This window comes from Trachypithecus francoisi, unplaced genomic scaffold, assembly GCF_009764315.1.
Source record: "Trachypithecus francoisi isolate TF-2019V2 unplaced genomic scaffold, Tfra_2.0 Lachesis_group12, whole genome shotgun sequence".
In the NCBI taxonomy this organism is placed as follows: Eukaryota; Metazoa; Chordata; class Mammalia; order Primates; family Cercopithecidae; genus Trachypithecus; species Trachypithecus francoisi.
The window spans coordinates 57,638,907-57,710,995 of record NW_022681457.1 but is presented as its reverse complement, the minus strand read 5'-3'; the positions used below and the strand labels follow the sequence as shown (position 1 = coordinate 57,710,995).

At 43.1% G+C, this 72,089-nt stretch overlaps 1 long non-coding RNA gene across 1 annotated transcript; it reads left to right on the top strand.

The window, feature by feature from the left end:
- The first annotated feature begins 47,760 nt into the window (after nt 1–47,760).
- On the top strand, nt 47,761–57,639 carry LOC117092252. The gene is made up of 4 exons (XR_004440697.1): nt 47,761–47,834; nt 56,592–56,701; nt 56,799–56,874; nt 57,286–57,639. It is a non-coding gene; the product is annotated as an uncharacterized LOC117092252 (long non-coding RNA).
- The last annotated feature ends 14,450 nt before the right edge of the window (nt 57,640–72,089 follow it).

Below are 72,089 nucleotides of genomic sequence, written 5' to 3'. Positions count from 1 at the left end.
AGTTTTGTTACAGCAGTTATATATCCAAACTGTACACTTCTTTAAGAACGGCTTGCTTTAGACTTGTTTAGGAATCTTCAGCTATAATCTTCAGTATAGCTTTGTGTGTGTGTGTGTGTGTGTGTGTGTGTGTGTGTGTGTATTCAAACAGGTCACTTTGGATTTTTCCAAAGCACATTTGCTCATTTATTTCCACTCTGTTCCCAAGTTCAAAACCCTTAAATACCTATCTATTTTTTCTTCCCATAGCTACTAAGAGAGATCTCTCCACCAGACATCCAGAATTAAACATTATACTAACTTATACAGTCTCCCTTCAAACAAACAGTTTTCAGCCAACTCTAAAGCTGTCTCTTTCATTTACTTTCAGTGAAGCTCTTAGCATGAAGCTGCATACGGTTGAAATCTGGGTGGCATGGCAGAGAAAACCATTGGTATTTAAAAGGAAACTTTTTGGGTAATGTTTTTTTATGAACCTCAGAAGCACAAAGGGGGTTTGATGCTACATGTGCTGCAAGCAATGGGCTGTGTCTGGGATGTGTGAGGTGTTCATGCCTGGGAAATCTTCAGAGTCTCTGAAAAGCCTGGGGGAGGCCAGCATGCCTGGCACAGCAGATGAAGTTAGGGTGTTTCCAGTGCCTGGAGACAGCCATGAATAGGGCAGATGATGGAAGTCACGACCATTTTAGAGGCCCTGCAACTGACACGGGAAATAGGAAAGCCACATGATGTTTGAACTGATGGGTTATCAGCATGCTCAACCAGAATCCAACAGATAACCCTCACCATCTTCAAACCACAAGAGTGGCTTAGTCTGATGTATGTAGTGGCGGGGTTGGCTTTGTTACCCCAAGTGATCGATGGGGAAACTGAGGGAGCTGGAATAATTTGTTCGTTATTTTTCTAGTAACTGGCAGAGCTTGGACTTGGACCCATGTCTGTCAGCTACAAAGCCAGGATTCAGGGCTGTGTCACAGTCTCACAGGGAAGTCTTGTAGGGAAGGCAGGAAGTGCATGTGTGTCTGCTGTGATTATTCTGAGACTCCCCTCTCACACACCATCGTCTGGAACTTCCCTGCCAGGCTTTTTTTTTTTTTTTCCTTTCTTTCAGTGGCATCTCTGCTTTCTTTGTATCCATTCCCAAGACCAAGGAGTGGAGCTGACCTGCTTGGTATACAGTCCCTGTCTGTATGGTTCTCTAAAGCAGGCTACACAGCAGCTGTGGTGTTGAACCCCTGAAATCCTCAGCTGAGTGTGGTGGCTTGCCAGTGCAGGGAGAAAAGAGTATCCTGGGAAGAGGAAAGAGCTTGTGGAAGGCCCAGGGATGTTAATGAGTGTGGTGTAATCGGGGTGAAGCAACTCACTGGGGCTGGAGTTCAGCACGGATGGGGCCATGGTGAGGATAAGGGGAGATATGACAGCAAGGACTAAAGGATGAAGATCTGTAAAAGACATGCCAAGGACCCTGGGTGGCATCTTGTAGGTTATGGGCATCGGCAGGAGGGTGGTGACCCCTGGTTTTGCCATGTGCAAGGGAGAGACTGCCTCGGCTCCCTCTGGGACTGTTGCAGTGACCCACCAGGAAGTCCAAGCATGTCATTCCTTACATTGATGAAGCATTTTTGGGTTTCAAAGTCTGTCCACATTCATCATGGAATTTGAGGTACATGGAGAAGGTGTTATTATTTCTGGTTGACACATTCTGGCCCTGAGGCCTTTGCTGCCATGTGTATAATAAGTATACAACTCTGCTCTCATGCTTGCTGTTTGCACTCTCCTAATGGTCTCTTTTGATAAACAGAAGTTCTTATTTTTAATATAGACCAGGTTGTCAAGTTTGCCTTATATGTTTCATGTGTGTGCCCTGTTTAAATATTTTTACTTACCTTAAGATCATAAAGATATGGCATTTTTTGAGTGTGAAAACCAGAAAGTATCTGAGACAGGCCTCAGTCAATTTAGAGGTTTATTTTACCAAAAGGTTAAGGCCCATGGCTTGTGACACAGCTTCAGGAGGTCCTGAGAACATGTGCCCAAGATGGCTGGGTTACAGCTTGGTTTTATGCATTTTAGGGAGTTAGAAGTTACAGGCAAAGATGTAAATCAATACGTGGAAGATACACATTGTTTGGCCTGGAAAGGTGGACATTTGGAAGCCAGGGGCTTCTAGGTCATAGGTGGAGTCAAAGATTCCTGACTGGCGATTGGTTGAAAGAATTAAGCCTTGCCTGAAGAATTTGAAGTCAGCAGAAATAAATGCTCAAGTTTTAAAAGGGGATTGTGAAAGCCTACGTTCCTGTCACATGGATTAAGCCCCCAGGTTGCAGCCATCACAGAGAATAGATGGTAAATGTCTCTTATTGGACATTAAAAGGTGTCAGACTTGGGCCAGGCGCAGTGGCTCACGCCTGTAATCCCAGCACTTTAGGAGGCTGAGGCGGCTGGATCACCTGAGATGGGAGTTTGAGACCAGCCTGGCCAACATGGTGAAATCCCGTCTCTACTAAAAATATAAAAAATTAGCCAGGCTTGGTGGTGGGTGCCTGTAATCCCAGCTGCTTGGAAGACTGAGGTGGGAGAATCACTTGAACCCAGGAGGCGGAGGTTGCAGTGAGCAGAGATTGCACCATTGCACTCCAGCCTGGGCAACAAGAGTGAGACACCATCTCAAAAAAAAAAAAAAAAAAAAAAAAAGGGTATCAGACTCTCCAAAAAAAACCTACTAAGGGAAGGAGATTCTCTGCAGAATGTACATTTGCCCCACAAGAGACAGCTTTTCAGGAACATCTCAGACTAACATTTTTGGGGTTAAGATACTTTGCTGTCTGCTATCTGTCACGCTATGCTCTGCCACAGTCAGGTTGGAATTCAGTGTCTTATTGCTGCAGTCTGTTTTGTCAGTCTTAATATCTGTTTTAATGTTCATGCTTGTCTACTGTACCTAAACTCCAAAGGGAGGCATGTCCGACGCTCTTTTTCCTTCATGGCCTGAACTAGTTTTCCAGCTTTCTTTGAGATTCCCTTGGTCAAAAGGGGGATACATTTAGTTGTTTGGGGGGCTCAGAATATTATTTTTGGTTTATGGTGGAAATCTAGAAAAGGCCTTTCTGAGTAAGTGACATTTGAGCACTAAAGGACGCCAAGGAGAGGGCCAGGAACCCGGGCACGCATCTCAGGTGACCATGCTGACCCCTCTGCTTGGGACTTTGGAACCACAAATTCCTTTCCCTCTCAGGTTAGACTGCAGCAGAGAGGGCAGACAGCCAAGGAAAGAAATGCAGCAGCAGCACCGTTTGTCTTAGAGTCCTCGGAGTTCATGGACTGTGTGGCTGGCAGGAAACAACAACATCAGATGCATCAAGAATTGCCTTAAGGTGGCCGGGCGCGGTGGCTCAAGCCTGTAATCCCAGCACTTTGGGAGGCCGAGACGGGCGGATCACAAGGTCGGGAGATCGAGACCATCCTGGCTAACACGGTGAAACCCCGTCTCTACTAAAAAAATACAAAAAAAACTAGCCGGGCGAGGTAGCGGGCGCCTGTAGTCCCAGCTACTCGGGAGGCTGAGGCAGGAGAATGGCAGGAACCCAGGAGGCGGAGCTTGTAGTGAGCTGAGATCCGGCCACTGCACTCCAGCCCGGGCGACAGAGTGAGACTCCGTCTCAAAAAAAAAAAAAAAAAAAAGAATTGCCTTAAGGTTGACAGAGGTGAAGGCAGAGAGTTGAGGTAATGCTTTCAGGACAGCTTTTGGCATCCTGAGCCATTTAGAAGAAAGGACACACCTTTAAAGCACTGGAGACAAACAAAGGGCAGTGCACCTGCAACCTCCCCCATTTCCTAGTGAGTTCGATTTGATTTAAGGGGCTTTTGTGCAAAGCGAAAATCAATAAAAATAGAACTGGCAGGATCTCCTCTGCAGAGAGCCGATGAGTGCCTTCCATTAGGAACACACTTCTGGGACAGCAGCTCCAGGTCCTCACTCGGGAGAGAGAACATCAGGCATGTGAGCTGCACTTCCCATTTCTCGGACCCCAGGCTGGGTTTATTGACCAGTGCTGAGAAGGGCACTGAGCAGGTGTGCAATGATGGTGTTGTCTTCAAAGCAGCAGTGGCTGTGTTCTAACTGGTCCTGGGTCAGGGGCAACACGCAGTGGTTTAAGGCTTGTCGAGTTTTCCTCACTATTCACCTTGGTTGACAGGGATTTGGGGATAATGAGTGGCTAAGCACAAAGGCTCCAGAGCCAAGACTGTCAGGCTTGAATCCTGCCTCTGCCACTTACATCCTCTGGGAATATGGGCAAGTGACTTACTTACACTCCGTGCCTCAGTTCCCTCATCTGCAAAATGAGGATAAGAAACTGGAATGTTGAGTGAATTAACGGAGTCAATAAGGACAAAGCACCTGGAGCAGTATCGATGTGGAGTCTGCACTGAGCAAATGTCGTTCACCAACAGTTTCATGCAGTCATTACATCCACTGAAGCAAAAATGGATTCCTAGATTACAGAAGCTATTTGAACTTCCTTAACTATCAGGATGTAGCAACCAGAAAATTATTGGAATAAAGTAAGGAAGTTTCCTGGCTTTTAAGAAATTTAAGAAAGTTAACTACCAGAAAATTACCGGAATATTTCAGATGCCCAAATGCATGTTTGCCTGAAAATTCTGATAAAGAAGGCAAAAGTAGCTGGGATTGCAGGCACATGCTACCATACCTAGCTTTTTTTTTTTTTTTTTTTTTTTTTTTTGCTTGTAGAGACGTGGGTTCCTTGTGTTGCTCAGCCTGGACTCGAACTCCTGAGCTCAAGTGACCTTCCTGCCTTGGCTTCCCAAAGTGTTGAGAATACAGATGTGAGCCTCCATGCCCAGCCCCATTGCACTTTTTAATATGAAATGTGAAAACTAATGGCCAGGAGCAGTGGCTCATGCCTTAATTCCAGCACTTTGGGAGGCCAAGGCAGGCAGATTATTTGAGGTCAGGAGTTCAAGACCAGCCTGGCCAACATGGTGACACCCCATCTCTACTAGAAAATACAAAAATTAGTCAGGCGTGGTGGCGCACACCTGTAGTCCTAGCCACTCAAGAGGCTGAGACAGTCAAGTCACTTGAACCTGGGAGGTGGAGGTTGCAGGTCGCACTGAGCTGAGATCATGCCACCGCACTCCAGCCTAGGTGACAGAGTAAGACTCCAACTCAAAAAAAGAAAAAAAAAAAAAAGAAAAGAAAAGTAAAGAAAAATACATCAACTCCATAATACACTTAAAGGTTTCCTTCTTGGTGGGATGTTCGGTCAAGGTTTTCTGCCTGCATAGAGAAGAACTTATGACTCAAGAACTTTGCATTTGAGTTGGGTAATCAGAGGATAAAAGAAGGAGTTGGAGGTCATTCCCTGTAGCCCTGGCACCCTCACAAGGCTGTGGCCTGTTTCTGAGTCTGGTTCTTTGGGGTTCCTGTTGTTTTAGTTAGTCCTTATCTTTCATATAAATCTCTAGCCTCTCTTTCTGTTGCTTCTGAGCAAAAATCTTGGGTTCTGCCCTCTATCCATGAGTGTCCTAGGCCATTAAACAAACACTGTCCCTTGATGACTGAGCAGCATTTGGGATCACAGATGGGCATCACTTCTGCCAGAAGTCCATGGGTGACTGCCATGCTAGAGGTCCTACAGCTGCCCCAGCAGGCAGCATGTGAGCTTGGTGGCCCGGGATACAGCTGATCTGCTCTGAGCTGCTGTCGATATGGCCATAGACACAGCTTTCTTCTTGTCTTTACTTTCTTTTTTTTTGAGATGGAGTCTCACTCTGTCACCCAGGCTGGAATGCAATGGCATGATCTCTGCCCACTGCAAACTCCGCCTCCTGGGTTCAAGTGATTCTTCTGCCTCAGCCTCCCAAGTAGCTGGGACTACAGGAACACATCAGCATGCCTGGCTAATTTTTGTATTTTTAGCAGAGATGGGGTTTCATCATATAGGTCCGGCTGGTCTTGAACTCCTGACCTCGTGATCCACCCGCCTCGGCCTCCCAAAGTGCTGGGATTACAGGCATGAGCCACAGTGTCTGGCCAGTCATCTCTTCTTTCTTAACTCACCAAAGGAGGGGGTAAGTTAGAGCAATGTTCTCAAACTTAATTTGTCTAAACCAAGAATTCCCCAGGGATTTCCAGAACTAAAGGAGTGAGGAAGTGGGCAAGCAGGAGGGGTCCAGGGACCCTGGCATCCCTTTATTTTTTTATTTTTATTTATTTATTTATTTGAGATGGAGTCTCGCTGTGTCACCCAGGTTGAAGTTACAGTGGTTCGATCTTAGCTCACTGCAAGCTCCGCCTCCCAGGTTCATGTCATTCTTCTGCCTCAGCCTCCCGAGTAGCTGGGACTACAGGCGCCCACCACCATGCCCGGCTGATTTTTAGTATTTTTAATAGAGATGGGGTTTCACCATGTTAGCCAGGATGGCCTCGATCTCCTGACCTCGTGATCCACCCGCCTTGGCCTCCCAAAGTGCTGGGATTACAGGCGTGAGCCACTGCATCCAGCCCCTGGCATCCTTTAATGCTCACATTAATGCATTTAAAGTTATGGGGTTTTCTGGAAAATTATTTTTTTTAACATTAAGACTTCTGTAGCTCACAGGGTTTCTATGAAGAACCTAGCACAGACATCCTATGTCTAAGCTCTATCTTGCCTGGAACTTTCTCAAAAGGCATTTTTTTCCCGTGAGAAATATTTTAGAAAATTGGCCTGAAAGGGGTTTTAAAATATCTTCTTTGCATAAATATTTTCTCTACCAAAATCATTTGTTTCAAAATGTTTTCAGAATTATTTGGAAGAGGAGGGTGGGGAATCTTTCAGTAGTGACGGTAACTTATAACACTTGGTTCACAGAATGTCCCCTGCCCAGGACAGGGCCCCAGCTGACCTCCCTCATCAGGGGCTACTGGTCCACTACCTGGTATCGGGAAGAGTAGCCCCCACAGGACTGGCCTTTTTCTTTTATGAAGGACCCACCCATGTGATGTCACTATCCTCACACGATCCTGTGGCCTGGCATCAGTTTACAGAAGACAATTTGGATCCTCACAGGGCAGGTGAGTTTTCTTGGGGTTTCACAGTGGATATCAGGGAATCTGGGCTCACATGCAGGTCTTTTGAGTTCTAGCCCAGTGCTCTTCCCACAACATGCCACGGCTGAGGAGGCCCACTTTGAACACAATAAGCTTAAAAGAGAGGCCTTATAGAAGGAGATGACTTGGAGGGCAATGGAGGAAGGCGTGTGCAGTGAGAGAAAAGCTCAGAACGAGGCCCTGACCACAGCAGGTGTGAGGGTCAGGGAGAGGAAGAGGGACCAGGGATGGACTGAGAAAGCCTGACCACAGAGCTGGAAGGAAGAGCACAGGGCCCAGAAGCCAAGAGAATATGTGTGGAGGAGAAGAGCGTGGCTGCTGATACACGTGCGTGCAGGACAGAAGATGCTTACTAGATAGAGGGGAAATAATGATTCTGGAGAAATACTTTCCTTGAGATTTCCATTTTTCTTCCCCTGAATAACCAATATCCTTCTCCTTGGAAAGGTGCAATCTTGTGGCTCATAGCAAGGCCAGGGAGTGGGAAGGGAGGGATGCGGTTCTGCTGGGTAGTGACTTTGGCTGCAAAGATCAGATTCAAAAACTATTCTTGCTGCGGGACCTGGGGGAAAGGTCATGTGTGGCCTCCTGGATTTTCTTTATCAGCCCTGTACAGAGGAGCTCTCTGGACCAAGCTGTTTCTCTGTTTTTGTGCCAGTTCCTGTAACAGGCTTCTAAGAGGTGGGAGCAGCTGAGGATTGCAGTTTCCTTCAAGGCCCAATGAAAGGGGCCTGGGGGTGGTTCAGGCCAGTGTGCTTGGAGTGTGTTCATCTTCCAGGAGAGAATTATGTGGACAGTCACCTCAGGTTTCCTGTGTAGACATGCTGTAAGGCGTGTTTAAGTTTGTGTGGCTTAAGCCTGATGGGGCACAAGCTGGAGGCCAGTTCAGAACTTTCTGCAGCCGCCTGAAAGCAGGTCTTTTAATGGCATCTCTGGGTGGCTGACAGCTGAGCCCTTCACAGACTGGCTTGATCATTGTCCACCTCCTCATGGTACTCTGTGTCCTCAGAACCACACAGGTTATTTAACTGAAGACTGTAAGATCTTCTGCATCAAGGGTTTGTGCAGGAATCAAAGTCTTCTCCAGTTTGGCTATTTTATTGTTTTCACCTTGTTTTCACCTCATCAGGATTCACTGTTTGTACTTCTGTTGTTGTGTTTCATATCAACAGTTTTTAGATGAGATTATAAAATCATCTGTGTGTGAAATGAAGGAAATGGTTAGAAGGCCTTTGGGTACTTTCAAACAAAGAGGGGAGAAGGGAGAGAGGAGAGATAGAGTGAGAAATGTGTGATATGTGTGTGCACACGGTCATGTGTGTGAAGCATGACCATCTGGCCTGTGTTTAAGGTCCATGGGGAGGATTGTTTTTCTATGTTTTTTTTTTTTTTTTTTTTAAGGTGGATCTCACTCTGTTGCCAGGCTAGAGTACAGTGGCCCAATCTCAGCTCACTGCAGGCTCCGCCTCCTGGGTTCAAGTGATTCCCCTGCCTCAGCCTCCTGAGTAGCTGGGACTACAGGCAGTGCCACCACACCTGGCTAATTTATTTTATTTTCTTTTGTTTGTTTGTTTGTTTATTTCTTTATTGTGTTTTAGTAGAGATGGGGTTTCACCATGTTGGCCAGGCTTGTCTCGATCTCCTGATCTCATAATCCACCCCTCTTGGCCTCCCAAAGTATTGGGATTATAGGTGTGAGCCACCGCACCCAGCTGTATTTCTATCTTTGTTTACAGTTTTGTCGATTTGCTTCCTAATTCTTTTATATGCCTCTCTTCCATAATCTTCATAAATAATCCTTTAGGGCTGTTTCATTCCATTTCTGTAGCCAGTCCTGTGCTTGCATAGTCACTAGGCTCCTGCCCACCCCTATCCCAGCTTCCATCCACAGAAGGTCTAAGAAAAGAAAGGCCTCCATGGGGATTGGTGCCTATCAGAGGGTCTCAGTCAACTGAACAGTTTAGGGCTAGATGAGGTTTAAGATATAGCTTGATCCATGGCTCAACTGGTGTGACAGAATGGAATCTTTCTCCATTTGATGACTTTGCTTCTTAAAGAACTGTCAAATTCTAACATCTGTCATCCTTTGGTTGCAAAATGGCCATTAGCATTTTTTTTTTGCAGCATTTACTTCTGGGCACAAATCTAGCCTTTCTAGCAGTGTTCTGAGATCCACTCTGAATGGACTGACTTCAATTCCATGTCCACCTGAGCCAATCATGTGGCACTGGGGGAAGGGGGTCGTTGATTGGCCAGGCTAGGGTTGTAAGCTCTGCCTCTAAACTTGTGGGGCAGTCAGTTCCAGTAGCAGCTTACAGAGCAGGGGCATGGTGGTCATTCTGAAAGGAATGGTCGTTGCTGAGCAGCAGGATAAAAAAAGGTAATTGTGCCATTTATCATCTCTCAGACTTACTATCTTATTTACAGACAAGGAAACCCCTCCTAGGGATGTTATAAAAATCAAATAAAATTATCCATATAAAACATTTAGTTCAGTGCTTGACCCTTAGGAAGCTTCTAATAGATGTTCTCTGTTATGCTAATTATTACCTCTTATCCTTAAAGATTTGGTTTCTTCAGGACAAACCAGATCTGTGTGAATGAAACTGAGGCTTCTGTGAAACCGTTCATCTTGTGGGGCCAAATTGAGGGGCATAGGCATTGTCATTAGGAGTGATCCCTGGGGAAAAGCTTCCAGAAGGAGGTGCTCCTTGTTCTGAGCCTGGAACAAAGAAACAGCATATAACGAATCCTAATGAAACCAGTGACCACCAGTGAAAGAAATCCCAGCCAAAGTGGATTCAGGGAACAGAAGGTATTGGCTGCTGTAGCTGAACAGCTTGAGGGCTAGGGTTGACTTCAGGTGGTCTTAGGAGGGTAAAAGCCTCCTCAGAATTCAGCTTATTTCTTTATTTATATACTCATTTGTTCTTTTAGCTGTAGAGACAGGGTCTTGCTTCATTGCTCAGGCTGGTCTCAAACTCCTGAGTTCAAGCAATCTCCCACCTCACCCTCCCAAGTTACTGGGATTACAGGCGTGAGCCACCACAACTGTCTCTAGATTCAGCTGTTTTTCTCCACTCCAGATGCACCTCTGGTTGCAGCAAAAGGGTTTCTCTGGGGTGGTTTCCACACAAATCCAGAGAGTCACTCTGATTGGACCAACTTAGTCACATGCCCATATCTGACCTCATCACTGCATTGGGGGTTGCAATTGGCTCAGACCTGTATCACATGACCCCACCTAGGCACATGGACTGAGGTAGGTGAGGTGGAGGCTCTTTCTTCAGAAGAGTGTGGACTGGATGCTGGGAAGGCAGTTGACACATTTCCACCACAGACGTGCTCGTTACAAAACCCAGTAACCCAGTAGCAGGCCGGGTGTGGTGGTTCCCGCCTGTCATTCCAGCACTTTGGGAGGCCGAGGCGGGTGGATCACCCAAGGTCAGGAGTCCAAGACCAGCCTGGCCAACATGGTAAAACCCCGTCTCTTCTAAAAATACAGAAAATTAGTTGGGCGTGGTGGTGTGCACCTGAAATCCCAGCTACTTGGGAGTCTGAGGCAGGAGAATCGCTTGAACCTGGGAGGCAGAAGTTGCAGTGAGCCGAGGTCGCGCCATCTCATAAAAAACCTCCATCTCAAAACAAAAACAAAAACAAAAAAACCAAGAAAAACCCCACAAAACCCAGAAGAGGAAAGTTCCTTATAACTTTCCCTGCTTCCTTGCCAACCGCAGGGTAGTCACTGTGAGCAGTTGTTACTGTGTTTTTCTAGGTGCTCTCTGTGCCTATGGTAATATATGGTAATATATGGTTCAGTGAGATCATCTGTGCGTGTTGTTAGGCAATTTTCTGTTGCACTTCATAGACCTTGGTTATTTTACTGCCTTACTAGTATAGATATGCTTTGTCATATCTAATGTCTGTATGATATTCTCAGGAATTAATGTAGCCTAATGTGTTTAATCAGTGCTGGGCATGGGGCATGGTTTGGAATGATGCAGGTGAGTAACGAGAATCCAGTGCAGGCTTGAGGAGAGAGCCGCATGCCATCTCAGCTGTGAAAATGTCAGGATTGTCACATCAGGGGAAGGACAGGACGTAGCTCGTGTCCTCCAGGCCACAGTTTGCTGCCCCCTGACAAATCAGACTCCCCAGAGGCATCAGTGATACCTCATTACCAGTGGCGGGTTAATGAGCAGCTGGAGCTGCTGCGGCGGAGCTCAAAAAAATTACAACGATATCATCGGAGAAGCTCAAGGCCCTTTCACAGGTGTCATCCCCTATATGAGATCTGAAAGGATGAAAATGTTATGATCGTTATTATTCTGCTAATAGCTGAACAATAAGAGGAAAAAGAAATCACCTACCAAAGATCCTTGCAACTCAAAATTGTGCTGGAAGGACACTGTGGCTTTATAAAAAGCCACTGCTCAAAGTCAAACACCCTAGCTTGCTGAGAGAGAAGTAGAAAATCAATTATTAATGCAGCCCTAGCCTGGCTTGTGCTTCTCACAGAGAACCAGATCTTTTAATAGGGGAGGGAAATCGGTGAGGATGTAGGGGAAATGGTAATAAACAAAGATGAAAACCTACTGCAATCATGTGCTACCTGTCATGAGAGAGCAGAAACAACGTTCAAAGACTGAGAGAGTAGTAAAATGGAAACAAGCAAAAGAGCCTTGCCTGGAGATGAAGCAGTAATCAGGCTGCCTTCACAAGCCTTCTTGGTCATTTAGCTAAACGCGTAAACACACTTCTAATGTAGGGTCGTTTCCTCCGCTTCTAAGTAGCTTTCCTATAGCTATGTAAGGGCAAAAGGAGAATTTTTAAAACATTTTTCTTTTTTAAAGTTTATTTCAATAGCTTTTATGGGTACAGGTGTTTTATGGTTACATGGATAAATTGTATAGCAGTAAAGTCTGTTCTTTCAGTGCACTGTCACCCAAATAATGTAGCATACCCCATAGGTAGTTTTTATCCCTGCACCCTCCCACCCTCCCCCTTCTGAGTCTCCCATGTCCATCATACCCCTTTCTGCCTTTGTGTACCTATAGCTTAGCTCCCACTTATAAGTAAGGACATGCAGGATTTGGTTTGGTTTTCCATTCCTGAGTTACTTAGGATAATAACCCCCATTTCCATCCAAGTAGCTGCAAAAGATGTTATTTCGTTCTTTTTTATGTCTGAATAGTATTCTGTCACATGCATGTATCACATTTTCCAAAAGGGGAAATTGAAGGTTATTCAGGGCACATCTCCACGTCGGCACTACTGGCATTTTGAACCGAACAATTCTTTGTTGTGAGGAACCATGCTGTGTACTAGAGGATGTTAAGCAGTGTCCCTGGGCCCCTACCCACTAGATGCAGTAGCATTTTCCCAATTGTAACAATTAGAATGATCTGTGCACATTGCCAGAGTCCCCTGGAGGTTGCAGAATACCCCTGACTGAGATCCAGGGAGGCTGCTGTGCACACAGTGTTTGAAGTGGCCCAGCTCCTAGCCTTTGCTCTGGGTCAGGAGGAGGAAAGCCAGGCTTCCCTTTGCTCTCCCCCGCCAACCCAGTGCAGCCATATTCCATCTCACCGCATCAAACTACCTTGCAGAACAGAAACAGGCCCTACAAACACATCCATTTTCAGAAGCCCAGATACGTTGAGGTCCTAGTAGCATCTGGCTGAGACCTAGGACCTCCAAATTCTAGAACCCTGCTCCAGCACAGCCTCTGCTCTATGGGTTCTTGGGAGCTTGGAAGATACCCCAAATGTGAGTTCTGTAGTAGGATTTTGGCCCCAACCTGAAAGTCATCCTCTGATGATCTAGGCAGGACTGCTGGGAGGGCTTCTATTACCAAATGTAGCCTGAGCTTGTCTTTTCCCTCTTTATGGACACAGGCCTAGTAACCACTCAAAGATGGAGACATATTGTTTCAGAGGAAAGCAAGCTTAGAGAAATAGGCAAGGCAGAGAGAGCTTTTCTACCTAAGGCTTAGAACTGGTCTCCTCTTCCCAACTGGAAGCAACCCCAGGGACTTATGCACCGGCCTCCAAGACCAGGGTGTCTCCCACTCTGCTCGCTGCAGAAGAGTTGTGGCTGGTGGTCTCCAAGGGGGGCTGCCGTCAGCTCCCTGCCTATTGAATTACCTTGGCAGCTTGTTGAAAACCTAATGAATCAAACGTGTAGAACTCTTTCTGGATTCCCTCCTCTTTTCTGTTCTCTATTTGGCTATTCTTATGCCAGTATCACATTGTCTTATTTTTTACTATATGTTTTATGGTAAATTTGGAATTCAGTTAGTGAGACTCCTCCAAATTTCTTCGCCTCATTGAAAGTTGTTCTGGTGATTCTGGGTTCTTTTTATTTCCATATAAATTTTAGGCTTAACTTGTAATTTCTGTTAAAGTTCTTGTTGAAATTCTGATTTGTATTGTATGAGCTATGTAGATCAATTTATAGGAAACTGACATATTCATAATATTGAGTCTTCTGGCCGGGCGGGGTGGCTCAACGTGGTGGCTCAAGCCTGTAATCCCAGCACTTTGGGAGGCCTAGGTGGACAGATCACCTGAGGTCAGGAGTTTGAGACCAGTCTGGCCAACATGGCAAAACCCCATCTCTACTAAAAATAGAAAAATTAGCCCAGCATGGTGGTACGCGCCTGTAATCCTAGCTACTCCAGAGGCTGAGGCAGGAGAATTGCTTGAACCTGGGAGGCAGAGGTTGCAGTGAGTAGAGATAGTGCCACTGCACTCCAACCTGGGCAACAGAGTGAGACTCTGTCTCAAAAAAATAAATAAAATAAAATACTGAGTCTTCTAATCAATAACTATTTATATCTCTTTATTTAAATTTTTCTTACTTTCAGCAATGTTTTCAGTTTTCAGTGGTCTTGTATATCTTTGTTAAATTTACTCCTATATATTTATATTTTATGATGTTATTATAAATTAAAATTTTAATGTTTAGTTGTTTGCTGCTAGTACATAGAAATACAATTTATTTTTTTATATTGACCTTGTATCATGTGATCATACTAAATATTTGTGTAGATTATTTAAATTTTCTATGGAAACAATCAAGTCTATGAATAAAAACAGTTTTACTTTGTTCTTTTCCATTTTTATGCATTTTGTTTTATTTATTTGCCTTATTGAAGTAGATCGGATTTTCAAGACAATGTTGAATAAGAATAATGAGAGTGGATATCTTGACTTTTTTATTCTTAAAGGGGCAATATTTAATGTTTCGCCTTTAAAAATGACTTAGCTGTAGGTTTTTCTCAGATACTCTATAAGGTTAAGGAAGTTACATTCTATTCCCAGTTTTCTGAAAGCTTTTAAAAAATGTGTTGAATTTTGACATTGGTTGATTTTTAAATGTTAAACCAATTTTGTATTTCTGGAGTAATCATAGTTGGTCATTATACTTTTGAAAATCACTAGATTTTATTTTCTAATATTTTGCTTAAGACTTTTTAAACTATAGTCGTGAGAGACCAGTGGTGTGTATTTTTTGTTGTTTTGTTTTGTAATTACCTTATCAAGTTTTATGTCAAAACTTATGCTGGTCCATATAACATATTCCCTCCTTTACTATTTTTCAAAGTGTTTGGTTAAGATTAGCACTATTTCTGGGTCAAAGTGTATTTCTAGTTGTAGATCCTTGAGGAATTGCCACACTGTCTTCCACAATGGTTGAACTAGTTTACAGTACCACAAACAGTGTAAAAGTGTTCCTATTTGTCCACATCCTCTCCAGCACCTGTTGTTTCCTGATTTTTTTAATGATTGCCATTCTAACTGGTGTGAGATGGAATCTCATTGTGGTTTTGATTTGCATTTCTCTGATGGCGAGTGATGATGAGCATTTTTTCATGTGTCTGTTGGCTGTATGAATGTCTTCTTTTGAGAAGTGTCCAGCCATCCCATTACTGGGTCCCCAAAGGATTACAAATCATGCTGCTATAAAGACACATGCACACGCATGTTTATCGCGGCACTATTCACAATAGCAAAGATTGGAATCAATCCAAATGTCCATCAGTGATAGACTGGATTAAGAAAATGTGGCACATATACACCATGGAATACTATGCAGCCGTAAAAAGGATGAGTTCGTGTCCTTTGTAGGGACATGGATGCAGCTGGAAACCATCATTCTCAGCAAACTATCTCAAGAACAGAAAACCAAATACCGCATGTTCTCACTCATAGGTGGGAATTGAACAATGAGATCACTTGGACACAGGAAGGGGATCATCACACACCAGGTCCTATTGTGGGGGGGGGGTAGCATTAGGAGATATACCTAATGTAAATGACGAGTTAATGGGTGCAGCACACCAACATGGCACATGTATACATATGTAACAAACCTGCACATTGTGCACATGTACCCTAGAACTTAAAGTATGATAAAAAAAAAAAAAGATTAGCACTATTTTGTCTTTAAATGCTTGATAGAGTTCATTAATAAAACAATGTGAGCCTGTAGTTTTCTTTATGATAAATTGTTTTGATAATGAACTCAGCTTCTTTAACAGATACTGGGCTATTCGATTTTTTTATCTCTTTTGTTTTAGTTTTGGTAAGTTGTGTTAATGATATCCCCTTCTTTCACTGACAATGTTGGTATTTGTGTTTTCTGTCTTTTTCTTTATTTGTTTGACTTGGGTTTATCAATTTTTTTTTTATTATACTTTAAGTTCTAGGGTACATGTGCATAACGTGCAGGTTTGTTACATATGTATACTTATGCCATGTTGGTGTGCTGCACCCATCAACTCGTCAGCACCCATCAATTCATCATTTATATCATGTATAACTCCCCAATGCAGTCCCTCCCTCCTCCCCCCTCCCCATGATAGGCCCCAGTGTGTGATGTTCCCCTTCCCCAGTCCAAGTGATCTCATTGTCAGTTCCCACCTATGAGTGAGAACATGTGGTGTTTGGTTTTTCTTTCTTGTGATAGTTTGCTAAGAATGATGGTTTCCAGCTGCATCCATGTCCCTACAAAGGACGCAAACTCATCCTTTTTATGGCTGCATAGTATTCCATGGTGTATATGTGCCACATTTTCTTAATCCAGTCTGTCACAGATGGACATTTGGGTTGATTCCAAGTCTTTGCTATTGTGAATAGTGCCGCAATAACATACGTGTGCATGTGTCTTTGTAGTAGAATAATTTATAATCCTTTGGGTATATACCCAGTAGCGGTAGCTGGGTCATATGGTACATTAGTTCTAGATCCTTGAGGAATTGCCATACTGTTTTCCATAATGGTTGAACTAGTTTACAATCCCACCAACAGTGTAAAAGTGTTCCTATTTCTCCACATCCTCTCCAACACCTGTTGTTTCCTGACTTCTTAATGATTGCCATTCTAACTGGTGTGAGATGGTATCTCATTGTGGTTTTAATTTGCATTTCTCTGATGGCAAGGGATGATGAGCATTTTTTCATGTGTCTGTTGGCTGTATGCATGTCTTCTTTTGGGAAATGTCTGTTCATATCCTTTGCCCACTTTTTGATGGGGTTGTTTGTTTTTTTCTTGTATATTTGTTTGAGTTCTTTGTAGATTCTGGATATTAGCCCTTTGTCAGATGAGTAGGTTGCAAAAATGTTCTCCCATTCTGTAGGTTGCCTGTTCCCTCTGATGGTAGTTTCTTTTGCTGTGCAAAAGCTCTTTAGTTTAATTAGATCCCATGTGTCAATTTTGGCTTTTGCTGCCGTTGCTTTTGGTGTTTTAGACATGAAGTCCTTGCCCATGCCTATGTCCTGAATGGTACTACCTAGATTTTCTTCTAGGGTTTTTATGGTATTAGCTAACATTTAAGTCTCTAATCCATCTTGAATTAATCTTCGTATAAGGGGTAAGGAAAGGATCCAGTTTCAGCTTTCTCTACTTATGGCTAGCCAATTTTCCCAGCACCATTTATTGAATAGGGAATCCTTTCCCCATTTCTTGTTTCTCTCAGGTTTGTCAAAGATCAGATGGCTGTAGATGTGTGTATTATTTCTGAGGACTCTGTTCTGTTCCATTGATCTATATCTCTGTTGTGGTACCAGTACCATGCTGTTTTGGTTACTGTAGCCTTGTAGTATAGTTTGAAGTCAGGTAGCGTGACGCCTCCAGCTTTGTCCTTTTAACTTAGGATTGTCTTGGCAATGCGGGCTTTTTTTGGGTTCCATATGAACTTTAAAGCAGTTTTTCCAATTCTGTGAAGAAAGTCCTTGGTAGCTTGATGGGATGGCATTGAATCTATAAATCACCTTGGGCAGTATGGCCATTTTCACGATATTGATTCTTCCTATCCATGAGCATGGTATGTTCTTCCATTTGTTTGTGTCCTCTTTGATTTCACTGAACAGTGGTTTGTAGTTCTCCTTGAAGAGGTCCTTTACATCCCTTGTAAGCTGGATTCCTAGGTATTTTATTCTCTTTGAAGCAATTGTGAATGGAAGTTCATTCCTGATTTGGCTCTCTGCTTGTCTGTTACTGGTGTATAAGAATGCTTGATTTTTGCACATTAATTTTGTATCCTGAGACTTTGCTAAAGTTGCTTATCAGCTTAAGGAGATTTTTTGGCTTAGACGATGGGGTTTTCTAAATATACAATCATGTCATCTGCAAACAGGGACAATTTGACTTCTTCTTTTCCTAACTGGATACCCTTGATTTCTTTCTCTTGCCTGATTGCCCTAGCCAGAACTTCCAACACTATGTTGAATAGGAGTGGTAAGAGAGGGCATCCCTGTCTTGTGCCAGTTTTCAAAGGGAATTTTCCAGTTTTTGCCCATTCAGTATGATATTAGCTTTGGGTTTGTCATAAATAGCTCTTATTATTTTGAGGTACGTTCCATCAATGCCGAATTTTTTGAGCGTTTTGAGCATGAAGGGCTGTTGAATTTTGTCAAAAGCCTTTTCTGCATCTATTGAGATAATCATGTGGTTCTTGTCTTTGGTTCTGTTTATATGCTGGATTACGTTTATTGATTTGCGAATGTTGAACCAGCCTTGCATCCCAGGGATGAGGCCCACTTGATCATGGTGGATAAGCTTTTTGATGTGCTGCTGAATCCGGTTTGCCAGTATTTTATTGAGAATTTTTGCATCGATGTTCATCAGGGATCTTGGTCTAAAATTCTCTTTTTTTGTTGTGTCTCTGCCAGGCTTTGGTATCAGGATGATGTTGGCCTCATAAAATAGTTAGGGAGGATTCCCTCTTTTTCTATTGATTGGAATAGTTTCAGAAGGACTGGTACCAGCTCCTCCTTGTACCTCTGGTAGAATTCAGCTGTGAATCCATCTGGTCCTGGACTTTTTTTGGTGGGTAGGCTATTAATTGTTGCCTCAATTTCAGAGCCTGCTATTGGTCTATTCAGGGATTCAACTTCTTCCTGGTTTAGTCTTGGAAGAGTGTAAGTGTTCAGGAAATTATCCATTTCTTCTAGATTTTCTAGTTGATTTGTGTAGAGGCATTTATAGTATTCTCTGATGGTTGTTTGTATTTCTGTGGGGTCAGTGGTGATATCCCCTTTATCATTTTTTATTGCGTCTATTTGATTCCTCTCTCTTTTCTTCTTTATTAGTCTTGCTAGCGGTCTGTCAATTTTGTTGATCTTTTCAAAAAACCAACTCCTGGATTCATTGATTTTTTGGAGCATTTTTGTGTCTCTATCTCCTTCAGTTCTGCTCTGATCTTAGTTATTTCTTGCCTTCTGCTAGCTTTTGAATGTGTTTGCTCTTGCCTCTCTGTTCTTTTAATTGTGATGTTAGAGTGTCAATTTTAGATCTTTCCTGCTTTCTCTTGTGGGCATTTAGTGCTATAAATTTCCCTCTATACACTGCTTTAAATGTGTCCCAGAGATTCTGGTATGTTATCTTTGTTCTCATTGGTTTCAAAGAACATCTTTATTTCTGCTTTCATTTCATTATGTACCCAGTAGTCATTCAGGAGCAGGTTGTTCAGTTTCCATGTAGTTGAGCGGTTTTGATTGAGTTTCTTAGTCCTGAGTTCTAGTTTGATTGCACTGTGGTCTGAGAGACAGTTTGTTATAATTTCAGTTCTTGTACATTTGCTGAGGAGTGCTTTACTTCCAATTGTGGTCAATTTTGGAATAAGTGCGATGTGGTGCTGAGAAGAATGTATATTGTGTTGATTTGGGGTGGAGAGTTCTATAGATGTCTATTAGGTCCGCTTGGTGCAGAGATGAGTTCAATTCCTGGATATCCTTGTTAACTTTCTGTCTCGTTGATCTGTCTAATGTTGACAGTGGAGTGTTGAAGTCTCCCACTTATTGTATGGGAGTCTAAGTCTCTTTGTAAGTCTCTAAGGACTTGCTTTATGAATCTGGGTGCTCCTGTATTGGGTGCATATATATTTAGGAGAGTTAGCTCTTCCTGTTGAATTGATCCCTTTACCATTATGTAATGGCCTTCTTTGTCTCTTTTGATCTTTGATGGTTTAAAGTCTGTTTTATCAGAGACTAGGATTGCAACCCCTGCTTTTTTTTGTTCTCCATTTGCTTGGTAGATCTTCCTCCATCCCTTTATTTTGAGCCTATGTATGTCTCTGCATGTGAGATGGGTCTCCTGAATACAGCAGACTGATGGGTCTTGACTCTTTATCCAGTTTGCCAGTCTGTGTCTTTTAATTGGAGCATTTAGTCCATTAACATTGAAGGTTAATATTGTTATGTGTGAACTTGATCCTGTCATTATGATATTAACTGGTTATTTTGCTCGTTAGTTGATGCAGTTTTCTTCCTAGCCTCGATGGTCTTTACATTTTGGCATGTTTTTGCATTGGCTGATACCGTTTGTTCCTTTCCATGTTTAGGGCTTCCTTCAGGGTCTCTTGTAAGGCAGGCCTGGTGGTGACAAAATCTCTAAGCATTTGCTTATCTGTAAAGGATTTTATTTCTCCTTCACTGATGAACTTAGTTTGGCTGGATATGAAATTCTGGGTTGAAATTCTTTTCTTTAAGAACGTTGAATATTGGCCCCCACTCTCTTCTGGCTTGTAGAGTTTCTGCCGAGAGATCTGCTGTTATTCTGATGGGCTTCCCTTTGTGGGTAACCCAACCTTTCTCTCTGGCTGCCCTTAAGATTTTTTCCTTCATTTCAACTTTGGTGAATCTGGCAATTATGTGTCTTGGAGTTGCTCTTCTGGAGGAGTATCTTTGTGGCGTTCTCTGTATTTCCTGAATTTGAATGTTGGCCTGCCCTACTAGGTTGGGGAAGTTCTCCTGGATGATATCCTGAAGAGTGTTTTCCAACTTGGTTCCATTTTCCCCCTCACTTTCAGGCACCCCAATCAGACGTAGATTTGGTCTTTTTACATAATCCCATACTTCTTGCAGGCTTTGTTCATTTCTTTTTTCTCTTTTTTCTTTTGGTTTCTCTTCTCGCTTCATTTCATTCATTTGATCCTCAATCGCTGATACTCTTTCTTCCAGTTGATTGAGTCGGTTACTGAAGCTTATGCATTTGTCACGTATTTCTCGTGTCATGGTTTTCATCTCTGTCATTTCGTTTATGATCTTCTCTGCATTAATTAGTCTAGCTGTCAGTTCTTCCACTGTTTTTTCAAGATTTTTAGTTTCTTTGCGCTGGGTACGTAATTCCTCCTTTAGCTCTGAGAAGTTTGATGGACTGAAGCCTTCTTCTCTCATCTCGTCAAAGTCATTCTCTGACCAGCTTTGATCCGTTGCTGGCGATGGCTGCGCTCCTTTGCAGGGGGAGATGCGCTCTTATTTTTTGAATTTCCAGCTTTTCTGCCCTGCTTCTTCCCCATCTTTGTGTTTTATCTGTCTCTGGTCTTTGATGATGGTGACGTACTGATGGGGTTTGGTATAGTTGTCCTTCCTGTTTGATAGTTTTCTGTCTGACAGTCAGAACCCTCAGCTATAGGTCTGTTGGAGATTGCTTGAGGTCCACTCCAGACCCTGTTTGCCTGGGTATCAGCAGCAGAGGTTGCCGACGATAGAATATTGCTGAACAGCGAGTGTACTTGTCTGATTCTTCCTTTGGAAGCTTCCTCTCAGGGGTGTACTCCACCCTGTGAGATGTGGGGTGTCAGACTGCCCCTAGTGGGGGATGTCTCCCAGCTAGGCTACTCAGGGGTCAGGGACCCACCTGAGCAGACAGTCTGTCTGTTCTCAGATCTCAACCTCCGTGTTGGGAGATCCACGGCTCTCCCCAAAGCTGTCAGACAGAGTTGTTCGCGTCTGCACCGGCCCCCGCTGCTTCCCCTATTGGTCTTGAGCTGTGTGCTGTCCCCAGAGGTGGAGTCTGCCTAGACAGGCAGGCTTCCTTGAGCTGCTGTGAGCTCCACCCAGTTTGAGCTTCCCAGCGGCTTTGTTTACCTACTTAAGCCTCAGCAATGGCGGGCGCCCCTCCCCCAGCCTCGCTGCTGCCTTGCGGATAGATTTCCGCAGACTGCTGTGTTAGCAGTGAGGGAGGCTCCGTGGGTGTGGGACCCTCCCGGCCAGGTGTGGGATATATTCTCCTGGTGTGCCTGTTTGCTTAGAGCGCAGTATTGGGGTGGGAGTTATCCGATTTTCCAGGTGTTGTGTGTCTCAGTTCCCCTGGCTAGGAAAACGGATTCTCTTCCCCCTTGCACTTCCAGGTGAGTCGATGCCTCGCCCTGCTTCAGCTCTCGCTGGTCAGGCTGCAGCAGCTGACCAGCACCGATTGTCCGGCACTCCCTAGTGAGATGACCCCAGTACCTCAGTTGAAAATGCAGAAATCACCGGTCTTCTGTGTCGCTCACGCTGGGAGTTGGAGACTGGAGCTGTTCCTATTTGGCCATCTTGCTCCGCCCCTTATCAATTTTTTTAATCTTTGAAAAGATCCAGCTTTTAATTTTATTGAGTTTACTGCTTGTTTTCTATTTATTGATTTTTACCCTATTTTTATTATTTTCTTCCTTTAACATACTATTTTTTTCTAAATATATCACTTCAGGTAAAATATAAAAAAAGTGTTCTACTTATTTGGGCTTACTTTGGTTTTCTTTCTCTAGCTTTTAAAGTATAAGCTTAGATAATTGTTTTAAAGTCTACTTTGCTTTTAAACATTTAAAGCTATACATTTTCCTCAAAAAACTGCTTTACCTGCATCTCACAGATTTTTATATGCCTAACTTTTTAGCATTCAAAATATTTTATTATTTCCATTTAGAGATAATTCTTGTTTGTCTTACACATAGAGGCACTGGCAACTTTAGTGTTAGGCTACATTTCAAGGGGGTTTGAATAGCAAATATCATTAGAAAATAGAGACAGCACTTCTCTGGAGCAGAAAGAAGTTTTGCTGCCTAATGGAATAAAGACAATATCTGCCTCTGGAGAAAATGTTGTACAGGTTTGCTTACTGAATTTCCTAAGCTTAGGGTTCTTAAAATGTGATACAAAACTACCGTGTGTATAGCATTTATCTGGGCAGCTCCACATCTCTCCCCTGGACTGGAGGGGTAAGAGGGACCTGGGTAAATACGAAACTCATGCCGTTTGCTGTGCTATGGACAATTAATTTCTTCACATTTGACTCAGGAGTTTTGTGTCCTCTGCCACCATCTATGAAACTGTGGCAGGCAAACTTGTTAGCTTGCAAACAGAATACAAACTCAGTCCCTTCATGTTTCTTGACAATATCCTTTGAGATTTTTTTTTTTGACCTATGCATTAGGTAGAAGTAGTTGTTTAATTTCTAAATATTTTGTATGATTCCAGGTATCTTATTTTTATTGATTTCTAATTTAATTCTGTTGTGGTCAGAGAACATACTATGTAAGATCTCAGTCATTTAAAAGCATTGAGACTTATTTTGTGTCCCAGCATATTGTGTCTAAATATATGTTTCATGTGCACATGAACAAGTCATATATTTATAAGGTATGGATGCAGTGTTTATTGTTAACCTAGTAAAACTGGCTAATAATGTTATTCAAACAAATAGTTGTTTTTCTTAGGCTTGCTCTTTGTGTGGAATATCTATTTGCATCTTAGTACTCTCAAACAATCTGCAGTTTTGTATATAAAGTATGCCTCTTATAGGTAGCATATGGTTGGATATTGCTTTTAATATCTAGTGTGACTATTACTGCATCTTAATAGGAGTGTTTAGTGTATTTACATTTAATGTAATTATTGGTATGGCTGGGTTTAAGTGTATCTATCATGTTGCCATTTTTTAGTCATCCCAACTATTTTTTCCTTTGTTCTTCCTTTCTTGCTGTCATATGGAATAATCAGATATTTTTAGTGTTTCATCTTAATTTATCTATTGATATGTAGCTTAACTTCATTGTATATTTTAGAGATTTTTCTAAGTGTTTATATATACATATACTTATCATAGTCCACTTAGAGTGCATATTGTGCCACTACTTATGCAATACAGACACCTTCTAACAGTAAAAGTCTACTCTCCTCTTATGGTCCTTTATGCTATCATTGCATATATTTTGTATCTATCCACATAATAAATGATATAATACAATGCTATTCTTTCTGGTTTAATCAGTCAATTTTATAATTTTTTTTTAAATGAGCATACAGTAGAATTGGCCCTTTTGGTATATTGGTGTACAGATGCATGCATATTAACACATGTGTAAACACCACTATAGTCAGAATTCAGACTAGTTCTATCCTCCCCAAAACTTTCCTGATGCTGTTCCTTTGTAAGTCACACTCACCTCCATTCCCAATCCCTGACAATCAGTTACTGTTTTCTATCACTGTAGTCTTTTGGAAACTGTTATATAAATGAAATCTGTAATATCAACTTTGATTCTGGCTTCTTTTACTGGGCATTCAAATTGTTACATGTATCAATAGTTTGTTGCTTTTTAGTGTTAAGTAGTGTTTCATTGTATGGATGTACTAAAGTTTGCTTATCTATTCGTGTAAGGGTCTTAGGGATTTGGGTGCTGAGCTAGGAAAAACATATGACAATGAGAGGCAGTAACACACAACTTTATTGAGTGGCACTGAGATAGGGTTGCATAAGGCAAGAGAACTCTGGAGGGAGGGTTGAAGATGGGGCTTATGTATGTGTCTCAGGGATGTCTCAGAGCAGCACAGCAGGGAGTCTTGGGTCAGACAAACCAAGGGCAGCAGGAATTTTGGGTTTTATAACTGCAAGGCCCTATTTATCAATAGGTAACAGCTGCTGGGTGAGATTTCTTGGAGTATGCAAAGCAGGAAAGCTCTAAATAGCTAAAAATTTGCTTGTTCAGACAATTTTATAAATAATTGGGCATGTACAAATTTGAGTTTGGTTTGGGCAGGATTTTGATCTAACTGGTCTCAACCTACAGTAAAGAAATAAACAACACAGGGGCCAAAACACAGAGGCCATCTTTGGCTCATTTATGTAACCCTCCATCCCTTGAAGAACACCTGGGTTGTTTCCAGTGGGCAATTATAAATAGAGCCTCTATCAACATTCCTGTACCAGTTTTAGTATGAACATAAATTTCTATTTCTCTAAGTACTCAGGAGTAGGACTCACGTGTCTGTCATATGGTAAGTGTGTGTTTAATAAGAAACACACTAACTGTTTCCCAGAGTGGTTGAACCATTTCGCGTTCCCACAGCAATGTTTACAGTTCCAACTGTTCTGCATGTTCACTCTCACTTGACATTGTCGTTATTTTTATTTACGTGTTTAATTGCATTTCTCCAAGGTTTTAATTTGCACTTTCATAACGACTAATGATGTTAAGTATCTTTTCATGTACTCATTTGCTCTCCTTAAATACCGTTTGGTAAAGTGTCTGTTCAGCTCTTTTGCCCATGTTTTAATTTGGTTGTTTGCTGACTTACTGTTGAATTTTAACATTTCCTTTGAGATTCTGAGTGCAAGTCTTATGTTGGATATGTGTTTTGCACATATTTTCTCCCAATCTGTAGCCTTTCTTTTTATTATCTTAGCAGTGTTGTTTCGGAGTTAAAGTTTTTAATTTTGATGTAGTCCGATTTGTCCAAAAATTAATTTTCAGTTTATATATTTTGAAGCTTTGTTGTTAGCTTCATATACCTTTAGGGTTTTCATGTAATTCTTATAAGTAAACTCTTTTATTATCATATGATATTCTGCCAAATGTGTTTGCTCTGAAGTCTACTTTGTCTGATATTAATATAACCACTTGAGCTTTCTTTTGGTTAGTGTTTGCATTTTGTATCTTTTCTCATAATTTTACTTTTAATGTACTGATATCATTATGCTTGAAGCAGAATTTTTATAGACAGTATGTAATTGTGTTATGTATTTTTTAAAATTTATTCTGACAATCTCTTTTATTTGATGCATTTAGATCATTTACCTTTAATGTAATTATTGATATGTTTGAATGTAGTTCTATCATTTTATTATTTGTATCTCTTTGTTCCTCTGTTTATCATCCCTGTGTGTTCCCATTCCTGCCTTCTTTTGGGTTATTTAATAGTTGTTTTTTTTTTTTTTTTTGTGCAGAGTCTTACTCTGTCAGCCAGACTGGAGTGCAGTGGTGCAATCTTGGCTCACTGCAATCTCCGTCTCCCGGGCTCAAGCGATTCTCTTGCCTCATCCTCCTGAGGAGCTGGGATTATAGGCATGTGCCACCACGACCGTCTAGTTTTTGTATTTTTAGTAGAGACGGGGTTTCACCATGTTGGCCAGGCTGGTCTTGAACTCCTGGCCTCAGCCCGCCTCCACCTTCCAAAGTGCTGGGATTACAGGTGTGAGCCACCATGCCTGGCTTATTTAGTAATTTTTAATTCAATTCTATATATTGTGTTTTTGAATATATCTCATTGTATATGTACTTTTTTAAAATTAAAAAAAAAGTGGTAGCCCTAGGAATTACAATATTTTCATTTAAATTTTCACTATCTACACAGAATCAGTATTTTCCTATATCATGTGTTTTGAAATCTTACCTATCTATAGGTTTCTTCTTCCCTCTTTATGTTGTAATTTCTTATATGTTTATTACATATTGCATCTACATACTTTGAAACTTCATTTAAAAACATTGTTTTACCTTGAAGCATATAACATATTTTAAAGAATTCAACAGAAGAATAGTTTACTCAATTTTTTCATATATTTTAAATTTCTTTTGCTTTTTTAAAATCTCTGCTCTAGAGTTTCTTTCTGGTACCATTTCCTTTGTGTTTGGTGAACTACTTTAGCAATTCTCTTAGAGCAGGTCCACTGACAATGAATTCTCTTGGTTTTACTTCAAATGAGAACTTCTTTTTCTCCTTTTCTTTGGAAACATACTTCACATACCATAAAATGTACCTTTTTAAAGTACACAATTTTTTTTTTTGCATATTCTCAAAGTTGTGCAACTATCACCGTTATCTAAAGCTAGAACCTTTATATCACCACCACCACCCCTAAAAGCCCTGTATACATTAGCAGTTCATTCTTCTTTTCTACCTAGCCTGCTAGCCACCAATAATCTTTCTGTCTCTATGAATCTGTCTATTCTGGACATTGCCTATAATTGAAATCATAGAATATGTGGCCGTTTCTTTCTGACTTCTTTCACTTTGCACAATTTCTTTGAGTTTTATCCATATTAGCATGTATCAGAACGTAAGTATTTTTTATGGCAGAATAACATTGCACTGTATGGATATAACATTATATTTATCTACTCATCAATTGATTGATAGTTGGAGTGTTTCTGCCTTTTGGCTATTATGAATAATGCTGCTATGAGTATTCACATGCAAGTTTTTGTGTGAATATGTGTTTTCAGTTATCTTGAGTCTATACCTAGAAGTAGAATTGTTGGGGCATATGGAACTCTACATTTAATTTTTTGAGGAGCTGCCAAACTGTTTTCCAAAGTACCTGCATCATTTTATATTCCTATGAGCAATGTGTAAGGGTTTCCATTTCTTCACCTGCTTGCCAACATTTGTTATTGTCTTGTTTATTATAGCCATCCTAGTGGATGTGAAGTGGTATCTTATTGTAGTTTTGATGTAGATTTCTGAAGAGTGTTTTTGATGGACCTAGAATTCTTAGTTGACAGATTTTTTTTTTTTATTTTGGCATCAAAAATTTCTGATGAGAAATCCACTGTCTTGTGTGCTGCTTTCCTTTTTTAAGCAATGCATCCTTTTTTGTCTGGCTGCTTTTAAGATTTTTTCTTTGTCTTTATTTTCAAAGTTTGATTGTTATATGTCTTTGCATTGATTTATTTGTGTTTTTACTGTTTGGAATTTTCTGAGCTTCTTGAATCTGTAGGTTTATTTTTTCCCCAAAACTTTAAGAGTTTATATACATTATTTCTTTAAATATTATGTCTCCACTGCAGTATTATTTCTTTCTAGGACTCAGATGAAACAAAGGCTAGACATTTCTATTTTATCCCACAGACTAATTTTTTTTTGTTTTGTTTTGAGACAGAGTCTCACTCTTGTCCAGGCTGGAATGCAGTGGCACAATCTCGGCTCACTGCAACCTCTGCCTTCCAGGTTCAAGCGATTCTCATTCCTCAGCCTCCTGAGTAGCTGGGATTACAGGCGCCCGCCACCACACCCAGCTAATTTTTGTGTTTTTAGTGGAGACGGTGTTTCACGATGTTGGCCAGTCTGGTCTCAAACTCCTGAACTCAGGTGATCCTCCTGTCTCAGCCTACCAAAGTGCTGGAATTATAGGCATGAGCCATTGCGCCCAGCCCAGATTAATTTCTAATCAATCTTTTTTCTTAGTTTTTAAGGTTGAATATTTCTATTGATCTATCCACAAGTTCCAGTGAACTTTTCACTCTGTCATCTGAATTATGCTATTGAGTATACCTAATGAGTTTTAAAATTTTATTCATTGTATGTTTTAGTTCTGAATTTTATATTTGGTTCTTTCGTGTATTGTATATACATTTGTGTATGTTTGGTTCTATTTTGGACTGCGACTTTCTATTACCTGATTCATTTTAAAGATGCTTAGGCCAGGTGGTATGGCTCATGCCTTTATTCCGTGCACTTTGGAAGGCCTAGGCAAGTGGATTGCCTGAGCCCAGGAGTTTATGACTAACCCAGGCAATGTGGTGAAACCCTATTTCTACTAGATAGATAGATAGATAGATAGATAGATAGATAGATAGATAGAATCAAAGTTAACTGGGCATGTTTGTGTCTGTCTATAGTCCCAGCTACTCAGGAGGCTGAAGTGAGAGGATTGACTTGAGCCCAGAAGGCAGAGGTTGCTGTGAGCAGAGATCACGCACTCCACTCCAGTCTGGGCAACAGAGCCAGACTCTGTCTCAAAAAATTAAAAATAAAAATAAATATGTTTACCCTTACTAGTGGGATCATTATCAAAGCCTTTGTCAGATAAATTTAACATCAGTTGGGAAGATTTACTGTTGGATGAGTTCCAACATCTCACTGTTGTCATCTGTTGATTGTCTTTTCTCATGCAATTTGTAATTTCCTTGGTTCTTCATGTGCGATGTAATTTGGGATTATATTCTGGACATTTTCAATATTGTGTAATATAGGACTGGGTCTTGTTTATACTCTGTGGAGAATATTGACATTTTTATTTTAGCAGCCATTGACCTGATTGGGCTTAGATTGTAAATTCTGAGTGGCGTTCTCTGGGATAAAGTCTCTATATTAGTTTAATTTTAACAGCCTTTGCAGTCCTATTTAAATTTGTCCTACATGTGTACCCTCTGGTGGTCAATCTGGGACATGGGTCATGGTATCTTAGTTTAGTTTTGGCTGCTTTGAATCAGAACCTGAACGCTAAACTTGAGGTTGATTTCAGGAGTTCATAAATACCTTAATGGTATTGTTTCCCCAGCTCCTCCTTTTCCGCAGTCTTGGTACTTTATGGTTCCCTGGGACTCTCCTTTTTTAGTCCTCTAGCCAGAAACCTGGAGTTTTATTTACTTTGCTTTCCCACTTTCTTTCTGGAACTGTGTCTATATCCAAGGCCAACCAATGTGTATCTGGAGAGGGTGTGGGGGCAGAGAGGAAAAATCAACAGGAACTTGCCTCACCGCCTTTGGACTGTAGCTCTTTTCACTGAAGAGGAAGGCTCTTCTTTCTTCAAGTTTCCAGTGCTGTGGGTTCTGGCTGCCACAACTTATATTAACAGGAGACCCCTTTTCCTCTTCTTGAGCCTGAACTAGAGGACTTCTCTTCGAGATCTCTTTATCAATGCTTATCTGTTTCTGGAGTTCTGGCTGCCTTGAGACCAGGTCAAGAGATACCACAGAAAAAAAAAAAAAAAAAAACCAATGGTGAATGACATGTTGAATACAAGCAGAGACACTTGACACCTTAGTGTTGAGCATGACTTTAATGAGAATAATTTGTAAATTTCACTATTACATATGGTGTTTTCGGTGGCTTTTAAATTAAATACCTTTCATTAAGCCTTTCATTTTTACTGTTGTTATTGTTGATATATGTTTTATTATGTGTATAGATTGAATTTTATTGAATACTGTTTCTTTTCCTATTGAAATAACCATATAATTTCCTGGTTTGTTAATGTGGTAAATTATATCAATAGGTTTTCTGATTTGGGCCCCTTATACTTCTGGAGTAAAGAGGCTCTTAAATTAAACATAAATGTGGTGGTACACTTTACTACAAGTTTTACATAAAAATGAATTAACCCAGTGTTATATTGCTGGTCTCTGCTGTGTTAAATGTTTTAGTTTAGAGAGTTTTATATTTGGTTACAGATTTCTGTATGGTTGTATATTTATTGTAGCTTTAAATAATTGAAATATTGCTTTTGATATGAAATTTAAATCAGACTTGATGTTTTTTCTGAGGTTGGTTGGAAGATATGAAGCTGAGCTGTTTCGTATTTTGTTGAGCATTTACTCAGAGTAGGCAGCTGCCAATAAGAATCAAGGGTTTTAGAAGACACCCAAAAAGCCCTCAGTTTTGGCCATGGCAGTGTAACTAGTACTAGACTTTCACTCCCACAGAAAACTACTATTAAATTAGACAAACATGAAGCAGATGTTTTCAGACACTGAACGTTACGCAGTGCAGATCTGTAATTGTTGAGAGAAAGGAAACACACAAAATGAGCCTCAAGGTGTTACAGAACAGAGAAATACAGGAAAGGAATCCCCATCCAGACCCCAAGAGAGGGTTCTTGGATCTTGCACAAGAAAGAATTTAGGGCAAGTCCGCAGTGCAGAGTGAAAGCAAGTTTATTAAGAAAGTGAAGGAATAAAAGAATGGGTTACGAGTACATAGGCGGAGCAGCCCTGAGGGCTACTAGCTGCCCATTTTTGTGGTTATTTCTTGATGATATGCTAAACAAGGGGTGGATTATTCATGCCTTCCCTTTTTAGACCATATAAGGTAACTTCCTGATGTTGCCGTGGCATTTGTAAACTGTCTTAGTGCTGATGGGAGTGTAGTAGTGAGGACGACCAGAGGTCACTCTTGTGGCCATCTTGGTTTTGGTAGGATTTAGCCAGGTTCTTTACTGCAATCTGTTTTATAGGCAAGGTCTTTATGACCTGTACTTTGTCCTGACCTCCTATCTCATCCTGTGACTTAGAATGCCTTAACCATCTGGAAATGAAGCCCAGTAGGTTTCAGCCTTATTTTACAGCTCCTATTCAAGATGGAGTTGTTCTGGTTCACATGCCTCTGAAAAAGGGGTCTTTCTTTCTTGGGCCTTTTTTTTTTTTTTTCTGAAATGCACAGAGGTAGAAACTCAACAAAAGCAGTGATCTCACTCAGCCGAGTATTCAGAGATCAGGATTGTGGACCGTTGGAGTTTGTGAGGGAGGCCACTGGAGAAGAGGGAGCTGAGCAAGTCGGGGCTGTAGAAATCTGCCTGAAGATTCGCTTGAGTCCTTGGCAGATGCTGAGTTCTTGGTTATAGCAACATGTGGCCCTGTCATAGGAACACTTCCAAACTTCTCAGCCAACACTATCAGCTCCATTTTGAGCTCCCCAACAGGGCAGACTATGCTGGTTCCTTCCACAGAAACCTGTTTCACTGGGATCCCCCAGTATGCCTAACCACATATCTGTGCTCTTCGTAGTGATGCTTCCTGGCAGGAATCTTCTCTGAAGGTCTCATAGTCTTCTTGTTATGCCTTTATTTACCAACATTGTATCAGCTATTAATTGCCTTAAAGAGGCCTTCCATCACCATCCTGTGTGAAAAAGAATCTCTCTATTCACCTGTCCTGTTTGTCTTCATTGCCCTTGCCATTACCTGACATTAGATAATATAGTTACATATGTTTTGTTTATTATCTATTTCCCCAACTAGAATTAAGTTCCATGAGTCTAGGGACTCTGTTCTAGTCCCAGGTGTTGTAATGGAGATCAAAGCAGACATTCAGAGGTTGCAGAATACACAAGCAAATAAATGTCCTTAATACTTAAACCAGTTTCATTTACATTTTTTTCTTCTTTCTACTAAAGGAGCCATCACTGATACAATCAACATAAATTAGCAATCTTCATGCAAAATAGTGTATGTGGATTTGGTGGAAGAGTCTCCTACATAATCCACATATCAGATACATTGGAGCTCAGCTCTGACCAAGCTCTCAACTCTGCCTTCCTCTCTTCTCCAACACACTAGAGTCATAGAATCTTAGAGCTAGAAAGAACTTGAAAAATATGGAGAATGACTTTCTTTTTTGACAGATGATGACAACAAAGTATTGTGATTTCATTTCAAACAATGTACCCAGAGTTTCAGACCTGGTGCCCTGAGTGCTGGTCTGAGTGCTCTTTCTTCCATAGCACATAGACCAAGTGCTCTTTCTTCCATAGCACATGGCCCCATCGTCTTCTGGACCTGGTGTTCTTCCTATAGAAATGACCCTAGCTAGGTGCACTTGGCTGTAAATTCTCTTACAGGTGCCTGCAGCCAGCATGACCGCCTTCTGAGCCTATGAGGGAGAAAGTGTGGCCAGGCACAGAGCCTACCTAGTGAGATCGTGACTTACATTTTTCAGCAGGAGGTAAAGGACTGCTGCAAGGAAGACCACCACCTGCTGAGCCTTCTCTTTGACCTCTGTGTCCAACCGCTCTCTCTCATCCAGTTAATCTGTTATGTGGATGGGCGCTCATGGCTTCAAATGAGATATTTTTAAGTTTCCTGACATCTCCTGCATTTCTTGGCACAAAGAATGAATCATATTACTGGGATAATGAACCATTTAATGGCTTGTGTGTTGATTTATCAGACGGTGCTAGAGAGGCCAATTTAAAAATATAAAGCCGTAAGTCACCCAGTCAGGGTGTCTGTTAGGCAGAGCGGCCCGGCTCCCTGGCCGGTGATTGCTGTGTTAATCACGATGACGCCAGGCCTGGCAGCAGTGCAAGGACTTAGGTGCTCAGCACTCTTCCCCTAGTGAGGTCATTCATGCAAGCAGCAATTATTGTGTTTCGTTTTGTTTTGTTTTTTGCTTGTTTTTGTTGTCGTTGTTGTTTTTCCATCTGCCGGGGACTGGGAAGAGGAAATAACCTAAAAAGTCAGAATGCCTCCTTCTCATTAGACTAAGGGAGGTTCACCCTGGATCTCTGGGAATTCCTGGGGATAAGTGAAAGGGAAGGAGGCAGCGCTATGCTAGGCCCTGGCTGTGCTGCAAGGCAGCTGGGGACCTGCCGATTGAAGAGTCGCTGATACTCTGCAGATGAAACGGGCCTGGCATTGTTCATCCGTGTTTGGCTGACCTGGTTTATCATGCAAGTTCCCAGCCCCTGTGTTTACACATGGTGTGGATGGATTTCTGCAAAAGGGGACCAAATACTTGGTGTTTTACTGTAGAGAGAACCTCCTCTGAAAAAACCTCACAGGGAAATTCTCAACTTAAATGGCAGCTAACAGAGGTGCTAGGTGCTTAAGATGTGCACTGGTGAGGTAGGCACTATTCTGATGAATGGTTGATGGTGAGAAAACTGAGGGCTCAGGAGTTCATGTAAAATCCCCGTAGCTACATGGCTCAGGTGGCAGAACTGAGATTTAACTTGTGACAGCCTGACTCAAGACACTGAGATTTAACCAACATGTGTGTTGCCTCCCTTTCTAGAAAAGGAGTTCCACCAAAGGTAAGTCACATCTACTTTCCTAACAGAAATCCCAGTGTTAAAATAGCTATGCTGGTGTTCCCAACCTGCTTTTCAAAGGAGGAACAGCCACCATTAACCTTTTGGTCAATGAATGAAAGATAAGGAAGTGAGTGAAAGCAAAGTGTTAGCAAGGCCTGACCGTGAGCCAGACACTGTTACACACTAAATGCATCATCACATTCAAAGGAGAGAACATTTTCATTAACAAATGTGACACCCTTCCCTGCTGAGCACCCCCTCCCACCCTGACCCCCTGCTCCTCAGTCGGGTTCTCTCTGCCACACTCCAGTGAAACTGCTCATGTCAAAGTCACCAAGGGCTTCCACGTTGCTGCTTCCAGTGAACCATTTAGGACTTCACCTTGTTTGATCTCTCATCACCTTTCCACAGTTGTCCATATTTTCCTTCTGAAAAGTGCTGCTCTTTTGACCTCTTTTTTTAATTCTTTTTTTTTTTTTTTTGAGGTGGAGTCTCACTCTGTCGCCCAGGCTGGAATACAATGGTGCGATCTTGGCTCACTGAAACCCCCGTCTCCCAGGTTCAAGTGATTCTCCCACCTCAACCTCGCGAGTAGCTGGGATTACAGGCGCCCACCACCATGCCTGGCTAATTTTTGTATTTTTAGTAGAGATGGGGTTTCATAATGTTGGCCTGACTGGTCTCAAACTCCTGACTTTAAGTGATCTGCCCACCTTGCCTCCCAAAGTGACATTATTTCTGACTGATTCTCTTCCTCCTCGCTCCGGCCATCCTGCTTAGTCTCCTTTGCTGGATTTTCTTCTCCAGACCTCAAAACACTGCAGCTTTGTCCTGGGCCCTGCCTACACAACTGCACCTTGTCACTCCACCTAATCCCACAGCTTTCAACAGCGTGCATGCTGACAGATGCCACGTTTATAGCTCAAGGCAGACCTGTCCTCCCAGAGAGGCACACCTGGGAGGTATCCACACACCTACACAGAGAGCTCCAGGTAGATGTTTCAGAGGCTTTCCACGTTCCTACCTGAAAAACCTACAAAAAAAAGAACAATGTAAACTCAAAGCAAACAGAAAGGAGTAAGAAAGATACCAGAAATCAACAAAATTGAAAACAGGTGAACAATGAGAGAACCTCAATGAAATTTAAAAGGCAGTTCTTTAAAAAAAAAAAAAAAATCAGTAAAGTTGACAAATCTCCTGGTCAATTTCTTTTTATCTTTTTCAAGGCTGATACAATAGAAAAAAAGACACAGATCACCAATGTCCAGATAAAACAGGAAATATCTCTACAGATCCTTCGGTCGTGAAAAGGATGATGCTATATTCATAACATCAACAACTTAGAAGAAATAGACCAATTCCTAGAAAACTATAAATACTGAAATTCAACTTTTTCTAATTGATTACTACTGGTGTACAGGAAACCTATTGGTTTAGGAATGTTGTTTTATTATTTGGCCACCTTACTGAACTCAGAGATTCTAACAATTTGTAGCTGATTATTTTTTGTATAAACAGTCATGTTTATAATCAATAGATTAAAATGGGTTTATCTCTTTCTTTTTAATACATATATATATATTTTTTTTTTTTTTCTTTTTCTTTCGAAACAGTGTCTTGCTCTGTCACCCAGGCTGGAGTGCAGTGGGGCAATCTCGGCTCACTGCAGCCTCTGCCTCTTGGGTTCAAGCAATTCTCCTGCCTCAGCCTCCCGAGTAGCTGGGATTACAGGCGCACACCACCATGCCTGGCTAACTTTTTTTGTATTTTTTTTAGTAGAAATGGGGTTTCACCATGTTGGCCAGGCTGGTCTCAAGCTCCTGACTGCGAGTGATCCGTCCGCCTCAGCTTCCCAAAGTGCTGGAATTACAGCATGAGCCACCATACCCAGCCTGCCTTCCTTTTGAATATTAATACGCATTTCTTGTTTTCATTTTCTGGGGTTTTCCAGGACTTTTGGAATAATGCTGGATGTTAAGATGATAGTTACTGTATATTGGGTTTAATAGATTTCTAATGCTGCCACTTTAAGTATGTTGTTTATTATAGGTTTTGAAAGCTACCCTTTATCAAGTTAACAAAGTCAATTTTTTCCTGGATAATAAAATATTGGAGGAGGGGGGAACAGAATGTGTCTCTGCCCCTTGAGCTGACCACATGGCATCCCCTTTTCAATACAGTGTATTTTTTTTTTCATAAATTTCCTAATGTTGCCTTGTTCTTGCATTCTCAGGATGGCACACTTGGTTATGAGTTAGTATTCGTTTGGAAGAATTTTCTGATTTCTGCTGTATTTTTATTAAATTTCTACTTTTTAAAGATGTATTTACTTTTACCTTCTTGAGTAGAATTCTTATTCTATTTTTGGTCTTTCTTGTGTGCTAATAAAGGCAAATGTGACCAAAATTGGCATCAAATGTGGCTTTGGTGACATCCATATACTTTGTTATTTAAAAAAATAACTTTAAGGCCAACCATTAGAAGACTAGACATAAGATGTAATTTCTAAAATACTAAAAGAATAAAAGTAACCAAAAAAAAGTAACTATCTTTAGTACTCTCACTGACATTTATTTCTGTTTACTTTGTAATTTTAGTGTAAGCAAATTTTTTTGTCCCAGCTTTATCAAGGGTATAATTGATATACCAAAAAACTGCACATAATTAATATGTACACTTTGGTGAGTTTGGACATGTGTCTATATTATGCTAACCTCACCACAGTCAAGGTAATAAACATCCCCATCACCTCCCAGAGTTTCCTTGTGTTCACCCACTTTTGTGGTAAGAACACTTAACACGAAATCTACCCTTTAAATTATTGTTAACCACAAGGGCTGCACTGTATAGCAGATATCTGGAGTTTACTCATCTTAAAACTGTTTTTGGCCGAGCATAGTGGCTCATGTCTGTAATCCCAGCACTTTGGGAGGCCGAGGTGGGAGGATCACCTGAGGTCAGGAGTTTGAGACCAGCCTGGCCAACATGGCAGAACACCATCTCTACTAAAAATACAAAAATTAGCCGGGCATGGTGGCACGTGCCTATAATCCCAGCTACTTGGGAGGCTGAGTCAGGAGAATTGCTTGAACCCGGAAGACGTAGGTTGCAGTGAGCCAAGATCGTGCCACTGCACTCCAGCCTGGGTGACAGAACAAGATTCTGTCTCAAAACAAAGCAAAACAAAACAAAAAAACCTGATTTTATCCTTGTTGAACAACAACTCCCCACATCACATTCCTTCAATGCCATGGTAGCCACCATCCTGCTGTCTTCTTCCATGTGTTTTACTATTTTAGGTCTCATACAAGAGATATAATCTCAGTTTTGATATTCACGTTAAACTAAGATATATTTAGAATTGCTTTAATTTCCAAACGAGGTTTTTGCAAAATTTATTTTTATTGGATCACTTCAGTGAATGTGACCTGTGTGGTTTTTGACTTTTGGCAACTTATTTATTTATTTTGACTAATAAAAGGGCAGTTAAAGACTGTTCCACCAGGAATAGGGAGAGGTTGGTCAATGAGTACAAAGTTACAGTTAGATAGGAGGAATCAGTTCTGGTGTTCTGTTACACAGGAGGGTGACTATGGTTAACATTACTCTATTGTATACTCTAAAAAAGCAAGAAGAGACAATTTTGAATGTTCTCACCACAAAGAAATCATCTGTAGGAGGTAATGGATATGCTAAATATCCTGGTTTGATAAATAAACAAAAAATAAAAATATCCAACAGGTATTTGAAAAAAATGGGCAGCCTTTTTACTGAGAACGACTCATATTAGCAATGCAACTATGTAGTTAATTAAATTAGAAACAGACAATTTATATGAAAGTACAATAGCTATTTATGTCCTCTATGGCTTAATTTTTTTTCTTCTAGTTGGTATCTTAATTTCTTGGAGAGGTTTTAAAATCTCTCGCCAAGATTGTGATTTGTCAGTGTCTCTTATGTTTCCGGGTGTTTTAACTCTATAAATATCAATATAATATTGTTCTGTTCATAAACGTTAATGATTGTTATATTTTGGGGGTGACTGTAATTTTTATAATGTAAGTATTTCTCATTCCTATTTAATGCATTTAATGCTTCTCACTTTCATTTCTATTTTGACTACTATTGCTATTGCCATTTCTGCTTTCTTTTAATTAGCATTTCCCCAGTATATCTTCATTTATTTTTTTATTTTCAAATTTTCTTCTCTCTCTTTTTTTCTTCCCAAAATTTAGTCATGTTCTTTTCTAAATAACATACAGCTGAATTTAAAACATTCCAATTTAAAAATTTATGTCTTTAAAAGGGAGATTAAATTCATATTAATTGTGACTAATGATGTGTTTACATAATTACTACCATCTTATTTCATATTTTGGACTTAAAATACCTTCTTATTTGTTGTATTGTTTTTTCTCACTTTTATTATTTTACTGTTTTAGAAATTACATCTTATGTCTAGTCTTCTAATGGTTGGCCTCAAAGTTATTATTTTTAATGCCAAAGTATTATACAAGAGTTTTACACATCTTACTAATTCATGTGAAAATAGTCATAATTTAATGTCCAGAATTAATTTCTACCTGTAACCACTTCAAATGGACAAGACACTTAGCACACATTATACTCTCCTTTCCACCTCTACTCCAAACATCCACGTTATTTTGAAATAACCTGGAATCTTAGTTCTATATTTCATTCATTTTTAAATTTTTTTATTTAGGCCAAAGCTTTAAAAATTCTCATTCTTGTCAATTGCATTATGTCTCACAGTCACACCACTGAGAATTACTTGGATTTGACTATGGATGTCACTGGTGCCCTCGTTCACTGCTGTGGCAGGTCATATTTTCTAAAAATGACTGCAGCAATGTCTGCCAGCCCCCATGCTTTACAGCTACACCATGTTCTCTCCCTGACCCTGGCTGAGTCTGGGTTACTGCCTTGATCAGCAGAGTGCAGCAGACGTGATGCTATGTGACCTCTGAGCCCAGACCGTGAAAGGCCATGCCTATATGCTTTGTTGTCTTGAGATGCTCACCCATGGAACCAAAATAGCTTATGTGGTGGGGTCACGTGGAGGGCCCACAGGAGAGGTTGTGGCTGACAGCCCTGCAGAAGCCCCAGCCCGGGCTGGAAGGAGCCACAGACACCTGAGGGAAGATGTGTCCCAATGATGCCAGCCTTTTCCTGCTGCTTTTGCTGAGGCCCCAGACCCTGAGGGGCAGAGAACATCCTCCAGTAATTTATTTTCCCACAGAAGGTGAATTTATGATAATTTTTATGAGTTTAAGGTGTTCATTTTTAACCTTATTCTTGATATTGGATATAGAATTCTGGGCTAAAAATAATTTCCCAGCCAGACACAGTAGCTCATGCCTATAATCTCAGTACTTTAGGAGGCTGAGGAGGACGGATTGCTTAAACCCAAGTTTGAGATGAGCCTGGGCAACACAGAGATTCTCATCTCTCTAAAAAAAAAAATGAGCCAGGTGTACTGCTGTGCACCTGTGGTCCCAGCTACTCAAGAGGCTGAGGTGGGAACACTGCTTGAACCTGAGAGGTAAAGGCTGCACTGAGCTGTGATTGCACCACTGCATGCCAGCCTGGGCCACAGAGGGAGACCCTGTCTCAATCAATCAATCAGTAAAAATAATTTTCCCTAAAAAGTTTGAAGGCAAAGTTTTATTATTTCCAGAATACCATGTTGCAAATGAGCAGTTTGATGGCAGTCAGATTTTTATTATTTTTAAGGTAACCTGAATTTTTACTTTTAAAAAAGTTCTTGGGAATTTTAACTTTATCCTTGGAGATCAGAATCACTAGTGTATATATATTTCAAGTTCTCCTCCTTGGTGCACAGCTTCTCCAGGCTTCTGGTTGATCACCATTTCTGGAGAAATTCACAAGAAGAGAACTAGGGACAAAACATAGCCCTCCACTGTTGCCACTTCTGAAGCCATGCGTCATACTCATCACCCACCTTCTTCATCAGGCTTTCAGAATCTCCCTGTCTCTTGGTGAGGCTGTCACTTCCATTGGTTTCAGTGGCTTGCCTCCACTCTCCTGACCCAAGCATTCTGTCTCTTGGGGACCAAGCATCATATAGCAGCCCTTTGTTCAAAGTGTATACCACATTTTAAAGGTTGCTACTCTCTTTGCAGAGTGTCATCTCTAAGCTGGTTCTTCAGCTGTGTCTTCAATAGGCTATCCCATTGCTTATCCCCCAGCAGTTCCTGGGTGGTGTGGCACATGGTAGGACCAGTGGATGCCATGGCTGAGTGCCCACCGCTATGTTTTTCTTGCTGTAAAGTAGACCCTTTGGTCTGAGGTGATGCTATGTGGAATCCTATGTCACAGAATGCATAGAGTAGATCTGCAGATACTCTAGGAGCCCTAGGATTGCAGGACTGGCTGAGGGCCTGTGGACAGAAAAGACAAACTCATAGATATATGCCATTTCTAGTCAAGATGACTCACAGTCCCTTCAGGGTAGAAGAGATTCAGTGTAATCAACTTGCCTGCAAGTGACTGGTTAGTGAGACACCCATCTTCTGTGGCTGTAATTAGACACCCATCAGTAGCTGTGGCTGGATCAGCCTTGGGGAGAGGGAGCCCATGATGTTGGGTCATGTTAGCCTCCATCTTTGCCACCATATCTGCCTCCACTACTGTGCCACTCATGAACCCACTTCACAAGAGCAGCAGTAGCCAGGGCCAGAGGCTGGCTGATGTCTACTGGCTGAATCATTCTATCCACTTGATTCCTTGTTGTCTCAGCAGTGGATGCTTTCTAGTGAGGATTAACTTATAACACTAAGATCCTCACACTCCATGCCCACCCTCATGTGTCCATCTACATAGCTCTTCCCTGAAGCTCTTGATGTCCCATGGTCAGACACTCATTCCACCAGGGCCCAGCAAGATGTCAGGAACTCTCTTTGAGTGGCCCATAGTTCTTTGCTGTGGATGGCCCAGCCTGTTTCTGAAACTACAAGGGTCTGCACTGCAACTTGTCTACTGCACACTCTTCCTAACACAAATACCGTTGGTCCCATAGATTCTTCCAGGTTATAGTCCAAGCAGAGCTATTTCCACTGCAGTCTAAACCTTCTGCAGAGCCTTTACTGCTCTGGGCCCACTCAAAAATAGTAGTTTCCATGTCACTTAATAAATGGGTCAGAGTATTACCAAACATGGTTTGTGTTACTCCAAAACGTGTAGAGACCTCCAAGCAATGTGCTTTGTTCTTAATGGTAGAGGGTGCTACCGCTAAGCAATAATTTGTCCTTTACTTTTTAAGTGATGTTTGAGAAAACCCCAGACCACTGGACCCAAAAGTCAGCTTCAGCAAAATGGCAGGACCCTAAGGTTTTCTGGTTGCTTTCCCACCTTCTAGCGTGTTTCTTTATGACACATCTAGAATATTTGCTGTTCTTCTTGTTCATAGGTCTGATTAACATGATGTCATCAACATACTGCACCAGTGTGATGTTCTTTGGACTGTCCCTTCTGGTTATATGGTAATGGAGAGCAGAGTTAACACTGCCCTGCCTGTAAATGTCTACTGTTGTCCATCCATAAGAATGCTAACTGTTTCTGAAACTCTTTCGTGGTGGGTGTTAAAACAATGCATTTGCCAAATCAGTAGCTGCATTCCACATGTGTATGCATTCATATGTTCTAGTAAAAACACACACCCAGCATAGCTGTGAGTAGGGGTACTACTTGCTCAAATGTATAGAAGTTTGCTGTTGTCTTCTATGGCCTATCTTGTTTTTGAAGAGGTTAGACTTGTGAGTTAAACGGAGACCATGCTCCTGCATCCTTTATGTCTTTGGGAGTCGCACCTGTCTTCACTCTCCTTAGGATGTGGTGTGTTTGATTTATTCTTTGGGTCAGGATTAAAGGATAAGGGGTATCTTCAGAGGCTTCCATTTGGTTATTCCTGTTGTGATAGCTTTTATTCCATAAGTCAGGAAACCATTTATTGGGTTCTGCAGCCATTATTTGGCCCTTCCAAAGATAAATTCATGAGCTAGAGCAATGACTGCCATGGGGACCCACTCCACTGTGAGACACACTTGAGCCAGGACTCCATTTAGCACCTGACCCCCGTACATCCCTACTTACATCACATGGGGGCTGATGGCACTTTGGGTCCTCAGAGTCTGTACAGGGTGACGGCCACCCTGATCCTGCCTGGCTATGCAAGCAGGGCTTGAATGCTCATCAGAAAACCATTCTGGGATTGCTCCCACACGTGATTTAGGCTACTGAATTTCTGACTTTTTTTTTTTTTTTGGAGATGGAGTCTTGCTCTGTCACCAGGCTGGAGTGCAGTGGCACGATCTCGGCTCACTGCAACCTCCACCTCCCGGGTTCAAGTGATTCTCCTGCCTCAACCTCCCGAGTAGCTGGGACTACAGGTGCGCACCACCATGTCCAGCTAATTTTTGTGTATTTAGTAGAAACGGGGTTTCACCATGTTGGCTGGGATGGTCTCCATCTCTTGACCTTGTGATCTGCCCACCTAAGCCTCCCAAAGTGCTGGGATTACAGGTGTGAGCCACCACACCCAGCCCTGCTGAATTTCTATACTATTAGGCACAGTGAAGATAATATTACCTGGAACAATTTAGAGCACCATTGCTATTTCCTTGCCATGGCCATAACCTTCTAATTAACTGATATTTCAGCACCCATGTTTCTGTAGATCTCGTTGGCTCTCTTTCTCTGATTGTTGATCTCTTTATAAACCTGTTAACCCTGTTAGATCTTTTGTAGAACTCTTAGGGTGTATTATTTTCTTTATCTCGATCTCTCTCTGCCTGTTTCTCTCTGTGTGTCCCCTCCTTTCTCTGTCTTCTGACTGTTTCTTTCCATTTGATGGTAGTGTGGTATCTTGTTTATCTCTAAGTCCCTGGCAATTATCTAGTGCCAGGCACATATGGAATATCCAGTGAAATTTGCTTGCTGGTGGATGGGCATTTAATGAAAATTCATTATTGACCAAGCACTCACTGGGCACTGTGGGAGGTATTGGAATAAATCATATGTGGCTCCTCTGGCAAAGATTATTTGCTGTGCCAGTTTAGTCAGGCTTCTGAATATTCTGCTGGGCTCACTCATGCACCACCTTGTAAGATCTAGTTTTAGCAAAGAACCCTGCCAAGTCAGGGTAGCACCCACCATCGTCAATATCTGATCGCCCTTGATATCTGATCAGGCTTCTCATCCCCCGCCATCCCCCAGGTGATGTAGGATCACCCCCACCATGCCTCAGTAAGAGCCTATTAGGTCAGTTTACCCAGAACCTCCCTCACCCCTGATGTAATTTTCCATCCGCTGACCCTTATGCTGCTCCTTGGCCATAAATTCTCACTTGCTCATGCAATATTCGGAGTTGAGCCCAAGCTCCCCACTCCCATACTTATTGCAATGGTCCTGAATAAAGTCTTACTTACCATGCTTTACAAATAGCACTGACTAACTTTTTCTTTAACATTTCTCTTGAGGAGATCACAGTTGGGAGAAGAAAGTATGAGGAAAACTGGAAAGGGCATTTTCTGTGGCCGCAGCTCTAGCGCCCAATTTAGAGTGAAACTCAGAAGAAAGGTTATAACCATTCCTTAGGTCCCCAATGCCTGAGCCAGTAACCCACCAGATCAAATGGGATAAGCCACAGAGGCGAGAAGCTCCCCAACAGCTTTGGCAACAGGTCTCCCTTCCCCAGCGTCCACCCTCAGCTCTGGGCCTGAGATGAACGAAGTCACATCTCTTGGCAGCATGTTATTATCACAATGGCTGCCGTCTTTCTCTTCCAGCAGCTTCAGTGTGCAGGCAGTCAAGCAGCTGTGGCTGACAGCAATTGCCCTTTAAAACGCATTAAACTACCTCTGTGACCATTTTTAACAGTTTGAAACAGTAAAAGCCATTTTAAAACAATTTTACTTAACAGTAACTTTTCTGTATAGTCTTAAGAGAATGAATTTACTTACTTCCTCTCAAAAACAACTGAGCACTCACTATTGAGAAAAACTGGAAAATGATGTGCCATGGTGTTTGTTGCTATGCCTCAGGAGGTAGGAGGTGAGATGCCAAGGACATGTTCATTGCTGATGCATGAGACGAGGAGAGGAATTTGTGCTACTCCTCATTCCACTTTTGTTTCCTTTTGAGAAAACACCAAGAAGGTAGAAAGGAAGAGGGAGCATCACTGTGTGCTTTAACACCTTCTGCATGGCTTCCTGTTATAAATGGAATGCAGTCTAAACTCCTTCCAAGATCTGCCTCCTGCGAGCTTCTTTGACCTCATCTCCTGTAACTGTCTCCTTTTGTCTTTTCTGCTCTTCTGGCCTTATTTCTTTTCTTGGAACAGGCCAAGAGGTGTGCTGGAACTAGCTCAGATTGGCTTATTTTCACTGCTTTCCAACTCCAAACTCAGTGACCTTGCATCATCACTCAAAATCCTAGGAGTATTTATACCACGGAAATGGGCAAACACCACAGATCAGGGCTCCCCTGACCCAGCCAGCTGCTAAGCATTTATCAGGACACCACTGAACATGTCAGCTGCTTTAGTCCTTTGCTTAAGCTGTTCTCTCCACCTGAAATAACCTCATCCTCATTTTTGCAGGCCCAGTTTTTTTTGGCCTTTAGCTCACACGCCCACCTCCTCTGAAAAGTCTTTCCTGACCACATTCTAGAGGGACTAACTCATTGACTCATGATTACAGCAATCATTTTAATTTTCTGAATATGATTGTCAGTTAGGATACTAAAAATGTTAAAAACATAATTCCCATATGGTTGTAGTATGCATTTGTCAACCTAAAAAAAGACATTAGAGAAAAATACATCCAAATATGTTGAATTTATTCAGTGATTAGAAAAGACGTCTGGGTACAGTAGCTCACACCTGAAATCCCAGCACTTTGAGAGACCAAGGTAGATTGCCTGAGGCCAAGAACTTCACACCAGCCTGGGCAACATAGCAAGACCCTGTCTCTGCAAAAATAAATATTTAAAAATTACTGGGTACAGTGGTGCGTGCCTGTAATCCTAGCTACTGAGGAGGCTGAGGCAGGAGAATCAAGCTGAGGAGTTTGAGGCTATGGTGAGCTATGATTGCCTGAGCAACAGAGCAAAACTCCATCTCTAAAAGAAAAAGAAGAGGATCTTCTTTTTCCTCTTGCACTGGAATCCAGGTTGCACTGTAGCAAGCCGTAGGTACATCTGCTGAGGGAAGGGTAAAGAGCAGCTTTATTGGCAGAAGGGGGAAGTTTACATACACTGCATGGGAACAGAATTCATGGGCACTGGAGGCTCAATGCCTGAGTCGGCATGAATTTGTTGGTGGAGATGCCGTTCCTGAGCAGGTGTTCTTTGAGAGCGTCTTATCTAAATTGTCGTGGTCCTAAAGACTGTCTAGTCATAAACCTTGTCATAGAAATATGTGCACACGTGAGAAACATGCAAGCTGTGCAGAACCAGAGATGCGTGAAGGACGTGAGGGATTTCCTGTGGGGTTTTCAGACGGTCATTGGAACAGTTCTCATCTCAGAAAGGAAAGCATACCCGCCCCACCTCCTTTTTTGTGCCTTCCTGGCTCTGTTTTATCCAGGTCTGACAAGAGCAACTTTATCGGGGTAGCTGCAGCTTTCACATGTCTCTTCATTTTATTTAACTCATTAATGACAAGCCAAGTTCAAAAAAGAAATACGAGGAACTGGGATTTTAATGTCAGCAGGGAAAAAATAAATGCTAAGATAGAAGTATGAAATTAGATCAAAACTGGTTAATATCACGCAGGGCAATAAAATCTCAACCTTGGAAGTTATTGTCACTACTAGACAGAAAATTATTTATTGCACCTTAACAGTTTTATAAAATTGTAAAATGGCCAGGTGTGGTGGCTCACGCCTGTAATCCCAACACTTCAGGAGGCCGAGGCAGGCAGATCTCTTGAGGTCAGAAGTTTGAGGCTAGCCTGGCCAACATGGCAAAACCCCGTCTCTACTAAAAATACAAAAATTAACCAGGCGTGGTGGTGCACACCTGTAATCCCAGCTACTCCAGAGGTTGAGGCAGGATAATTGCTTGAACCCGGGAGGCAGAAGTTGCAGTGAACTGAGATCATGTCACTGCACTCTAGCCTGGGCAACAGAGAAGGACTCCATCTCAAAAAATAAAAATAAAAATAAATAATAAATAAAGTTGTAAAATGCCTGGGTCCTAATGGATTGTAGAAAGATTCAGATGTCTCTTACCAGGTTCTGGATAATTTATGTGAAGCAAAACAAACAAACAAACAGAAGCTAGTGATAGGTCTTTGTATCTCTCTCTGTTATTTTATACCTATCTATCATGTCTTTCTCCCAATAAAAGAACCTTCTGGGCACCTGAAACAGTACCTAGAATGTAGCAGGCACTCAATACACTTCTGTTGGTTGAAGGCTGAAGCTAGACATAGCGGGAGGAGATCCAGGAGGAAAGTTTGCAGTACCAAGGGGCCAGGAAAAAGCTTTGGCAATCAAGACTGATGTGAAAACTTACTGTGCTGCAACACCTCTGGCCAGCCAGCTGCACTGGTGACCTGTGTCACTGTGGACACTCCTTTCTCCAGCCTGGAGTCTGGAAGGGAGTGAAAGAGTGGGCCCCATCATACTTAACCTCTCTGGATGGTGTTTTCCTCAGTTATGAAATAGGAAAGATAATAGTAACTTGAGATAGAGTTGATGTAGAGATAATGTGTGTAAAATGCTTAGTGTAGGACCTGGTGCATAGTAAGTGTTCATTAAGTATTTGATGTGTGCATTTACGTAGCATCAATAGTGAACAACTGTGAGAATTCAGTGGAGGGAGGGATGCTGCGCAGCACGTAGCTGAAGAAGCTTCAGGAGGTGGGGCATGATCTGGGCCGAGAGGGACTGGCAGAGTTTTCATAGCCGGAGCTGTGGGGCAGGGGAGTGGGGTAGGGGTGGCGGGGTTGGGTAGGAAAGGAATTCTCCATAGAGGAAAGAGCTCAAGTAATGACACAGAGGGGCAGGCATGGTGAGGGGGAGATGATACCATGCTCCAAAGGGGCTCCCTGACCCTGTCTGGACTCTACCTCTCTAGAGAGGCCAGGCAGTGCACTGGTTAGGGATATAGACTTTGGAGCTGGAACTGCCCAGATTTGACCCCCAGTCTACAGATGACTAGTTATGTGATGTAGGTGAAATTCCCTCATCTTCCTGACTCTCAGTTTCTCCAGCCATAAAATGGGGTCACAAGGGCAAAGGTCACCTTGGGGTCATTCTAAGGAATTAAGTAAGATGTTATGTGTAAAGTGCTGCAGAAGCCGCAGTGATGAGTACTGGAGAAATACTCAGTCACCTTGTTTCCTCATCCTGCCCCCAGAAAAGCTCGACTTGACTCAGAATATGTGTAAGTGGGCTTCTCCCCCTCTTCTGTTAAACATATTTCAGTTTGTTTGTTTGTTACTGAGGAACACAAGTCAGGTAACTCTCGGTTCTCAATTCTTTCACCTGCATCTACTTAAATTTGCTTTGCTGAAATTGAATCAGATGGGAGAAATATTGTCAGGAAATAAAATGCCTGCTCTGTCACCACAGGAAGTGTTTTGATTTTATTTTGATCAGAGGCAAGATCCCCTGTGTGGTTCTCAGACGTAGCCCCCAAATCCCATATTTTGAGGAAATGAACCAACAACTACAGAAATGATTTTTCTGCAGTAACCTGGCTGTCTTGATGTGCAAGCAAGAATACTGAGAAGCTGTCAAGAAACCAAGACCCTTTCTGGTGGTATTCACAATAGAAGAATGCCATCTGGACCTTAGGATGAGAAGTCCAGCATCCAAAATGTGCAATCCTGTGACATTTTCATTATCCAAATTTCCCAGGTGCCTGCCAGAGCCTGGAATCCCCTCCCAAAGCTGGACCCAAAGCTGAACTTGTGTGTAATTCATTCATTGTGAGATCCTATTCCAGAAAACAGACATGGGGATACTGAGGAGCACAAAACAAGATAGGAGGAAAAGCCTTTTCTAATTGGGGAGTTATCAAATTAATCACCACTGTGGGCAATGGGACCACATGCTTCCATGACCCTCTGAGGAGCTGTATGTATAGAATGCACCCACCAAGTCTGTCCAGGGCAGGAGGAGGGGAGTGTTCAGCCACCAACTCCTGGAGCCCCCATTGCTGAGGGTCATTCCATGGATGTTAAAGCCCTCTAAACCCATGCTGGGGCAACCAGCTTGTCCCGCTTGACCAGGGACTGTCCTGATTTTCAAACTAAAAACACTGCTGCAACCCAAAAATCCCCTCAATCTTGAAAACACCAAGATGTTTGGTCCCTCTAGTCCAGGCTGGCCTGCAAGCTCCGCAATGGGGCATCAGAACATGAGCTACTTCTAGAGAGGAAGGTGGGAGGAATACAGTGCAGCTGAGATGAGGAGCTGTTGAGCTGTACTCTCACAAGCTGGTTGCCACAGCAACAGCTGGAGTGAAAGGTGGATCACAATGATGGGAGGCAGGCACAAGAGGTACCCGGGACAGAGCTCCCTGGAGAGATCCGGGGAGTCCCACCTGGAGGAAATGGTGCAGCCATCACTCACTTGCACAAGGATGAAGGTATAATCCCAGAGGTCAGAGCTTGGACCAGGGGGTGGACACTGTAAGGAAGGAGATTTTTGGCTCCAAATAAGGCAGGATATTTTAAGTGTCTGCATTATTAAAACATTTTAGTTGGACCTTGAAGATCAGTTGTTGCAATACCCTCTTGCAAAACCTGGGACTTAGAACAGAAACTGATGTGTCCACGGTAATCCACAGGGCAGAAGCAGAAACAGGACTTGAACTTTATGACCTGGTAAGCTTTGCAGTCAAGAGACATGAGTAAAAGAATGAACTTCTTCAGCAGGGCACAAGTTCTCTATTCCTGGATGCATCCCAAAGAGTCTGAACTTCTTGGTCTGACTGTTGGGAGAGGATTCATGCTTTAGGGGTAAAGTAGCCTCAGGTGGCCTTAAGCTGCCCTAACTCAGAATTCTGTGGTACAATGATTCAGCAGAGTGGAGTCTCTAGAAGTGAAACATCAGCAGAATAGCAAGGGAGAAGTACATTAAGAGTTGGAATTAAATAGTTGAATATTCAAACACAGCAGGCGGTACAGACCAATACTGATTCCTTGTACTCTTCTGTGTTAACTAAACCAGTCTGTGCATGAGAAGTCTGAAGTGTGAGTGCACGTATGTGCAGGTGTGTAGGTGTGCATGTGAATGTGTGTGATGCATGCAGATGTGACTGTGTATGCATGCATATGTAAGCACACAAGTATGTGTGTGTGTGTGTTTGTGTGTATAGAAGAGAACAAAATGGAAGTGCTAAGTTGGGTTCCAAAAGCTGAATGATTCAAGTTTCATCAAAGAAAAACTAATTCATCTTATTTTGTATATATTAAAGTCTGAAGGTATTTTCCATTTAAACCTAGGCAAAATGCATCCTCACAGACCTTTTCAAAAGATGCAAATGAAACATGCATTTCATTTCTGAACATTCACAATGCAGATTTCAGCCTCGGACCTTGAAAGCCCTTTACTCCTGATTAGAAAGAAAGATTTTTCTCTGCAATGCTCAGTGCTTCTCTTAGAAAGCGACCCTCTGAGGAGCTGTATGCATAAAATATGAAAAACCTCGAGTCTTCCCGCGGCCACTGAATAGTGGAAAACCTGGAGTTTTAGGGATTAGAGAATGAGCAGAGGGGAGTGAGCCAGAGGCCCGCAGGGGCAGGGTTCACTCATTCATTCTTCTGAGTGCTCATCCATCTTTTAAAGACGTTCACTGTGCCTAGTGGTGAGGGCAGAGTGGTGTTACCCTGGAGGCCTGTTGCAGAGTTTCTGGAGAAAGGGCCCAGGGCTGGACCTAGAAGACTTCGGTTTCAAGTTCCAGAATTGCTGCACAGCCTTGGGCCCCTCTTAGCTTTGTGTAGAACAGAAGACTGCTTGCCTGCTTGTTGTGGGGGGTTAAATGTGATTGTGAAAAAGGAAAGTCATCTGTAAACTGTAAAGTGCTCTATGTATACATGCCTCGCTCCTTCTGGAGAACATGTGGGTTCCCACCATTTTCCAGTCCACCCCACGTGACGCCATGTGAGATTCTGTGTTCTTTGTTGTGACTTTTGTCTCCACAAATACTGCAAGTGTTTTGAGGCTCAGGACAGTCTCTTTTTATAAGAATCCCCTCTGTGCTCCACTCAACTCGTTGACTAATGCTCCTTATGTAAATACTGATGTTTATCTTTTCAACATTTGCATCATCTATTCACTTTTCATGTGTTACTGAGGGACAAAGTCACTAAAATTACTGTCATTTTTTAAAAAATGGAATATTTACTAACATCTCCATCTTCTGTAAAACCAGCCATAAGGGCAAACAGATGTTTTTCATGAAATCTGAATGCCTCAGTCCTTTGGGGCAGTCATACTTTTCTTGCAGCAATGCCAGAGGCTGAGGTCTCTCCAAAATGGGAATAAGGTTGATGACTTTTGGAGGGACCTTTGTGAGACGATAAGGCTCTGTGGACTTTTTGGCACAAAGAGAAGCTTTAGTGGTTATTTTCTTTAAAGCCTCTTTATTATTTTAGGTAGGAAATTATGCTGACTTGGAGCTAATTAATTGTATTGTTTTTATTTTCTCGTGTCTTTTCTTCAGTAATGTCTCAAAGCTCTGACTTTATTTACTATCAACACTAATTCATCATCACCTTGGTAAGATTCAAGGAAATTGGGTTGGGAGGTTACCGCCTTGGTTCTGAAACCAGGACAAAGTGATTTAAAGGCAGTCATGGAAATGTAATGACAGGCCCTAGACAGTCCATTTGGTTGGTCATCCAGGGACATAGCTCCATGTGGTGAATGTCTGTGTGCATGTTACATGAAGAGGGGAGAAAGAGAGCGAGAGAGCTGGAGGGCCTTGGGCAATATGACAAGTTGCATGTTTTGTGATGGTCCCCAAACCAATTGCATTAAGAAAACATAAATAGGTCATCCCCACCCTCCTTCTATTTCCATCTCTCACCGCTCCCTGCATCACCTCTCACACTCCACAACTCACCACACCCCTCACCTCTGCCCTCCCTTGCCTGCTCCCACCCTTCACTTCCTCCTCCACCCCTCACCTCCACATGGCATCCCTACTTCCTGTGCACTGCAGCTCTCAGCTCTGGGGAGGCTCACTTGAAGCTTAAGGATGGAGCCTCAGGGTTGTCTACTGAGTCCTGTATTTTACTTAATACAAAAAAGAAAGCATTGTTAAATGTGAACATACTTACGTTAACATAGCCACATCATTTGCACTTGCATGAACAGCAATATTTTCTCAGTTATTTGGAATAAGATGATGCTCTTTAAACCCTGAGCTCTTTTTCTTGCTTCTCTGCCTTTTTCATGGTGCCTGGAATGCTCTCTGCTCATGCCCCTTCTTCTGCTAACAGTTCACCCTCAACACTCAGCATCGATGTCACTTGCTTCTGGAACCTCCCCGATTTCAGTGACTGAATCAGTGCCCCATATTTCATGGCCCATTGCTTTTTTTTTTTTTTTTTTTTTTTGAGATGGAGTCTCACTCTGTCCCCCAGGCTGGAGTGCAGTGGCCCGATCTCAGCTCACTGCAAGCTCCGCCTCCCGGGTTCACGCCATTCTCCTGCCTCAGCCGGCCCATTGCTTTTTCGCTGTGGTGAATGTCATTTCACACCATTGTGTCTTGGTGTATGTCTCTCTTCTGTTTGCTGCTGAAGAGGCTGGGCCTGTGTGTTCTTTCCCTGTGTCCCACTCTCAGCACAGGCCAGCCCTACCGTGGAGAGTCAGGGAATGCTCCTTGGATGGACATGAATGTAGCATTCTCAAATACAAAACTTTGATGGGTTCAAATTCACAGAATAAGAATGCTATTTATCTTCTCACAATAAGAGAATTACAGACACTGAATTTCCTGGGGAGGCCTCTGCTAGCAGAACTGGTGTTTCTGTCAGCAACAAAGATGCAAGTTTCCTTTATTCTCACACGCAGGCTCACAGGAACTTGACATTTTCGTCACGGCTCACAGCTCTATGATTGCAAGATGCTCTCTCTTACCTTGTGATTTTCTCTCTAAGCCTACAGAATATGACAAGAGGGGTAACAGCCAGTGGAAAGCTGCTTGTAGAAAGAGACACAGCAGGAAAACAATTCATTCTTCCTCCTCCCATTTGTTCAACTCCAGTCCTTGGAGCATGCACGAGAGCTCCTGGAAACTCATGGGGTGGCCACTGCTGTGTCTGCTGTGATGGCTTCTTCCAGCTCTTGATTTCACATCTAGGGTCAAGTGATGTACATTCGTAATGGTCCCAGCTGGGACAGAGCCTCTGGGAGAGCGGTGACTTTGGGTGTTCCCTCCCTAGCCTGGGAGATGTGCACTGCATCTTAAATCCCAGCAAGGATAGCGATGTCTTAGACTGGGGTTCCCCTGGAAGCCGACCCCGAGGCCCGGATGTGAGTGCAAGTGGTTTATTTGGGAAGTGAACCCAGGAAGCACAGATAGGGAAGTGTGGAAGCGAGGCATGGAGGGGAAGACAGCAGCAGAACGTGAGTAACCACCCAGTCACCCAGGGGTCACTGGAGTTAGCCTTGCTGGGAACTCTGGGGGAACTTACAGTCAGGACTCAGTGTTACCCACGAATGAATGAGAGAGCTGGGACACACCTCGTTAGCTTCTGTCAGCCGTTGGCTGAGGGTCCCTCCTGGAGAGCCGAATTCCCTGGCATTTCTGGCCTGCCACATCTATGGGCAGAGTAGGTTCCAGGGGCAGAAGCAAGCCTGCAGGAAAAGAAGTGCAGTCGGGCTGTTGGCCCTCTAGTCAGCAGAAACACAGATGCCAGGAACCAAGGGAGTGCAAGTGGGGCCCCCACAGATGTCTGCTGCAGACAGGGTACCACAGTGAGCTTCCAGAGCCCAGGTGACATGCACATCCTGGGCCACCCCTGACTCCTGGTGGGAGGGCTGGCAGGAGTGCTTTCTGAAAGGGCTGTAACTTCCAGGCCCTTATGTAGTTCCTACAAATGGCTCATTGTAATCCTAATTGTCAGACTGTCAGAGTTTATGAGAACAAGGCATTAAAGTGTTCTTGAAAAGCACTTGATAATCTAGTTTGTATTTGGGCAGCACTGACATCGGGACTTAAAATGTCACGCAGCTCCTCAGTTGGCTTGATCTGTGCCACTCCAGTTTTCCAAGGAATGATTTGATAAATGGATTCTTATGAAAGTTCTGTGATGAAATGCAACTGGATTCTTCAGAACAACAACACACACCTCACTGCAGTGACCCAGCTTCAAAGTGAAAGGACTGGAAAGTTTGTAGGAGCCAGAGGGGACCAGAGGCTGACCAATCTGCTCTGTTTAAAGCACTTTCTCTGCATACAGACAATTTTCACTGGAGTAATAAGTGTAAGTTTAACAGGAATGCCAACAAAAGAGGTTTAGTGTTGTGTTTCCCTTGCATATTCCCATTCTTAAGGAGGAGTTTTTGGGAGCATAACACATGTGTTCAGTGTTGTAAAGGCTGACCAGGAGAGGGGCATGGGCACACTGCTGCTTAGTATTTATACATTTGCTGAACTTTGGGGACCAGAATGAACACCTGATGCTAACTAAAAGAAAAAAATCAGGCCAGGTATGGTGGCTCACACCTGTAATCCCAGCACTTTGGCAGGCTGAGGCAGGAGGATCACTTGAGGTCAGGAGTTTGAGACCAGCCTGGACAACATAGCAAGACTCTGTCTCTACAAATAATAATAATGATTTAAAAATTTGCTGGGCATGATGGCGCATGCCTGTAGTCCTAGCTATTTAGGAGGCTGAAGTGGGAGGATCACTTCAGCCTAGAAGATTGAGGCTGCAGTGAGCTATGAGCTTGCCACTGCACTCAGCCTAGGTGACAGAGTAAGGAAGGAAGGGAGGGAGGGAGGAATGAAGGAAGGAAAGAAGGAAGGAAGGAAGGCCCTCACATTTGTATTGTGAAGAGCTCTCCGTCCTGGGGTTCTGAATAATAACTCGCAGTTTAGCCCAAGACATGTCTCACCCAAGGAGTGGGTTGGAGATTATCTGTGAGTGTCCTGGGTAAAGGAATGGCAGCTTGGAGAGTGGACTGCCAGCAGGGACTGGAGTAAGCTCTATCCTAGCAGGGGACCCAGAGAAGGAATTGTCCACAGATGTGGGTTTTATCATCAAGACTCCTGCAAGACTTCACGAAACACAGAGCCAAAGGCCCCAGATGTAGTTTAGGAGAAGTCACTTGAAATTACCCACTGCTCTTATGCGGTCTTATGGCAGCTGTAAAAACTGGAATGTATTTTTCATCATGAGCACGTCCCCACGGGCCCTTAAGAGAGTGACTGAATTTAAAATTAAAAACAAAACAACAAAAAATAAATACATCTGACCCAGTTTTATTGTGTTTTATATTTTAAACACGTTATTGTGCTATGGTGTAGTGCCGGACAAATTGTTTTATTTCCCCTCTTTGCAAACTTAATCATCAGATTTCCTTCACTCTCATTATTTAGCACTTTGTCAATAATCATTTTATTTTTTTTAAGGCATCCCCCTCTCCCTGTGGCAAGAGCAGTTATAATCTTCTCATTTAGCAAAGAAGAGGATCCACTGTTATCAGCCACAGCCCTTCTGCTGTGCATTCCGTCTTTAGACTCATTCATCTCGCATATTTACAATGTGGGAGCCTTTGACCTATGTCTCTGTTTCCTCCTGCTCCCCTACCCCAACCCTGCTAACCACTGTTTTATTCTCTCTCTCTCTCTGTCTCTCTCTCTCTCTCTCTCTATATATATATATATGTTTGACCTTTAAGATTTCACATATAAGTGAGATTATGCAGTATTTATCTTTCTGTGTCTGACTTATTTCACTTATTATGATGTCCTCTAAGCCTATCCATGTTGTGGCAAGTGGCAGGATCTCCGTCTTTTTTGAGGCTGAGTAACATTTTGTTTTGTACACACACCATGGTTTCTCTATTCATTTGTCCATTGATAGACCCCTAGGGCGTGTCTGTACCTTGGCTGCTGTGAAATGCCGCAGTGAGCATGGGAGTGCAGATGCCTTGACGAGGTGGTGATTTCATCTCCTTTGAGTGTGTACTCAGAAGAGGGACTGCTGGGTCAGATGGTATTGCTATTTTTAATTTTGTTTGAGGCCTTCATACTGTTTTCCATAATTGCTTCGCCACTCGGCACTCCTATCAACAGTGTACAAGGGTTCCCTTTCTCCCCACCCTCACCACCACTTGTTATCATTGTTTTTTTTGTTGTAGCCACCCTGACAGGTGGGAGGTGTTTTCTCATAGTGGTTTCGATTTGCTTTTTCCTAATGATGTTGGTCATTTTCATTTCATCTTTGGAGAAATGCCTATTCAAGTCATTTGCACATTTGTTAATTGAGTTATATGTTTTCTTGCTATTGAGTTGTATGAGGTTTTTTGTGGGGGTTTTTTGTTTTTTGTTTTTTGTTTTTGAGATGGAGTCTCACTCTGTTGCCTGGGCTAGAGTACAGTGATGCCATCTCAGCTCACTGCAACCCCCGCCTCCTGGGTTCAAGCAATTGTGCGTCAGCCTCCCGAGTATCTGGGATTACAGGCACCTGTGACTATGCCCAGCTAATTTTTTCTATTTTTAGTAGAGACAGGGTTTTACCATGTTGGCCAGGCTGGTCTCAAACTCCTGACCTCATGATTCACCCGCCCCGGCCTCCCAAAGTGCTGGGATTACAGGTGTGAGCCACCATGCCGGCAGAGTTGCATGAGTTTTTAACAAATCTTGCATATGAACCTCTTATGTGATATTTTGTAGATATGTTTTCCCTATCTGCAGGCTGCCTTTTTATTTCGTCCATTGTTTTCCTTGCTCTGGATCATCACTTTCTTACAGCTCTTCCTGACAACCTCTCCAAAGCCAACCACAGATAATTTTTTTGGCCTTTGTATTCAAAGGTGAGTGAAACACACACACAGCTCAATGCAGGTCCGGTCATGCCTGATTTCAAGTTGAGTGTTCCACGAGCACCCCTGGGTTTGGCAAGTCGGGGTCCCATGGGAGAAGAAGATGTGGCCTCTGCTCCCAGAACCTTGCTTTTCAGGAGACCAAACCAACATCTTCCCTTTACCAAGAAGGTGCTAGCTTTCTCCTAAGCCCCATGGCCAACTTCCCCCAGCATCACACTTGGAAATGCGGCACTGAGTGTTCTGCTCTTTAAAACTGAGAAAGACAAGAAAGAAAGCGGGCTAGGAATGGGCCTTTTTTTTTTTTTTTTTTTTTTTTTTTTTTTTTTTTTTGCAACAGTCCCACTCTGTCTCCCAGGCTGGGGAGCCGTGGTGCTGTCACAGCTCACTGCAGCCTCGACCTCCCAGGCTCCAGCAATACTTCTGCCTCAGCCTCCTGAGAAACTGGAACCACAGGTGCACTCCACTACAACTGGCTAATTTTTTGTATCAGTGGGGTCTCACTTTGTTGCCCAGGCGAGTCTCAGACTCCTGGCCTCAAGTGATCCTCCCACCTCAGCCTCCCATAGTGCTGGGATTACAGGCATGAGCCACTGCATTTGACTGGGTCTCGAGTGAACTAACAATGTCTTCCAAAATAGGCATAAGCTCTGTTTTCTAAATGAAGAAACCGAGGCTCAGAGAGATAAAGCAGGTTGCCTATTGTCATACAACTGGTAAGAAAGGGAGTAGGTTTCAGCATGACTCTGACTTGAGAGCCTGGCCTGTGGCCCAGTTCTTTCATTCTAGACATTTGCTGTCTGGGCCCCCTCCTCCCACATGATTGCCTTGCCCCAGTGCATCATGGGAAGATCTCGATTAAATACTGTGTGTTGTTAGATGTGTTTGTATTTGGATAAAATAATGTACTATGTCTTGGAATTCCTACCACACATGTATTTCTTCTTCCCTGCCTCCTTCCCTCCCCTTCTTCCTTCCTTCACATAGTTATTGAACACCTGCTATATGTCAGGCATTGAGGTCCACCAGTCTGCCTGAGCACTTCAAGAGCTTGCTGAATAAATAACTATTTTTGTCTGACATTATTCTTCTGCCTCTAGTAAGGAACAATGGGTTTGTTTGAAGTACAGGCCATTCTTCTCATTCCTAAGCCTCTGTTCTGAGAGCATCAGTGTGGCATTTTTTAAAATTTAAAAAACAAGGCAGAAGCAGGCCCTTTTTGTGATATTAAACCTCTTAAATGACAGACTGTAACTTGTAGGGGGAAAATGGTTCTCTGAATGCATCTTATATCCTTGAATTCCAAATTACAAAGTTCTTGCTGAAATTGGTTTCTGCCCAGGAGGAGATAACGTCAGTCAAGGAGCTCGCTTTCTGATCAACACTGCCCTTCCCTCAGCAGACTGTGCGGCCGGCCGCAGCACTGTCAAGGCAGAGGAGAGAGCATTCGAGGTAATTTCCATTTCTTACTGGGGTCCTCAGTGAACATTCAAAAGAGAGGAGACAGTGGCGGGCTGTGGAGGTTATTAAAAGACGATTTTATTTTTAGCAGGATTGCAAGGGAGCATTGGAGGGAACGTGTGGATGTTTGCAGTGTTAATGACCAAGGGGCCCAGCTTGCTTTGGTAAGGCACTTAGTGGACCAGGCCTGCCAGTCACCAGGACAAAAGCATTGCCTTATACAAGAAGATGATGTCTGTTGACTAAAACTAAAGCAATTAAGACTGCTGATAAGCCTTGACCAATACTGAATCTCTTAGTTTTCCTAATTTTTACTCATAGAAATCATCCCGTTGATATTGTAGGGTTTTCATAAAGGAGATGAATGGACTGAGTCTATTTTCAGTCTCTTGTGAACATTTGGAAAGAATGTTCCCCCCGCACTCCCCATTGTTGTTCCACCACTCTCCCTCTACCCCGGGGAAAGATCCTTCTTTGTTCTGTCTCTGCCTGATTCTAAACTAGCTCCTCTCATCAGCACTGCTCCTTGTGTGTTTCCAAGTCTCTCCAGGCCAGTAATTCCTTTGTGCCCCCAGAAGGAAGCAGAGGAACAAGTGCATCTCAACTCTATTGACAAGAAAACTGATCCCAGAGAGATTCAAGCCTTGCTTCAGATCCTGTCTCAGTCAGCAGGGACACAGAGGGCCTGGGAGTACTGAATTTCTCTTCAAATCATTACCCTCCTTATAAATATTTATGAGCACTAAACTGCACACTTAAAAATAGTATAGATGGTAAATTATATGGGAAGATTTTACCTCAATTTTTGGGCCATGCGCGGTGGTTCACACCTGTAATCTCAGCACTTTGGAAGACTGAGGCAGGCGGATCACTGGAGGTAAGGAGTTCAAGAGCAACCAGACCAACATGGTGAAGCCCCATCCCTACTAAAAATATAAAAATTAGCCGGGCGTAGTGACACGCGCCTGTAATCCCAGTTACTCAGGAGGCTGAGGCAGGAGAATTGCTTGAACCTGGGAGATGGAAGTTGCAATGAGCCAAGATCACGCCATTGCACTCCAGCCTGGTGAAGCTATGTCTCAAATATATATATATATATATATAAAAGAAAACCAAATTATTGCCCTTCTTGCTTCAGCACCTTGGGGTCTCCCTGAAAAGTGCCTCTCTCCCTGGTTTTCCAGAGTGGCGTGAGCATGTGCAAGCTCCTCAAAGATGCAAGAGTTTCTGAGCTGCTCAGGAGCCCGGCCTCTTTGCTGTTTATGTAATAAAATCTGCCCTGGAGAAACTGACGTAGACGCTCAGACAAGAGGCGGATGCTGCTAAGCTTCTCGGAGGCTGCTGCTTCACTGTAAAGCAATGAAACGTTCCAGGCTAATTTCAGAAACGACCCTTTAATTTTTTTTTTTTTTTTTTTAACTTTTGAAGACCATATTTTCTATCTTCTTGATGCTTTTTAGAGGAAGGGAAACACTCAGGACTGCAGGCATGAGCTTTAAATGAATGCTCTAGAAGAATAAAGTCTCTCCATGTTTAATGTTCTTTATGTGCTATAAAAATCCTGATATTTTTCTCCTTGTCATTTTTGGTTTAGCAAATCACCAGCTTTCTCTGAAACACACACACCCCTCTGCCTTCCTGTTCCTAATTTAATCATCAGAGTGTGCTGTCCGGGACCAACCTGAGGGGTCAAATGTCATCACGGCTGTGACATGCCCTTGTTATGGGCAGCACGCCCGTCATCTTCCAGTGACACCGTTTACATCTCAAGGACGGGACTACTCTCTGGACTTCTGCCCTCTTTTGTGCCATGTGGAGTGCTCCCCAATAATGCTGGATGACTCACTTAAGCGACCTTTATGCCCTTTAATGTGTCTAATTTTTCCCTACTCAGAGTCGCATTCTGCGACTGGCCAGGCCAGCTTTTGGAATTGTTAACGACGATATTTTTTCCTGTTTCTTCCGCACCAAGCATCTTCTTGTTTCTGGATGGGTTCCATTCCTCGTGCTCAAATCCCTTCTATGAGGCTTTCACAGGGCTGGATCATTTGCATCCATTGATCTCGCTTGGTTCTGGTGTTGAACTTTCTCACAGGCACCTTCCATGACTGCCTGTGTCACTTGAGGGCAGTAATAGAAAAATCAACTCAAACTGGCTTAAATAGGATGCAAATCTAGTGGCTCACATATGCAGCAGCCCAGAGGCAGTGAGAGTTTCAGGACCTGGCAGCTAGATTACAGCATCAAGGGCCCCTGTGTTCTCTGTTTTCTGCAGCCATAGTGTTGGCTTCTTCCCAAGACTTATTTTTCTCATCAGTGTCACCTGTGCTACAAGCGCCTTCAGTCACATCTATTTTTAATATTTGTGGGTACCTAGTAGGTGCATATATTTGTGGGGTACATGAGATACTTTGACACAGGTGTGCAGTGTGCATGGATCACAGCAGGGAAATGGGGTAGCCATCCATCCCCTCAAGTATTCATGGTTTCTTTGTGTTATGGACATTCCCGTTGTGCTCTCTTAGTTATTCTGAAATATACAAGAAATTATTGCTGACTGTAGTCACCCTGCCATGCTATCAAATACTAGACCTCGTTTTTGGTATCTAACTATATTTTGTACCCATTAACCATCCCCATTTCCCACCCCTCCACCTTTCCCACTACCCATCCCAGCCTCTGGGATGGGCAGCCTCCTTCTTCTATCTCCACAAGTTCAATTGCATTAATTTTTAGCTCCCACAAATAATATAGAATATGTGAACTGGGTCTTTTTGTGCCTGGCTTATTTCATTTAATATAATGTTTAATAGGAAAGTGAACATGGCTTCTTGTTCTTTCTTAAGAATCAGGAAAAAACTTTCCCCAACGTCTTTGGCAATGCACTGCTGGTATGTCACTGACTCACTCCTGGGGTGTTCACTATCTACAGAATGGGACCACCTTTAACACAATCAGGCACAGCCCTCGAGCTGACTTGAGCTCCACACACTGCCCTGATGCTACTCAGAGAGGGAGCAGTGGGATGGATATGGAGGCTGCAGCTTCAGCATCTCTCTCCAGGGGTTCTCAGATATCTCCCATGAGAGCTACCTGAGGAGCCTCAAAGCCCCTAAGCTCCTCCCCACCCAGTCAGGTCAGATCTTTTGGGGCAGTGGCCTAGGTCAGTGGTTCGCCAGCTTGGCTGCACCTTAGAAGCACCTGGGGCCTTTAACCAAACCACTCCCCCACCCCAGACATTCTTATTGATTAACGTCTATGTGATGTGACTTTTGATACAATCTAATTTATCAAGTTTTTTCTTTATCACTGTATTCTTTGTGTTGTATGTAATAAATCATTAGATATAAGTTTGTTTTTTTTTTTCTTTGAGACAGAGTTTTGCTCTTGCTGCCCAGGCTGGAGTGCAATAGCTCGATCTCGGCTCACTGCAACTTCCACCTCCCAGGTTCAAGTGATTCTCTTGCCTCAGCCTCCCGAATACTGGGATTACAGGCATGCACCACCACACCCGGAGGTGAGCAAAAATTTGCTGAGCACGATGGTACATGCCTGTAGTCCTAGCTATTTAGGAGGCTGAGGTGGGAGGATCACTTCAGCCCAGAAGGTTGAGGCTGCAGTGAGCTATGAGCTTGCCACTGCACTCAGCCTAGGTGACAGAGTGAGACCCCATCTCAAAAAGAAAAAAAAAAAAAAGAAAGAAAGAAAGTACAGTGAAGGAATGGCTTTGTGGTGATGAGAGTAAGGACATGATTGTCCAGGGCAAGCACACTGCCTCCATGTGCTCCACCTCCACATTCTCCTCGCCAGGAGGGCCTCCTGGCTGGAAGAGGGGCTGCTCTGTTAACTGAGGTGGGCCCAGGGCTGGACAAGTTGGAGCAGGTGCTGCGGCGCCCTGATCGGGGTTCTAGGCGAGCATTTTGACCTCACTTTGCTGCAGGCTTATGTGCTTGGGACCAGCCAGAAGTGCTGGGAGGGAAAAGGCCTGGGATCAGCCCTCAGCAGCTGGTGGACAGGGCTGGAAAACACAGACCCCAGCTCCCCCGCTCCACAGGCTCCCAGGATTCTCCAGGGCTTGGACTCTAGGGGCCGCAGTGGTGACCTGTGTGATAGTCTCCCCTCCACTGGCTGCCTTCTGTCCCTGTCTCACTCCCACACTCTTCTACGATGAGGTTCGGGGCCACCTCCCAGCCAATTGTTGCTCTCAGTCCCCTGTCTCAGTGTCTGCTCCTGGGGGAACCCGGCCTGAGACAGCCGTGTATCACAAAATGCACTTTGAGCCTCCAGCAAAGAAAACATCCACAAGCTCTGGGCCGAGAATCTGGGGACGGAGGCTCTAAAGATGAAGCCCAATCTGGGGAGGATGAAAGTCAGGATGGTTTCAGGACAGATTTTATTTATGAGGTTTTTCTTAAAGACAGAGTCTCTTGCTCTGTTGCGCAGGCTGGAGGGCAGTGGCACAATCCCAGCTCACTGCAGCCTCAACCTCCTGGGGTCAACCGATCCTCCCACCTCAGCCTCCTACTCAGCCTCCTACTCATGTGTCACCACACCAGGCTTCTTCTTCTTCTTCTTCTTATTATTATTATTATTATTGATAGAACTGAGGTCTCACTATATTGCCCAGGCTTGCCTTGAACTCCTGGACTCAAGCAATCCTTCTGCCTCAGGCTTCCAAAATGCTAGGACAGGCATGAACCACTGCACCTGGCAAGATTTTACAAAGGAGAGAAAGAATAAAGAGAAAAAGAGAAGAAAGGAAAGAAAGGGAAGGAAGGGAAGGAGGGAGGGAAGGAGGAAGGGAGGGAGGGAGGGAAGAAGGAAAGAAGGAAGAAAGGAAAGAAGGAGGGAGGGAGGGAAGGAAGGAAGGAAGGAAGGAAGGAAGGACGGACCTACTTTAGATGGAACATGGATTTGCCTATGGCCTGACTCATGGAGTTTCAGAGCTTTTTTCCAGTTGTTGAGAGTAACATTTTTGCATGTTCTCTCCTTATTCTTCAGAAAGCCATTGTATACTTAAGTGTTTCACTTTTTGTATATTGGTCTCTTCGCCACCACACCCCATCTTTTCCCAGTGAAAACCACATTAAAAAAAAGAAAAGAAAATGTGTTCTAACCATGGGTGGATACTGCCATGGCCTTTGGTGGACCATGCCCTGTTTTGGGGGCTTGTCTTTTCTGAGGGGCTTGTCTGCTGTCCCTGAGGTGGCAGGATTGAGCCTCTCAGAAAGAAAATAACCTGAAGTCTCTGAGAGGTATGGGAGTTTCAGGAAGTGAGGGCCGTGCTGCAGAGCAGGGCACAACTTCAATGAATCGCTCCCCACACCTGCATTTGTCTTAGCAGGTTTCTCAACAAACAAGGCCAGAAGCCATATGCAGATCAGCTTCATGGGTGACTCCAGTCAGCAGAAGCTGTGGCTGCAACTGTGGGGACTTAGAGGCATTTCTTGCAGGGATGCTGGGAGAGTCCACAGCTGAGCCACTGTTCTGTAATCCTGCAGCATGTGTCCCTGGAAGGGACAGGGTTTTCTTGTTGGGACAGATAATAAGAGAGAGAAAAAGGGAAAATACATTTGTAAGCTTTCTGGTTGTACTCATTTCCCTTTAGGAATCTGGGATCTCAGATTTTGTTACCTTAAATGCAAGAATAGATTGCTTTCTTCTGAACCATCAAAAAGAAGATGTAATTTTTGCACTTTGATTTTGTATCCTGAGACTTTGCTGAAGTTGCTTATCAGCTTAAGGAGATTTTGGGCTGAGACAATGGGGTTTTCTAAATATACAATCATGTCATTGGCAAACAGGGACAATTTAACTTCCTCTTTTTCTAATTGAATACGCTTTATTTCCTTCTTCTGCCTGATTGCCCTGGCCAGAACTTCCAACACTATGTTGAATAGGAATGGTGAGAGAGGGCATCCCTGTCTTGTGCCAGTTTTCAAAGGGAATGCTTCCAGGTTTTGCCCATTTACTATGATTTTCGCTGTGGGTTTGTCATAAATAGCTCTTACTATTTTGAGATACATCCCATCAATACCTAATTTATTGAGAGTTTTTCGCATGAAGGGCTGTTGAATTTTGTCTATACACCAATAACAGACTAACACAGAGCCAAATCCTGAATGAACTCCCATTCATGATTGCTTCAAAGAAGAATAAAATGCCTAGGAATCCAACTTACAAGGGATGTGAAGGACCCCTTCAAGGAGAACTACAAACCACTGCTCAGTGAAATAAAAGAGGACACAAACAAATGGAAGAACATTCCATGCTCATGGATAGGAAAAATCAATATCATGAAAATGGCCATACTGCCCAAGGTAATTTACAGATTCAATGCCATCCCCATCAAGCTACCAATGACTTTCTTCACAGAATTGGAAAAAACCTATTTGAAAGTTCATATGAAACCAAAAAAAGAGCCTGCATTGCCAAGACAATCCTAAATCAAAAGAACAAAGCTGGAGGCATCACGCTATCTGACTTTAAACTATGCTACAAGGCCACAATAACCAAAACAACATGGTACTGGTTCCAAAACAGAGATATAGACCAATGGAATAGAACAGAGCCCTCAGAAATAATACCACACATCTACAACCATCTGATCTTTGACAAACCTGACAAAAACAAGAAATGGGAAAAGGATTCCCTATTTAATAAATGGTGCTGGGAAAACTGGCTAGCCATATGTAGAAAGCTGAAACTGGATCCTTTCCTTACACCTTATACAAAAATTAATTCAAGATGTATTAGAAACTTAAATGTTAGACCTAAAACCATAAAAACCCTAGAAGAAAACCTAGGCAATACCATTCAGGACATAGGCATGGGCAAGGACTTCATGTCTAAAACACCAAAAGCAACGGCAACAAAAGCCAAAATTGACAAATGGGATCTAATTAAACTCAAGAGCTTCTGCACAGCAAAAGAAACTACCATCAGAGTGAACAGGCAACCTACAGAATGGGAGAAAATTTTTGCAATCTACCCATCTGACAAAGGGCTAATATCCAGAATCTACAAAGAACTCAAACAAATTTACAAGAAAAAAACAACCCCATCAAAAAGTGGGCAAAGGATATGAACAGACACTTTTCAAAAGAAGACATTTATGCAGCCAACAGACACATGAAAAAATGTTCATCATCACTGGCCATCAGAGAAATGCAAATCAAAACCACAATGAGATACCATCTCACACCAGTTAGAATGGCAATCATTAAAAAGTCAGGAAACAACAGGTGCTGGAGAGGATGTGGAGAAATAGGAACACTTTTACACTGTTGGTGGGACTGTAAACTAGTTCAACCATTGTGGAAGACAGTGTGGAGATTCCTTAAGGATCTAGGACTAGAAATACCATTTGACCTAGCCATCCCATTACTGGGTATATACCCAAAGGATTACAAATAATGCTGCTATAAAGACACATGCACACGTATGTTTATTGTGGCACTATTCACAATAGCAAAGATTTGGAACCAACCCAAATGTCCATCAATGATAGACTGGATTAAGAAAATGTGGCACATATACACCATGGAATACTATGCAGCCATAAGAAAGGATGAGTTCATGTCCTTTGCAGGGACATGGATGAAGCTGGAAACCATCATTCTCAGCAAACTGTCACAAGGACAGAAAACCAAACACCGCATGTTCTCACTCATAGGTGGGAATTGAACAATGAGAACACTTGGACACAGGAAGGGGAACATCACACACTGGAGCCTGTCGTGGGGTGGGGGCGGGGCGAGGGATAGCATTAGGAGAGATACCTAATGTAAATGACGAGTCAGTGGGTGCAGCACACCAACATGGCACATGTATACATATGTAACAAACCTGCATGTTGTGCACATGTACCCTAGAACTTAAAAGTATTAAAAAAAAAAAAAAGGTGTAAAAGTAGAAAGGCCTTTTAGAGCTTAGTGCTATAAAATATTAGAGTTTTTAAGGAGGGGCTGGAAATGTTGATTTTCATGTGAACTCACTCCATTTTAAAATGTTGGCTTCCTTCTTTTCTTCCTCCCACCTTTTCTTCTTCTTTCTTTGCTTTTTTCTTTTCTTTCTTCAAAAACTGTCCAGGCAAAAACAGTGTTTTAAAAAACAAAACAAGGCTGGGTGCAATGACTCACACCTGTAATCCCAGCGCTTTGGGAAGCCAAGGCGGTTGGATCACCTGAGGTCAGGAGTTCGAGACCAGCCTGGCCCAACATGGTGAAACCCTGTCTCTACTGAAAATACTAAAAATTAGCTGGGCATGGTCGTGTGTGCCTGTAATCCCAGCTACTCAGGAGGCTGAGGCAGGAGAATTGCTTGAACCCAGGAGGCAGAGGTTGCAGTGAACCAAGATTACTCCAATGCACTCCAGCCTCCAGGCAACAAGAGCAAAACCCAGTCTTAAAAATAAAAAAAAAAAAAGGCCTGTGGGCTAATTCAACAGCTGGGTAATCAGTTTGTGACCTCTGACCTGTGGAGTTATGTTGGAAACTTTGGAGCACTGTAATGGAAAGTGAGAACTGGACTTTTGTGCAGTGCAGAGACAAACTATCCATTCACAGGTGTTTCCATGCCCATCACTGTGCCAGGCCCTGGGGACTCACAGTGAGTGAGCGGAAAATAGTCCCTGCCAGCCACAGGCCTCTTCTCCAGTGGCAGATGTGGCTTAGGGTATATTTGGTTAAGGCAACAGCACACCATTTTAATTTGCTTTAAGCAAAAGTGAGAATGTATTGGAAAAAACCCATGATCCTGTTGCTTTTATTGAACCCATAAGCAGCCAGGCCTCATGAGAACCTGAAATCAGGGCCTGGAAATCAGAATAACTCTCTCTTCAACATTGATAGTTTCCTGGTTCCCCTTGCAATCTCTCTCTCTCTCTCTCTCTCTCTCCCTCCCCCCCTCCCCCTCCGTCCGTCTCTCTCTCTCTCTCTCTCTCCCTCTCTCTCTGTCTCTCTCTCTCTCTCTCTCTGTCTCCTCTCAGCCTCAGGTACCTGCATGGCATTGATCTAGACCTTCCTAGAAAGAGTGGTTAATAACATACACATCTCCTTACCCTCCTTCAGAGAGATTGCATTCTCTTGAGGGGAGAGAGACAAAAGAGAAATAAATAAAGCCATCTGATGTCATGGTGCCTGTCAGGAGGGAGACTGCAGTAGCTCTCGGGGATGAGAAAGGTCTGCAGCTGCAGATGGAGGACAGCAGGGAAGGCTTCTCTACAGAGCCGACATTTGGTCTGAGATCTGACAAGGAGAAGGAGCAGGAGTGACACGGTCAGATTTATGTTTTAGACAGATGACCCTGGCAGCAGGAAAATAAGGGGTCTTTCTCTCCACAGAATCTGAGGAAACAAAGCTCCCACTAAGTCAACTTGCTAATAAGGAAAGGATTTGTAAAGTTTCAGCCATCAGGGTCACATCATCTTCAGTCAGCTTGGACTTATTTGCACCTTAAGCAATCGAACTCAGCTCTTACGTATGTGGTATTTTTAGAGTTTACAATGCATTTTTTACCTTCAGTAATGTATTTATCCTCAAAGTGCTTATTCAAGGTAAGCAGGGCAGGAACTGTCACCATTTTACAGAAGATGACACAGAGACCAAAAGAGACCATGTTGGCCAGGCATGGTGGTTCACACCTGTAATCCCAGCACTTTGCGAGGCCGAGGCGGATGGATCACAAGGTCAGGAGATGAGACTATCCTGGCCAACATGGTGAAACCTCATCTCTACTAAAAGTACAAAAATTAGCCAGGCATAGTGGTGTGTGCCTGCAGTCCCAGCTATTCAGGAGGCTGAGGCAAGAGAATCTCTTGAACCTGGGAGGCGGAGGTTGCAGTGAGCCGAGATCATATCACTGCACTCCATCCTGGCGACAGAGTGAGACTCCATCTCAAAAAAAAAAAGAAAAAAGAGACCGTGTTATTTACCCTTGCTAGTGAGCTTAGGACCAACCTCCTCCCACTGGACTGTTAGAGCAGGCAGTTAGGCAGACAGGAGCAGGGCGGGAGAGCCCCTACCAGGAATGTCAGGCGACCACCAGGTGAGAGTCAGGTGGTTGGTACACTGTCTCTCTCTAAAATAATAATTGGTTGCAGCCAGTACCAAGAAAAGGCAGTCTCCCAATAGATAGAAAACCCTGAAACTAGTAATCAGCAGCTTCCCAATAAGATCTCGGGAGTTGGCGAGTGGGCTCAAGTATGTGCATTAAGAAACAATATAGCATTTAACTGGTCTATGACCAAACGACTCAAGTGAGCATGTGCACAGCTCTGGTAAACACACTTTGCATGCGGCCCCTCCCAAGAGCTTGCAGGCCACTGTGCATGCAGACAGCTCACCCCAAAGGAAGAAGCAGAAGAGGAGAGATGCAGTTCCCTGGAAGCATGCCAACGTGTAAAACCTGAGTCAAAGGTCAAACTGTGCTCTTGAATCTCTCCAGTTGCCCACTTGGCCCTCTTCCAAGTGTACGTTAGTTCCTTCCATTCCTGCTCTAAAACTTAAAACAAAACAAAAAAAATAGAGACGGTGTCTTGCTATGTTGTCTTAGCTAGTTTCAAACTCCTGAGCTACAGCAATCCTTCTGCCTTGGCCTTCCAAAGTACTAGGATTCCAGGTGTGAGCTACCACATCTGGCCCCTGCCTTAAAACTTTTTAATAAACTTTGGCTCCTGCTATAAAACTGGACTCAGTCTCTCCCTCTGCCTTATGCCCCTTGGTCAAATTCTTTCTTCTAAGGAGGCAAGAATTGCATTGCCTCAGACCATATGGATTCGCCGCTGCTAACAGGACCTCTCTGTCAAGTGCACTTGGTCACATTACTAAGGAAAGTGCCACCTAAGTCTAGAATCAGGGTTTTCCCCTGTGAGGGTCTCCTGTGGACTCTGTAGGGAGGTAAGCCTCGCTGCTTTCATTCTAATGAATCTTGGAGCTTAGCAATAAGACCCAAAAACCCTATCCCACCTCCCCTACCCAAAAATCCAGATGTTTGTTCAAACCTTAAGAAAAGCCATTTATTTATTTGTTTGTTTGTTTTGAGATGGGGTTTCATTCTCGTTGCCCAGGTGCAATGGCATGATCTCGGCTCACCACAATCTCCTCTTCCTGGGCTCAAGCAATTCTCCTGCCTCGGCCTCCCGAGTAGCTGGGATTACAGGCATGTGCCACCACACCAGGCTAATTTTGTATTTTTAGTGGAGATGGGGTTTCTCCATGTTGGTCAGTCTGGTCTTGAACTTCTGACCTCAGGTGACCCGCCCACCTCAGCCTCCCAAATTGCTGGGATTACAGGCATAAGCCACTGCACCTGACCAACTTATTTTTTAAAAAAGACTTTTGCCTTTCAGGGCAAGAGATTCTGGATCTCACTCTATCACTGTTATGTGTTATGTGTCTGAAGTCCCACAGACGGCCTCCACACGCACTCATTTTCTGTACATCCTTGTTGTGCACAAAATGTCACAGGTAACATTTCTTCTTAACCAGAGCTATACCTTAGAATCAACCAGGGGAACATCTTGAAAATTCAGATACCTGGATCCCTCTGGACCTATTTTGTGGTGAGCGCAGGCTTATGTCTTAGGACAAAGTGCTGGTTAAAACCCACAAACCTGCATATGCGCCCCAAATCTCGATTTCCAAGGGTATGTTTGGAAGCACATAAGATACATTGGATGTTAATAGCTATGTGAACAAAGGATGTGTGGTCAAATCGATTTTAGCTCTGGAAAGTCTTGCAGCAAAGAGACCCTTCGCATTTGTGAAGCCCGGCTTGGCTGGTGGGCCTTGTGAATCTGATGAAAGGGTTACATCTGCTGCATTCAACACCGACGCATTACCGAACTTACCTGACCAGGACATGTGTCTCTGAAGGGTGTTCCCTGTCCCAGAATGTCTTTGGGGGTCGCTGTGTGAGAATTTGGTCCCTGTTGTTCTGCTGTGAGGAAGCTGCAGTGGAACTGTGCTGACAGATGTTTTGGTTACAGCTGAGTTAGTTTAATACACAGTGTCCCTTGCTGTCATCTCTTCAGGTCCTAAATTCAGAGTGAGAATTTGGACAGCGAGTTCAGGCAACAAAAGCAAGCAACTCACTTCAATCTGTTTGGTTCCTGAGGGTTCAGAGAGTGGGAGGTCCACCTAGGGAGGGGTGTCCCTGGCACTGCTGGTTCCTGAGCTATGACAGTCAGATTTTGGAGAGTGAGAAGTACCTGTAGTCAGAAGAGAAACTTGAATACAAAAGTGTTTGGGATGTTCCAAAGAGCAGTCTAGACCACTGGAAAGCTGCTAATGGATACTTTTCATTCTTTCAGAGGCTAATAGGCTTGGTTATAATTAGAGGGTTGAGAGTAGAAGAATGAATTGTGCAGACAGCCCTGAGACACTAGGAGCCATCTTTCAGGGACCTTTATTTGGGAAATGGGCCTAAGACACACTGGAGCAAGAGAAGGAGGAGAGAGAAGAGGGCAGAGGAAAAAGAAAGCAGAAGGAGGGGAGAGAGGAAGCAGAGGGGAGAGAGAGGACAAAAGGAGAGAGAGGAAGGCTCTCTCCCTCCAGCTTTTTAGTCTCCAGCTTAGACAAGAACACAACTGAAGGGACATCTGAGCACCCAGCAGGGTTGCAGAAAGCAGCCTCTGGATCAGTCACTAGACTTCACAGTCAGGGGCAGAACAGTTCTCACTCTGAAAAGCAGAAAACAGAGAGGTGGGAGCTGGGGTCCTTGGGCAGTGTTGGAAGTCAAGGGACTGGGAAAGAGACATCACAAACCAGGCACATCTCACAAAGGGAAAATTAGAGGCCCTGGTCCAAACAGAGCATCCTTCAATACTGTGGCCGAGGGTGCATTGGAGCCTCATGGGGGCTGTCTGTTGGGCTGGGCTCTGTTGCCTGCCTGCCTGGAGAAAGTGGAACCTTCCACACAGGAGCATCCAGCAGTGAACCTTCTTCCTGTCGAGGCTGACGGTGAGCAAATTGTCTGCCTCTCACTCTGCTTCTTGTGAACAAGTAGAGGCCATGTATCACGTGTGAACAAACAGCCCTGCAGCTGTACCCACAGGATGGTTCAGAGGTCGCGAGAGCCCTTACCTCCTAAGTGTGTCAAAAATTACTGCTGGTTGTGTGTGAGATGATTTTTGTACAAATTTTAATAGTTATGTATTTACTTTAAAGTGAATTTAAATATATAGAAAACCTAGGATTTTTTTTTTTTTTTTTTAGGATTTTTGCTCCTTCGTTCAGCTAAATCCAGGTTCTTGTCTCATGACCAAAAAAAAATGAGTCACATGGACACATTGAAGGGTGAAGAGGGTGGAATTTATTAAGCAAAAGGAAAGCTCCCAGCAAAGAGAGGGGCTCCCAAAGCAGGTTTTCCCTTCACAGTTGAATGCCAGGGCAACTGCACAGGAGGTGAAGAGGCCCAGGCTCCTCCCCTGCATAAGACGTGAATTCCTGGTGGCTGCACCCATTCTCCCAGTACACGTGTGGGCATGCCCAGGCAAGCCATAGGTAGTATCAGAAAAGGCAACATTTGATTGGTTGAAAGGCATTATTCAGAAAGAATCAATCAGGAAAGGGCAGGCAAACAGAGGCAGAAGTTCTCCCTCTGGGTCATGGGTTTCATCCCAAACCAGCGGTCCTGTCTTTCAGTCCTCAGGCTGTTTTAGACTTGAAGGTGGGTTTCAGTGGGGACCCTTCTCTCTCTGTCTAGGCATTTGGCTGCCTCCTGCCTCTATCACTGTAACTTAATTTTTTTTTCATAAAACCTATAACCTTTTTATTCAGCCAAATCTTTAGAAAGTAGTTTTACTTAAGTTAAAACTGTTTAAGGTAAATAATAGAAGAGACACAAAGATGGGAATAAAATTTGGAAGGTAGATTGCAGGTGGCCGAAATGCCTAACAAGCCCCACTTCCTTGACTCGGCTGTGTGTCCTTGGGCAAATTATTTAACTTCTCTGTTTCAGTTGCCAACCTTTGGAAACACTGGACTATCAGATATTGCAGTCCTCCCAAGTAGTAGGCCATGTTACGTTTGGCAGTCCCCAGATGCACCTAGAACCCAGCCTGTCACTGGGGTTCCCCAGTAACAGGTCTGATTAGGGAGGGGTATGGGAGCAGAAAGGACTGACCTGGCTGTGTCCTCAACCTGCGGAGCTGCCTGGGGGAACACACTGCAACTGGGCCTTCCTCTGCCACACGCCTTTCTCTGCCCCCAACTTATGCACAGCGTCTGAGTGAAGCTAGGGTCACTGTACATGTATGTCCTTCCTCTCAGGCCACTATTTGGGGACCTACCTACCTTCCCTGCTTGGTGCTCTGTCGTGGCCCACAGCTGTGCCTCTTATTTTTGAGAGTGACCCATCTCATCCCTATGAATAAAAAGGTGATGGAGAGTGGCAGGTTCGTAGACCACAGTGCCAGCCTGATGTAGCCTCTGCAACTTTAGACATGGAACACAGCCAGCCCGCATTGCTACCAGCTGCGTCACGTGGGCAAGTTACCCGTCCCACTAAGCGTCGCTTTCCGGGAAATGGGAACCCAGAATCGACCTTCAACTAGCTGTGGATCAGCACCTTCTTACATGGTCACCAGCACTGAACACAGAGTTTTAAAATCTTGGCTAATTTGATATTACCCTACTTATAATGTTTTATGTTAGTGTGGTTCATTATTTTCCTCAGGTGCTTATCACTTTCATTTTCTTCTCCTTGGTAAATCGTATTTGTCCTTTGACTCTCTCCCCGCTGCAATTGGTAATGTTAGAGTATTTCTGTTTGCTTTGTAATCATTTTTTTCTTTAAAAAAAAAAGGTATTTACTTTAAAAAGTTCTTCTTGGCCAGGCATGGTCACTCATGCCTACAACCTCAAAACTTTGGGAAGCCAAGGCAAGAGGATCACTTGGCCCCAGGAGTTCAAGACCAACCTGGGCAACATAGTGAGATCCCATCTCTGAAAATTTTTTTAAAAAATTAGCACATGCCTGTTCCAGACTTTTCTATGCATTTACATACACACATATTGTTGAATTAAACTTCTGAAACAGGGGTGGGGACATGGCCTGAAGAGTATGTGGTCAAAGGGTACTTTTACTGAGTGTTTGCTATTATTTTTAAAACCCTGATGTAAATGACCAGTTAATGGCTGCAGCACACCAACATGGCACATGTATACATATGTAACAAATCTGCATGTTGTGTACATGTACCCTAGAACATAAAGTATAATAAATAATACAAAGAAAAAGAAAAAAATGAATATTTTAAGTTCCTGAACAATGATGGAGTACAGTTTCCTTTAGAAACAGGTGAAGCATCCAACCGAGCTGGACTTTTATTCTGTGCAGCCTGCCAAGGCTGTGGCATCGCCTCAAGAGTGAAATT